The sequence below is a fragment of the Silene latifolia genome, chromosome Y (assembly GCF_048544455.1).
Source record: "Silene latifolia isolate original U9 population chromosome Y, ASM4854445v1, whole genome shotgun sequence".
NCBI lineage: Eukaryota > Viridiplantae > Streptophyta > Magnoliopsida > Caryophyllales > Caryophyllaceae > Silene > Silene latifolia.
Window position 1 is genome coordinate 41,864,285 of NC_133538.1, and position 72,089 is coordinate 41,936,373.

General features: G+C 37.4%; 2 protein-coding genes across 2 annotated transcripts; one reads left to right on the forward strand and one right to left on the reverse strand.

Annotated features, from left to right (window-relative positions):
• Nucleotides 1–28,052: 28,052 nt before the first annotated feature.
• LOC141627921 (NAC domain-containing protein 54-like) lies at nt 28,053–28,580 on the forward strand. Its single transcript, XM_074441118.1, has 2 exons — nt 28,053–28,157; nt 28,278–28,580. Exons 1-2 carry the CDS (start codon nt 28,053–28,055, stop codon nt 28,578–28,580), a joined length of 408 nt encoding a protein of 135 aa, XP_074297219.1.
• Nucleotides 28,581–29,233: 653 nt separating this feature from the next.
• On the reverse strand, nt 29,234–33,194 carry LOC141634203 (serine acetyltransferase 5-like). Its single transcript, XM_074446456.1, has 2 exons — nt 33,114–33,194; nt 29,234–30,413 (listed from the first exon to the last, which is right to left on the reverse strand). Exon 2 carries the CDS (start codon nt 30,377–30,379, stop codon nt 29,507–29,509), a length of 873 nt encoding a protein of 290 aa, XP_074302557.1. The 5' UTR covers nt 30,380–30,413; nt 33,114–33,194; the 3' UTR covers nt 29,234–29,506.
• Nucleotides 33,195–72,089: the final 38,895 nt, after the last annotated feature.

A 72,089-nucleotide genomic window follows, 5' to 3' on the forward strand; every position in this document is an offset into this window, starting at 1 on the left:
ATTGGTAACCAAAACATTAAAGGGTTACTCACTTGTAAGAATTAAAATTCTCTCAAAAATGTCAACTAAAATTTTCCGATCGAACCGGGCCGAAAGGCAAATCATTTGTATAAATTAAAAATCAAAATACTTTCAGAAACATTAATGAAGAGTTTTCAAAAGTGTAAGTCTCATTCATGGAACGAAATTGCTCTTGTCGTGCACACAAGAACGCTAACTTTCCAAGTCAAAGACGGATTTAAACAAAATCATTCGCCGACAAGCGTAGAACAAGTTATCAAACGTCTCCAATAACGAGTTCTAACATCCGATCAACGTTAAAATCAAAAGAAAAAGATAACCCACTCAAATTTTCTCTTGCAAAAGCCAAAATAGAGATAAAGGTTTCTCTTTTAAGCTCGAAAGGGAGTCAAATTTCTGAAAATGTAACATTCTACCCGGACAAATAAATCATAAATAGATCAAAGTTAACAGAAATTGGATAAAATTTAAAGATATCATAGGTTTAACAATTAAAATCATGATAAAGAAGTCTATACTCAAGAGCAAATATGGAATTAAATCAAATTTTCATTTTTTTTTTTCAAATCTTTACAAGTAGGGAAAATTTTGTAAGAGTAATATAGGTTCTTAACAACGAATCAAAAATGGTAGCTTGAAAAATTTAGAAATTGTATGAAATGAAAAGCAATTTAGACAACATAAATACAAAGTACACTAAGAGAGTCCAAACTTAACCAACAAAAGAACTATGATGAACTTCCTAGGGTAAGAATTGAAGTCAAATCTACAAGGATGTCAAAAATTGAGTTTTTATAGGTCACTGGCCTCAAACTTAAGGGAGGAGCAAGATGAAGTGAGGATAGGAGGTATGAACGGTAACGCTTATAGGCAAAGAAGAAAGGGAATTAGACAAGAAGGAAACGCCAGGTACTCATATCCAACTAGTGTCATCTATGAGTTCCTCAAAATGGTAAACCATCAATCAAAAATCCAAATTCAAAAGTCCCTTTACACATTCTATCATCCCAAGGACATCTTGTTATACTATCGAAACCTAAAGCATAGATGGTGACATTTTCCAAACTACGAGACAACCACCAAAAACATCTAACTCATCTCAGCTGAGCATCTATTGATCATAACTTGTAATTACATCCCACAATTAGCATCTCTCATATGGTAACATCTACATCATCAAACTCTCATGTCCAAAGCGATTACGAAAGCCAATCATAAACTCGACTTACTTAGTCAATTCTATATCCTCAAATCCACCATTAAATTTCATTCATCTTAGGTCAAGTATTAAGGACTAGTATCCCAAACATAAACAACAAAGCCAAGTTCTATAACCTTAGTAACCAATGCAACTCACACTTGACACACAAAATCCACCAATCAAATATACTCACTTTATCAAGGATCTAGGTATAAGAACCATCAAGTATGTCTCATCACACTACCTAAGTATTTCCAACATCAAATCCTCTCAAAACCAGGTTTAAGGGTCAAACACAACAATCTCCTCAAAATTCAAATTTCCAACCAAGGTCAACATTCCTCAAAAGAAAGCGTACCATCGAAAGGCGTTAAGGCAGGATAAGCAAGGAACAAAGAACAAGATAGGGGTACAAGAGTAGCTTTCAAAGTAAAACAGAAGAGAGTTTAGAAGGAGGATAGCACCAAGAGATAAAGAATAAGGCAAGATACACAAAGAACGAGAAACGTCTTCAAGGAAGTAGAAGCATTCTTCAAAGTTGAACAAATCTTCAATACTCGGCAATAGGAACCAAATCTTGATCATCACATTGGTAAGCTCATGGTATGTCAATCCAAGAGCACAACAATCAACAAACATGTTAAAACCTAACAAAGAGCAAACACAATACAGACTACCACATTAGGTCCTTAAGTCTACCCACCTCTCATTCATTATTCAAGTTCAAGTTCAAATTTAAATTTGGGGTACACGTGTGTGCGTCGGGAGCAACATAGGCTCTGATACCAACTGTGAACCCCCGCAATAACGCGAAAAATATAAATTATAATTTCAAGCGGAAATTAGGAAAATTTTTGAAATTTTTAAAATTTAAAGCGCGGGTTCATTAAAATCTAAAACACAAATAAAGAATGCGGAAATAAAAATTAAATTATACAAATGTGATCGTCAAGGTGAGGGAAAATATATCCCTCGAATGACAAAGGATAAAAGGTGAGTCTAAACAATCCTACTAAACCGACTACTAGTTCAAGGTACTCGCTAGCCCACACGCCTTCCCCACGTAAGCATCTTCACCACTTGTCATTCATGTAAACATGAACGCCACAGTCACTGGGGAGTAAATCAAGGTTCTCCCAGCCACAATATGTCGAAACGAACATAACAAAGAACATAAACAAACAATCATATTAGATAAGACATGAGTGAATAGAATCAAAACTAAACATGGGATCATACGATTTTAAACCAACAAGAGTAAAAGAAATGACGGAATAAACAAGTAAGGCATAAGCAACAATAAATAAATGGAAAAGAAGGACAAGGAAACCGACACGGCCACTTAGCCACGAGCACGTATTTCAAGGAGATATGACCAAAGTAACCATCCAAATAATGCAAGACATTTATCACTCTTAGACTATAATTTCCACGGGTAGGACTATGATAATAGTACGGTCCTAGTCTAAATCTGCAGATTATCGGGTGTACATCCCGATTCGACGTGCGCCAGCACAGCACGCACCCAATACTCGACTACTAAGGAGATCGAGTACCCCAATCACCAGAACACCACGAAAGTGGCGGAAAGACTAAGATAAGACTCACTTGCCAGAACAGCACAAGTGGCAAAAAGCCGTACTTGCTAGAACAGCACAAGTAGGCCAAAACCGTACTTGCCAGAACAACACAAGTAGGTCAAACCCGTGCTTGCCAGAATAGCACAAGCAGGGCAAAAATGTATGGCAAACACGTACGATGGTAATATGGCATTTCTACAAGAATACGACTCTTACAAGTATTATTTATAATAACCTTTTCATGCTTGTAACATATAAATAAACATTTCATTTCATAATTATACATGCCGGTTAAATAGATTAAACAAGTACAACAAACAAGTACATGGGACGGGATTATTAATGTCACACTCATACTTATGGCTTGCATCTCACCATAAGTACGGATGGGAACATCGGTCCCGACGATCATATCGAGGGCCTATGGCTCACCCTTAGTGTCCGATAGGACCACGACTCACACCACCGAACAATACAAGACATTATCAAGGATATGACCTTTCACAAATAATTATTTAACAATAAATGTCTCATACTTGTCTTATGCAGATAAATATTTCATTTTATAATTTATCATGCCGGTTAAAAGGAATATAATGAATGATAATGGATAATTTTACGTTATATGAAATATACGGGATAAAATGTGACCAAGTCCAAGTGCCCCATTTATGAGCCAAATAAATAAATCATGTGAAATCCAATAAATGGACTAGAATAAGCCCGATTAAAAAAATAAGACAAGCCCAATAACTGAATTGTAAGGAATCCAACAAAATGAATATGTGAAGAAGCGATATTAACGAATTACGTTATATAAAATATAAGACGGATATTAAATAATTCGATTAAACCAACTTAGCACTAAAAGTATCCATAATATAGATGTGTCCCAACTAACCCAAAATATGTGTGCAAGCCCAACTAAATCACCATGAGAAGCCCTATTAAAAGACCATACCACACCTATATGGCCCAATAACAAGTCATATAAAACAAGCCCAATATGACTCATTACTAAATAATGTGACGAGTACATGAGCATATTTGAGACGGTAATTTAAACAATTAAATAATGGGGTTTTATAAGTATAACTATAAAAGATAAATGTTTAAATAAACGAATTTAACGAATTGCGTTTTATAAAGACACGAGACGGAAATTCAAAAATTTCAAATGAATTAACTTGCGCCAACCACTCAACCCACGATTTGAGGACTGGCTGTGCAGCCCATAATCGACCTCGAACCCCGGCTAGACACGGCCTCACGAGACCCCACAGAAGGCCCATAAAACCGCCTGCTCAACCTGTAACACCCCCGCACACCAGGATGCCTTACCAAGGACCATTCTAGTGTAAGACGGTGTTACCATCTCGGTTTCCCGAGGAAGTAGATCAAATTAGACAACTAAAGAACAATCATATATTATTAACATGTCTTATAAAATACAACTTACTACAACGTCTTAATAATAAAGGTACAACCATGACACTAATGACACTGCCTCTCTAGAACGGTAGCGTGATGACTCGATCCCTCCAATCCTAGCTGCCACAATCAACAAAACCTGCTAAGCCAACTGCTCACCATCCCCGAATGGATCACCGCAGGTTTCACAAAACAACAACAACGGGTCGATCTTGACTAATCAAAAGTAAGACAGATAACAATATAAACAATGATCATCCTCTATCCCGGTCTCACAACCACGTACGATCGACTACGCCCCGAAGGGTGTAGCCCTGCCAGATTACCCATCGCAACAGGTATCCTCGCCGCCAGTGGGTGACCGCAGCCCATCCCACCTAGTCCAGCTCATCAACGAGCGACTAATAATCCCTGTCCCTTAATGTGCACATCCCCTCCCGTGGCGGGTTCCACGGAGGGCGAACTAGGGTGTGAAGTCACTCCCGCAAGTGACTCCACTACCATCACAACACACACAACCTTACCGCTGTCACAACACCACAACAACACCACCATCACCACTACACCCATACTCCGATGATCAGCAGATGACAATCATACACAATACAATTACAATCTTAAATCAATTAACAGTAAACTGAGTAGGGAAACCCTACCTCATCGCAAAGCATGCAAGACTCCCATTTACAGCCACGCACGACTCCAACAAGCATCCTACATTACACATCGACGGTGACATAGACGACCACCATTACCGTCATCCTTTCTCGGCGAATCCCGTCATTCCCATGGTAGGGTTTAGGCTAATTTTATTAGAGTGTGAAGATATGGGGTGATAGGGGAGAGAGGTAGACTAGGGTTAGAGAAAGAGGAACTGTCGAAGAAATGAGAAATGAAATGAATCTCGCGAACTTGCGTTTATATTAACGTGTCGACAGCAGCCATACTCGGTCGAGTACAAGAGTACTCGGCCGAGTAGGCTCTACTCGGTCGAGTATCGGGGATACTCGGCCGAGTAGCCTCAGCTAGGTCGAGTAAGCAATCCTGTAAACCTCATGATACAAGTCTGATCCCTCACCCATTCATCCCTAAGGTATGTTTGGTCAACATTACCGGTCAACAATGTTCTTAAATATCTTGGGTGTTACAATCTTCCCCCTTAAAAGAACTTCGTCCCCGGGTTCACCCACACGACCCTCTCCTCGGTTTTTCACGTACCATGACATTGACCACCCACACCAAGGTGCACAAATTTACACCGTCCTGGCATCATCATCACACCAACTTACTCAAACAATAATCACCTATCACCAACTTTCACATACTCTTACAGAAATTAATGAACTCACATGCATTCTTTTGCCAAACGCGACACAACTATTATCAACTACACACAGAAATGAAACAATACTCAAAACAGCACTCAACCATACAATCATAGCAATATACAAATGCAAACCATATACAAATGTGAACTACCACGATCAATTATGCAAACCATATACAAATGTGGACTACCACGATCAATTATCATAAAAATTGAGTTGAGACATCCGTGCACAGTATAACCTTCATATTACTTGAATACAACATAGCTACAGCTTCAAGGAAACATGAACATAAATTCCGAATGTTAACGTGCCTAACATACATGTGATTCCAAAATCATAGGTATAACTACATACATATTTCACGTAATTAAATACTTAATTCTCCGCGACATCACTCTTCCCCTCTTAAAGGAACTTCGTCCCCGAAGTTCACCACTAGCCAATTCCGTGCCCAAAGCCAACAAGTACATCCTGACGGCACACGCTACTATATGAAAAAGCAAAACACTACACCACAAGACTATACTAATCACGTATAACAGTACCAAAGAGTTATAGCAGTCGTCACAAAAGTCGTTACCCCGACTCAAAACAAAACAACTAACAAAACGAAACACCACCGCGACCATCCCCCTCTTTTAGCACAACTTACTTTATGACATTACACACTTGTGGCTTATAAAGACAAAATGTTTCAGCAACCAAGTAGTATATAACAATTAAAAATATGGAATTAATAAGAAATAGCAGCTTGATGCGTAACCCGTTGAGGCAATTATCACTGTAACCAAATATATAGATATACTCATAAAACTTGTTACAGCTACCCCGCTATATGAGTAGGGTATTACCTTTCATATGCTTTAATGACGCAGTTATCCCCTGTTGGAGTTAGTGTCCTCCACAATAGTGCGTTAACATAATAAATCTCATTAATAGAATATCATCAGATATTTAATTATTTGATCCTCGTCAGTTAATTAACGTAAATCGATAACAGTTGGCTGACTAGAGTTTGACGTTATTGTCGTGAGACGGCGGTGATCAACTGACCCCTTTCGGTCACACCTAAAGGAACGAACCCCAATTGATAACTAATTAATTGTATGAGATACAATTCATTTAGTCCCTTGATTTATAGACTAAGAGGTTAGTCGATTATTATTAGAGAGATTTCGAGTTGCGAACTCGAGGAGCGGCAATTATTATTTAATTATGCGATAATTAAATAATAAGTTTTGGGAAATGGGTTTTAGTTAATTAACTGTTAATTTACTAAAATTGTACTAATTGATTAATGTGATTAATATTAGTACGTAAATAATATGTGTAGTGGTACACGTATATTTACGGAGTGAATTGGACGAATTAATTATGGAATCATTTAAACATGATACGATGTTTAAAATGAAAATTACACGGATTTGTGCGACAAATATAAAAACCAACATGGACCCGTATATGGTCATGTGGACCGTGTAAAATAAGTGTAATGGATGATTACTCACATAATCATTTTACCTTATTTTGTATACTACCATAATATATGTCTTATACTACATTTTGCATGTGATGTAAGATAAAATTATAAGATAAAAAATTTGTCCACTTGATGACACTCCACCCGCCACTTCCTTTCCTCCTTACACACTCCATATATTTGTTCACTATTACACACTACCGCTCTTACACAATTCATTACATTTTGCATGTGAACAAACTTCTTCCATCTCTCTACAATAATTCTCTAGTATACATTATTACTAAGAAAAGTTAGTAATATTACTAGTATTATTATCAAGGGCACATATTAATAAGTTACTAGTTCTTACTTATTAATATTGTTGGGTAGTTCTTGGGTGCTACTTGGAGGAGACTTTCTATTTGAAGGTTTTTCAAGGAGGATCATCCATATCATTTTAGCTCAAGAACAAATTAGTAAGGAGAACTAATTTGTGCCCATTTTACCTCATATTCAATGTAAGGAAATTATTTTTCCTTATACTTTGTTTTTATGCTTTCATATTAGCATGCATGTTACATAGATCACATAAACAACAATTTATGAGATAAATTTATTTTATTAGAGAGTCTAATATGGATCTATGATCTTTCAAGTGGAATCAGAGCTTAGGCTTGTAATTTGCATGTTGATTTTAAGCATTTTTATGAATTATGAGATAATTAGTAAAAACTCAAAAATTGTGTTAGAAGAGGTTTTGGCACGAAATTTTTGAGACATGCATACCTACTGATCTCAAAAGATTTGTGGAATTTTTTGGTGATTTGTGAAGTAATTTTGCTAATTTTAATGATTTTTGGTAGAAAACCGAGTCAAAATGTCGCATTTTAGTGAAAAATTGACTAAAATTAGTTAAATGTTGATTCGGTGCATGGATTTTTTATGGTAGTTCATGAATGTTTTCTAATATTTGTATGAAAAAGGTTGAAGGTTGGTTCGAATTTTTGCATGTTTATTGATTTTTTGAGAAAAAAGTCGATAAAAGTCCAATTAATTAATCATAATTTCGAAATTTTTGATTCTGCCCATGATAAATTTATGTACATTTAAGAATATTATTTAAATGTCAAAAGTGATTTTGCATGTGTGTTTTCACTTTGTTTTGATGTTTATTGGTTTTAGTGGTTAAAAACCGATAAATATCGATCTTTTTCTTCACAAAATTTATCCGGAATTTTTGGGCAATTTTTATGACATTTGGTGTTCTTGGGAGTGTTCCAGAATACTAAAAAAATTTTGTTTCAATTTTTGGGTAATTTTTCAATGATTTTGGATTTTTACTTAAATACTATGATTTTACCGATTTAATTAGCAAAATATCACCAAATCAAACTAATTATTTATCATAAAATTAGTGAGGACTAATTTTGAGGTTCAAAACAGTTTGGACAATTAGTTTGGACTTAAATGAGATTTAAGAGTTAATTATTGATTTTTACATGTTAAAAATCGATTAAATCCACAAAAACCGAGATGGATACCAATGAATGATAGGTAGGGCGATTTTGGCATCATATTTACAGCATTTTAAGCATATTTATTTAAGTTGAATGAATAATTGTCATTTATTTAAAGTATTTATCTTTTTGTACCTAGTATGGCCTAGTTAATTTTAATCGTTATTACCCGAAATGAATGGGAATATCGATTTGTTTGTAATTAAATACGATCTCTTATCGTCGGTTTGTAATTAATTAATAGTTTTATTCATTTTATTAATTAATGTATAATAGGAATAGCTATGTAATTCATTTGTAATAGTTATTTTACCGGCGTTTCCAAAAGACGGATTACAACGAGACGGGGTCTATTTTTGGAAGGTGTTCCAAATCCCACAAGAAAGAGCCACTTATGGAATGAAGAGGCTAGGGACCAAGGAGTTGGTTTCCGAAATGTAATAGACTAGTTTTTATTAACTAGGAGGCCATACTAGGATTTATTCATATGCTTACATGTTTGGTTGTTTTATTTTCGCGCATGCCAAAATCGCCATTCACATGCATTTTATTTTCGCGGTTGTCAATTCACGTCATTTACATTCACCGAATTAATTCACTTATAAGGAATTTATGACTAAATTGACAAGATCTCTCACATAACTAAAATTGAGATTAGCCTTACCAATTAGTAACACCTATGAATCTCTTGTTCATTAGAGCCACGCTCGCCCAAGCGGAGTGTTCTCTTTTTACCTTGGGTAAGTAGGGTGGTAAGCGGTTATCACACGCCAAAATTGGTTGGACTCAACGGGATATAAGACGGTCTTGTGTTCCGGGGCTAGTAGATGAATTTGAGGAAATTTGTCGACCAAGAGTTCTAGAGGTAGAATTAGTCAACGTGACTTACCGAATTTACGCAATTATGAGATGTTTCGCCCAAGCGATGCTCGTTTTTGTTTAATATTTGGGTCTTGGAATCATTTATATAATTTAGTGGGAGGTCATTATATAAATGCTAAAACTTGCTAAACATGTTTTTACAAGTATTTTTTTAAAAAAAAACAATGAATGTTAATTTTTCCTTTTTGTTGTAGCATTTTAATTCGCAATGGCAACTTCATCAACTCCATCGACTACTTCACTAGGCAAAGATTCATGGCTAAGGTCCGTAATGGACAAATGTATTTTAAAAGATGACGGTAGTAACTTTCTTGAATGGGAATCCAACATCAAAAGTGCCGCGTTGTAATACCCCGTAGTTTAGTGAAATTTATATAACTAATTTACGTAGTTCGAATAATTGATTGTGACGGTTATAATTAATAATTGTGAATAAGATGGAATGATATAATAAAATAATAGAATAATAGAGTAATGGGTCGGAATGGTAGTTGGGTAATAATAATATACGATAATTTATATGGTAATAGTGAATGATTATTATGTTATAATAATAATAGTAATTGTATTTATAATAATAATATTTGTTATGAGACGGTAATTAAATAAATAAAATAATAAAGAAAGACAGAATTGGAGTTGGGTCATGTGCTATGGGTCGACTATATGTGTTGCATAAATGGGTTGATTAATTGTCGGGATCGGATAATTACTAATAATAATAATAAATATATTTTATATTTCCTAATTGGTTCCTTATAACCTTAGCCTACTAATATAAATAGATGAAACCTCAAGCAATAGTCTTTATTATTCATCAAATCTGAAAATAATTCACAAGAGGGAGATTAAGAAACTATTGGTGACGGAATTAGCAACGATAATTAATTAAGGTAAAATTTTAATCTCGTTTTATTTTCTTATTAAGCTGAATGTCAGACGATCTTAAGACGCTTAGAAACTGACCCAAACATCGACGGAATCAGACGACACTTTGGGAGGTGGTACATGGGGTTGCAAGGGTTGGATTGGGTGTGTTGGTGGTGTCAGGTAAGGCCTAGGGTGGCGGTGGCAGGCGGGTTTCGAGGGCTGTGGCAGGTGGGTTGAAAACAGGGGAGTAGTGGACTTCGACCCTAATAGGACCCTTATTCGGGTTCGCCTTGACCTGGGTATGGTGGTGTTGGGTCTTGGTGTTTGTGTCGACCAGGGTGGAGGTGTTGTGCCGGTTGTTGGTGGTGGTTTGTGACGGTGATGGTCGTTTTAGCGTGAAACAGAGGAGGGGGTGTCGATTGTGTTGCTGCCGGTGTTGGGTAGTTCTGAGGTGGTGTTGGGATGAGTAAGGGCGGTCAATGGTGACGTTTGGTGGTTGTGCTGGTGGGGTGTCGTGTGGTGTGTTGTTGTGGTGTCGGGTTTTCGATATTAGTAGTGTCGTGGGGTACTTAGGGCGTGGGATTTTAGGGTGCTGGTGGTGTTTTAGCAGGTGGTAGGTCGTTGTAGGGGTTGGCCGTGGTGCGAGCTAGGTGGTGGTAGGTTTTAGCGGTGGTGTCGGTGGCTAGGAGTGTCGTACTATGCGGGTTTTGGTAAGGGGTTTGGCGTGGTGTATGACACGGGGTATAAACCGTGTTATGGGTGTTCATGATGATGATATAGAGTCATGACGTAGGATTGTAATGATGACTTGATTTAGTATTTGATTAATGGCGGGATTATGCGGATTATTTAATTAGTTTAATTTCTAAGACGGGTTTTTATGTAAATAATACCCGGGAAATAATTAATATAAATGAATTTCATTTGATTAAATTATAATAATGTATCGAATAATTAATAATTAAATTATAATAATTACTTGTCTAGGTGACGGAGTTGTGAGAAGCTATGTTAATTGAATTCTCTTTACTCGGATTGCTTTTATGATGGGAGTTGCTTGCCAGGTAGGGACTATCCTACTCAACTATTTAATTGTGCAATTGTAATTGTTTGTGAATATATTGTTCTTGGAAAATTGTGGTTTCGATTATCTGGAGTTGCGATTATGATGTTGGAGTTGTAACGAGTATGATGAGAATTTGGATGCCGAGGAGTGGGTGATGGTGATATTATTTTGAAGAGACCGATATATCGCTAGTCCTTGTGAGTTATTTGTTGAAGGGACCGATATACCGCTAGTCCTTGGTTATTATTTTGAAGGGACCGGTCTGAGCAACCGCTAGTCCTTGTGGCGTCAGTTGATCACTGGCCGCCCCTCGAGTCTCTTCTCTAGTAGGCTCACTACTAAGGAGATGTGCACATTCGGAGCTGAGGAAGCGTTAAGATGGAGTTTAGAGGAGTGGTGGTGATTGGAGTACATTGTGGACGGATGAATGTTATGGGTGTTACCATAACCTGTGATTATATTGACGGGGTGGATTTATTAATATTGTGTTAGCACTGTGGGCTCTACCATGCCGTTAATTATGTTGTTTAGTTTATTCCTACTCAACCTCGCGGTTGACTGTGTATTCGTGAACACCTGCGGTAAACCGTTTTATGGGGAGCAGATTTGACAGGTACTAAAGATTAGCTGACTTGGGAGCTATGGGGATGCATGAGGACTTGGCCAATCTACCTAGAAGTCTAGACCACATAGAAGATTTTATCACTTTATTTATTTTCCGCTGCGAGTTGTATTTATCTTATAATAAGTTTAGTTGGATAATTTGTAATAAACATGTAATCATTAAAGTTTTAATTTAAAGTACTTTGGTATTGTTGTACTTTGTTATTCACTACCTCGGGAAACCGAGATGGTAACAGTCCTATTTATTTGGGAATGTCTAGCTAAAGGCTCCTGAATAAATGGGGGTGTTACACGCGTTGTCCGACAATGTGCTCACTTACTTGACCGATGCTCCTCCTATCGAGCCTGGTGCAAGAGCTTCATCGGCGGTGCGGACCGCCTATGATGACTATGTGAGGATGTTGAATGATATCAAGAATGTGTTGATATGGTCAATATCGCCAAAACTCAAGCTATCATGCATTTCTTTAAATGCTTACGAGATATTCACTCGTATGATCACTATGTTTTCACAAACACCTAAAGTCCGTCAATACGATGCGGCGGCACGCTTCTTTGAAGCTAAGCTTGAGAGGGGCCAAAAGGTTGATCCCCATGTCCTTAAAATGGTCGAATATGTTGACATCCTAGAGCGTCTAGGGTGTAAGATTTCTAAAACTCTTGTGGTGGATCGTATCCTTCACTCACTCCCCACCAAGTTTGCCCACTTTAGGGTAAACTACAACATGAATGACATGGATAAGAGTTACCATGAAATTCATGCACTCCTCACCCAAGCGGAGAGGGATATGGAGGCTAGTGGGAGTGAAAAGGGAGATGTTTTAACCATGAAGTTAAAGAACATGTCTCTTGGAGTCAAAAAAGGAAAAGGGAAAGAAAAGTCCCAATTCAAGAAATCGTCAAAGAAATTGACAAGGGAAAGGGGAAGGCCGTTGAGAATGGCAATCCCGAGGCAAAAAGTGTCAAGCTCTCCGAGGCCGAATGTTTCCATTGTAATGGGAAAGGGGCATTATAGGAGGAGTTGTCCCAAATACTTGGAGGATCTCAAGGAAGGGCGTGTGACGCCTATTGGTATGATTTCCTCTCTCTATGTGATAGACGTTAATTATGCTTGTACTTCCACTTGGGTACTTGATACCGGATGTGGCTCTCACCTTTGTAACCATTTGCAGGGTATAAGGGACGTGCAAGCACTAGCAAAAGGTGATGTGGATCTCCACATGGGCAATGGAGCTAGAGTAGCCGCCGTTGCCGTAGGGACCTATGTGCTCACTTTAGCTAGTGGTTTATAGTTGTATATAAATAAGTGTTATTTTGTACCAACTTTAACTAAGAACATCATCTCCATTTCCGCGTTAGACGCGGAAGGCTTTTGTTTTATGATTAAGGACAAGTGTTATACTTTTTCTTTAAATGATGTGGTTTATGGCAAGGCCATTTCAATTGGAGGCATTTATGTTTTAAATGATGTTAATGACGTTTATCATATGGAAACTAAAAAGCTCAAAAAGGGTGATCCAAACGAATCCTACCTTTGGCATTGTCGTTTAGGTCACATAAACGAAAGACGCATTAAGAGACTTGCTTCATCAAAAGTGCTCAAACCATTTGGTTTCGAATCTTATGGTACATGCGAGTCTTGCCTTTTAGGCAAGATGACTCGTGCACCTTTTGCGGGAAAAGGGACACGAGCTAGTGAGGTTTTGACTCTCATACACACGGATGTGTGTGGACCATTAACCATCACCGCTAGAGGAGGTTTTCACTACTTCATTACTTTTACTGATGACTTAAGTAGATATGGGTATGTCTACTTAATGAAGAACAAGAGTGAAGCCTTTGACAAGTTCAAAGAGTTTCAAAAAGAAGTAGAGAACCAATTGGATAAAAAGATAAAGACTCTACGGTCCGACCGTGGTGGTGAGTATCTAAATATTGAATTTGATTCACACCTAAAATATTGTGGTATAGTATCACAATGGACTCCTCCTGGCACACCGCAACTAAATGGTGTGGCCGAAAGGAGAAACCGAACTTTACTTGATATGGTTCGGTCAATGATGAGTCTAACTGAGCTTCCTAGTTCATTTTGGGGTTTTGCACTCTTGTCTGCAGTATTTTCACTAAATCGAAGCCCGACTAAAGCGGCCGATAAGACTCCATATGAGATATGGACAGGGAGAGTCCCTCATTTGTCATTCATGCGTATTTGGGGTTGCGAAGCGTACGTTAAGATCAAGTCCGACAATAAGCTTGCACCTGTGTCCGACAAATGTCTTTTTGTAGGATATCCAAGGGAAACACGTGGCTATTACTTCTACAATAAACACGAGAACAAAGTGTTTGTGGCTCGTGATGCTTTGTCTTTCTAGAAAAGGAATTTATTTCTAGAAGACAGTGGGGAAAAAATTTGAACTTGAAGAAGTTCGAGAGCCACAAACCGAGAATGAGGTAGAGGAGAACGTGGAGGATAGCATTCCCTCTTCCTCTGAAACGGTAATTATTCCTAGAAAGTCAAGTAGGATTTCTAATCCACCTGACCGTTACCTTGGCAACATCGAAGAGGACGGTGTTTTATTACTTTTTGAGAATGATGAACCCACTACCTACAAATCGGCCATGTCTAGTCCCGACTCCTCGCTTTGGCTAGAAGCCATGCGGTCCGAAATGGATTCCATGTACGAGAACCAAGTATGGGACTTGGTGGATTTACCTGAGGGAGTGCGACCTCTTCAGTGTAAATGGATATACAAAATTAATCTCGGCGTGGATAAACATGTGGATGTTTACAAAGCTAGATTGGTGGCAAAAGGTTTCACCCAAGTTCATGGTTTACACTATGACGAAACCTTCGCTCCAGTCGCTATGCTAAGGTCCATTAGGATAATCTTAGCGGTTGCCGCATTTCATGATTATGAGATTTGGCAAATGGATGTCAAAACCGCCTTCTTGAATGGGATTCTAGAAGAAAAGGTGTACATGATACAACCCGAAGGTTTTGTGGATACATCTAATCCTAAGAAGGTGTGTAAGCTCAAGAAGTCCATTTATGGTCTTAAGCAAGCATCTAGGAGTTGGAATCATCGCTTTGATCATGTAATTAAACAATACGGTTTCACTAGAAGTGTGGAAGAACCGTGTTTATACATGAAGTTTAGTGGGAGTAAGGTTGTATTCCTTGTCCTATATGTAGATGACATATTACTCATTGGGAATGACATTCCATCGCTCACTTCCGTTAAGGAGTGGCTAGGGAAACACTTCCAAATGAAGGACTTGGGAGAGGCACAACGAATCTTAGGTATCCGGATCTATAGGGATAGGTCCAAGAGGAAACTAGCATTGAGTCAAGAAGCTTATATTGACAAAGTTCTTGACCGGTTCAATATGAAAGACTCCAAGAGAGGATTTCTACCTATGGGCCAAGGGCTTACTTTGAGCAAGTCACAGTCTCCCTCTACCCCTAAGGAAATTGAACACATGAAGACCGTCCCTTATGCTTCCGTTGTTGGGTCTATCATGTATGCTATGATTTGCACTCGTCCCGACGTTGCGTATGCCTTGAGCATGACAAGTCGGTATCAAGCCAAGCCTGGTGAGAGTCACTGGATAGCCGTAAAGAACATCCTTAAGTACTTGAGAAGAACTAAGGATTCGTTCTTAGTGTTTGGAGGAGAAACTGAGTTGTGTGTAAGAGGTTACACGGACGCAAGTTTCCAAACCGATCGGGATGACATGAAATCCCAATCCGGCTACGTGTTTATGCTAAATGGAGGAGCTGTTTGCTGGAAGAGCTTCAAGCAAAGTGTTATCGGATTCTACAACAGAGGTGAGTACCTTGCGGCGTCGGAGGTCAAAGGAAGCTGTTTGGATTAGGCAATTCATGGAGGGGCTAGGAGTAGTCCATTCCGCCAAAGATCCTATCACTCTATATTGTGATAACAGTGGAGTTATTTTTCAAGCCAAAGAGCCTAAGTCTAGTAATAAATCTAGACACATTGAAAGGAAATACCATGTAATTAGAGATTATGTGGAAAGGAAGGAAATTGACATTTGTAAGGTTGGGACAGGATGACAACATTGTCGATCCTTTAACCAAGCCTTTATCAAAGGCTAAGCATGATGGTCATGTCGTCTCTATGGGATTGAGACGAGTACCAGATTTTCTTTAGATTATGGATATGTAATAATTGGATAGTGTATCTTTTATTATATATATGATAATCACATTCGTTGTTTTCGTATTCATTCTTTTATGAATTTTTATTTAGTGTGACTAAATTTTAATACCTTGTTTATCTGAATAAGTTGTGGAGACAATGTTGGATACTATTCAAGTGAATAAGATGAACATTGTATTTTGTCCCTAGTCATTTAATGAGGTGACGTCTCGGAGTGACTAGATTGTGAGTCGATTGATGGTTGTTCAACACCATAAGGTCATATGTGATGACTGGTCGATTACATAGGCATAGTGTGTGACACTTTGCCGGACAGTGACCATTTAGAGAGTCCCTAAGTTCTATTATAGACGCCTGGTCATGGCGGGGATCTCTAAGATGTTCTAATGAGTCGATTCTTTTGACTGGAGACTATTATCTGAGCAGGTGCAGTTTCCGAGTGACTTTGGTTTTTGTCCTAGGTCGTGCCGTGAAAGGAGGCCAAAAGGGCATTTACTAGGTCATGGTGAGCTGTATTGTGCAATAGGATAGATAGGGCATACAGGAATTGTCCACCCACGTTGGGTAACTATATCTCAAGGTCACTCGAGGATTAATGACTACAAATGCGTGGCCACGCTCGGAAGTAATCTGTGAGAGATTTTTCCGGTCAGGTAGTCACACTCCCGATCGAGAAAACCACTCGCGATGTGTTCATGTGCAAGTGCGACCTGAAAGACACCTTGCATTGAGTGGGAGATTAAAACGGACAAGAGAATTGGTAGCGCACACCTTGTGTCGGACAAGTGGGAGATTGTTGGAGTTAGTGTCCTCCACAATAGTGCGTTAACATAATAAATCTCATTAATAGAATATCATCAGATATTTAATTATTTGATCCTCGTCAGTTGATTAACGTAAATCGATAACGGTTGGCTGACTAGAGTTTGACGTTATTGTCGTGAGACTAGGCAGTGATCAATCGACCCCTTTCGGTCACACCTAAAGGAACGAACCCCAATTGATAACTAATTAATTGTATGAGATACAATTCATTTAGTCCCTTGATTTATAGACTAAGAGGTTAGTCGATTATTATTAGAGAGATTTCGAGTTGCGAACTCGAGGAGCGGCAGTTATTATTTAATTATGCGATAATTAAATAATAAGTTTTGGGAAATGGGTTTTAGTTAATTAACTGTTAATTTACTAAAATTGTACTAATTGATTAATGTGATTAATATTAGTACGTAAATAATATGTGTAGTGGTACACGTATATTTACGGAGTGAACTGGAAGAATTAATTATGGAATCATTTAAACATAATACGATGTTTAAAATGAAAATTACACGGATTTGTGCGACAAATATAAAAACCAACATGGACCCGTATATGGTCATGTGGACCGTGTAAAATAAGTGTAATGGATGATTACTCACATAATCATTTTACCTTATTTTGTATACTACCATAATATATGTCTTATACTACATTTTGCATGTGATGTAAGATAAAATTATAAGATAAAAAATTTGTCCACTTGATGACACTCCACCCGCCACTTCCTTTCCTCCTTACACACTCTATATATTTGTTCACTACTACACACTACCGCTCTTACACAATTCATTACATTTTGCATGTGAACAAACTTCTTCCATCTCTCTACAATAATTCTCTAGTATACATTATTACTAAGAAAAGTTACTAATATTACTAGTATTATTATCAAGGGCACATATTAATAAGTTACTAGTTCTTACTTAGTAATATTGTTGGGTAGTTCTTGGGTGCTACTTGGAGGAGACTTTCTATTTGAAGGTTTTTCAAGGAGGATCATCCATATCATTTTAGCTCAAGAACAAATTAGTAAGGAGAACTAATGTGTGCCCATTTTACCTCATATTCAATGTAAGGAAATTATTTTTCCTTATACTTTGTTTTTATGCTTTCATATTATACCACGAAACATCCACTAACTCATAGCCTATTCCAACAATCACGTATCCGTGATACGGTCATAATCCATCTGTGGAACATGTTATAGTATAAAATAGCAAAATAAGGTATTAACAATTCTTTCATACAACTATCACATAACTTATAGCTATTTCCCTTAATTCTCTGTTTCAGCAATATTCGGCCGAGTATGAAAGGCTACTCGGTCGAGTAAGCTTTACTCGGTCGAGTATATGTGTATACTCGGTCGAGTAAGCTCTACTCGGTCGAGTAGTATCTATGGTCGATCGAATTATCGCATCCAGAGAGCCTTTGAAGACATTACTTAGAGCATTCACCGTCAACCTGCATCAAATTCTTTACAAAGAATATTAAACACAACCAAATCCTAACATACACAACATTCAACATGTCTCCATACGATAATTAAGTAAATAACGGCCTTATGGCCGAGTAAGTCATCCAAAGAATGGATAATAAATCCCGAAAGAAATATCCAAAATAAAAGTACGAAATCCAACACAACAAAACAAATCCATCACAACCAAATAAATCCAACCTCAAAGAAATCAAACCAATAGTCTAACAACATAAGATCAATGACGGGGACCCTCCTCCATGTCATCATCACCACCTGCGCCCGAAGTACCTGCATCTGAACTCCCTGCTCCTGGAAAGCCTGCTGCTGCTGCTGAGTAGTCCCCTCCTAACTGACTGCCAGAGTTGGCTCCCCACGGTCCAAATGAGGTAGCCAAACTCGGTCTCCTCCGGAGGTCTCCGAACTCGGGTCAACTCCATAGTCGTGAAATACCCCCGTATCCACCCCCCGGTCCTCTCCACCGGACAGTGCTGTGCTAATCGAGTCCATATGCTCTGGTTAAGGGTCATCTCATGTAGGTTGCGGAGCACCAAAGTAGAGGAGATCCGCTCAGCCTATTCATGCGGTTGCATCCTAGGGTCATGCACTGTGGGGTAGGGCGAATACTGGTAAGGGTAGCAAGGATAGGAGTCAGGAGTAGAGTAAGAGGGCTCAGATACAACCGGGTCTGCCCTAGACTGCCTCACTTCGCGACGCTCCCGAGGTGGGGGATGTGCCTCATTCTTGTCCCTCGTGTACGGTGACAGGCTCAAGTAGGTCCAGGAGAATCCGTGGGTCAATCGTGGGGACCAGGGGCTCGGGTCTAGAATGCCACAAGTCTCCCACTCGCCAAATGATCAACAACCGGGAGATGAGTGGGTCCTAAGCACCATCCACATAGTTCCCCTCACTCTCCAAGCATACGACCCATCATCCATCTTCCTCAACCATCGGTTCGACACCGCATCGAGCGTCCGTGGTAGGCACAATCTCTACATACTCATTCCTCTCGGGAGGTGGGGCATCAAAATCAAATCGGGCGGCGAGCTAGGCGGGTCATTATGGCCCCGCAAGCAATGTGTCGGGTCTCGATCGTGCCATACGCTCCAGACTAGAGCACACTACACCAGGGGCATTGTAGTAGAATGGTTTCTGACGGTGGAGGTTGAGGTAAGACATAAGCAACATGACCTCATGAGAATTAAGCTTGCTCACATCATCTCTCGAGTATAACAAACAGGTCATCATCCTCGAAACATACGAAGGGAAACGTCTTTGAACATCATTAATATGCATGGCAATCGCACTAGGGCGCAGTCTACCGACCAAATAAGGAAGGTAAAGGGGTGCACCACTATTCTTGGCCACGTCACTAAGGTAGTCATCCTCCTCGGCCTCTAAACCCAAATGGTCACCAACTCGTCCCAGGTAAGCTCATGATCCTCATTCATGAGACGAAAAGAAACGGTCTTTCCCTTCTTATCATAAACAAAAGAGCTCAAAAACTCTAAGGTCCAGTGGGGGTAGGATTTCTTTCTCAGATGATACAACCCCTCCATGCCCAAGATCTTGAAAATATGAACTATGTCCTCCTTGATCCCCAAAGTCTCAAGGATACTAGGGTTAACACAGCGGGTGGGGCGAAAAGGACGACGCATAAGAGCCACAAAAGCCTTTCGATGGTTGAAATCAGAGAAAATTACCGATGGATGTGCTTCCACCGTGAACTATCGGTTCGGTGCTTGACCCGACCAGTCTCAAGCTGGACATTAGTACGGGTTATTTTGTTGGGTAAGCCTCTGGTTTTCACCATACTGCAAAGAAACAATTCTTTAACAGGGGATTGACACAAAATTCTTAGCGCAAAAGACTGATTTGTTTTCAATTGTATACCGATTTTAGAACCATCCTTTTAATACAATTTATCAGAAAATCACCAATTACCTTACAATTTATATGGTTACAAGCTTTAATTTGTTTCAAATTAGGGAATAATCATCAACAACCAGAAGATTTCAGAAACAATTCGTTTTTGTTAACCCTAAATTTCAGAAATTAAGTTTTTAAACCATGAAATTAATCAATTAAGGCATACACAAGATTGATATACAATTGAATACAAGAATCAACAAATTAAAGACTAAATATCAATTGTTTTAACAAGGAAATCAAGATATAACATGCTATTATACCATAACTTTGAAAGCAAGTGAGAAAATTGAGTTTAAACCTTACCTTAAACTGGTTTGAGACGAGCAAGAACAAGTAGAATACCCAAGTTTTACCCAAAAGCTTGAGGGAGGTAGGATATGGAGTTTTTAGAGAGAAGGAAAGGAAAGGTGGGAGGCGGAAATAAGGAAGAAAGGAAAGAAAATAGGGTTTTTGTATAACCCGCATAAGTCCCGCTGACAATACTCGGTCGAGTATTGGGAATACTCGTCACTGAGTGTCCACTACTCGGTCGAGTATTAAGGATACTCGGCCGAGTGTTTACTACTCGGTCGAGTACCTTTCTTACTCGATCGAGTTTTGAAGAACAGAAGCGATTATTATTCTCACAAAACGGGCACTCGGTTGTGTAGCTTAATACTCGGCCGAGTATGGTCTACTCGGTCGAGTACACTCATCTACTCGGTCGAGTACACTCATCTACTCGGTCGAGTTTTCCGAAAACAAGGAAGAAGTCGTAACTTTTCATTGTTCCTGCAAAATCAAATAATATCGTTCGGAGTTCCGTGCATCCGGCTCGTCACTGTTAAAGCTGATTTCTATCACATAGACACATAACAACATCACATCCATCATCAGAATGATCATCACTCCCACTTTCATTCCTCACTTTGCCATGAAATTATTATATTCTATCCTTATAGCATACTCCACAATTTAATTACAGTACCTGCAAGGTTTAACTCTCATGTCACATCATCTCTAATTCCGTTAGATCACCAGATATACACTATAATCACATTTGCAACGTAGCAATCCAACACACAACACATTCATCGTGAAACAAATAAGTTAACTTGTCACCGATCTCCCATTGCGACAATTCCATCGCTCATTTCAACTTTTCCACACATACATCAAACACGTATCACCCTATTAATAGATACACACATCAATCATTACCAAGTAATCAACGACTCTCACTAGCTACCTTTTTCCCGTGTCTGGCTTAAGTCCGATGGGGCCATGATTTTGAAATGAGGGCGCGTACTCACCCAAAATCTAGCATCGGCTGGGGCTCCCAACGTACATACACCAGGTTCATTTTAATCGACACCCTATATTCATTAGGTTCATTGGTTTAGGTTCCAAAAACCTGGCTCTGATACCACTTTGTAACACCCCCGCACACCAGGATGCCTTACCAAGAACCATTCTAGTGTAAGACGGTGTTACCATCTCGGTTTCCCGAGGAAGTAGATCAAATTAGACAACTAAAGAACAATCATATATTATTAACATGTCTTATAAAATACAACTTACTACAACGTCTTTATAATAAAGGTACAACCATGACACTAATGACACTGCCTCTCTAGAACGGTAGCGTGATGACTCGATCCCTCCAATCCTAGCTACAATCAACAAAACCTGCTAAGCCAACTGCTCACCATCCCCGAATGGATCACCGCAGGTTTCACAAAACAACAACAACGGGTCGATCGACTAATCAAAAGTAAGACAGATAACAATATAAACAAATGATCATCCTCTATCTCGGTCTCACAACCACGTACGAATCGACTACGCCCGAAGGGTGTAGCCTGCCCGCGACATTACCCATCGCAACAGGTAATCCTCGCCGCCAGTGGGTGACCGCAGCCCATCCCACCTAGTCCAGCTCATCCACGAGCGACTAATAATCCCTGTCCCTTAATGTGCACATCCCCTCCCGTGGCGGGTTCCACGAAGGGCGAACTAGGGTGTGAAGTCACTCCCGCAAGTGACTCCACTACCATCACAACACACACAACCTTACCGCTGTCACAACACCACAACAACACCACCATCACCACTACACCCATACTCCGATGATCAGCAGATGACAATCATACACAATACAATTACAATCTTAAATCAATTAACAGTAAACTGAGTAGGGAAACCCTACCTCATCGCAAAGCATGCAAGACTCCCATTTACAGCCACGCACGACTCCAACAAGCGTCCTACATTACACATCGACGGTGACATAGACGACCACCACTACCGTCATCCTTTCTCGGCAAATCTCGTCATTCCCATGGTAGGGTTTAGGCTAATTTCATTAGAGTGTGAAGATATGGGGTGATAGGGGAGAGAGGTAGACTAGGGTTAGAGAAAGAGGAACTGTCGAAGAAATGAGAAATGAAATGAATCTCGCGAACTTGCGTTTATATTAACGTGTCGACAGCAGCCATACTCGGTCGAGTACAAGAGTACTCGGCCGAGTAGGCTCTACTCGGTCGAGTATCGGGGATACTCGGCCGAGTAGCCTCAGCTAGGTCGAGTAAGCAATCCTGTAAACCTCATGATACAAGTCTGATCCCTCACCCATTCATCCCTAAGGTCTGTTTGGTCAACATTACCGGTCAACAATGTTCTTAAATATCCTGGGTGTTACACAACCCCATACTGCAGCCCAACCGCCTGTTACCATCCACACACACGGTCCTCAAAACAGAGGACGAAATCAATAAAAGGGACAATAAACAGGGGCGGAAGGTCTAGCAGATAAGTGATTTCAGAAAAACAACCCAAAGACAAATTTGAGACGGAGTGAGTACGACTTAAACAAGGATGACGCCATTAGATTTCTACCATAAATGATCCCAGAAAACCAGCAAGGAAAGCATACGGTTACTCGAAATGACAACAAGCGATACTCGAGTTTCGGAGGTGACAAAACCGGGACAATTAAGCCATAGGAACGACTAATCACTAATTAAAATGACCACAAGCTTAACACAATTAATTCCATACATGAGAAAACACATAAAGATTAAAACTTTAAGACGAATGAGTATAAAACCAAGTTGAAGGGGATGGAATATCGACTCATTGTCGAGTAACCTATCACCGTTACCTTAACTCTTCGAATTCCCGAGTAAAAACGTCCATAACGCAACCCTATCTTCAGTCTTCAACTAAAAAGGAGGAAAAACGAGTAACATGGGTCACAAAACCGAGTTTGTAATAAGATGCCCATTTCGAAAATTTAACAAAATCAAAGCTTTCTTACCTTAAAAGAATGAGGACGGGGAGAGGAAGCTAATGGTGTAAAAATCATCGAGTTTGGTCGAGAAATGAAGGCGGGATCGGAGTTTGAATGGGACGGAAATGGGTGTAGCTGTGTTTCGTTGTTGCTGCTGCGTATTGTTGTTGTTTTTCAGAAAAGAAGAAGAAGAAGAAATGAGGAAGGACGCAGGGTGTGGGGTTGGAGATGCGTAAAGTAACACCAACCACCATAATATAGTAATAATAATAATAATACTAATAATATATAAACATATATAAAAGAGATATTTTAGGGGTAGAGTGTAAGAGGGTAGGTGAGCGTGTTGTCGAGTTCTGGTTGGTCCTGGTTAAAACAGGTACAAAGTGAAATGTGACGGTCTAATGTTAGACGGAAATTAAGACGAAGATTATTATTATTACCGTCACTATTATTATCCGACCAAAAATAAGTATACATATATTATTATATAAATCATGCCTTAAAGATATAATTTATTCGTACGTATTTTTATATAAACGAGTTTTTGTATAATACGTTTATAAAAATCGTGTTTGACATAAAATTAATTAAATTGAATAATTCAAAAATATATAATAAAGTGGTTAAACGGTTTTAATAAATTTTAAATGTCAAAATGGGAAATTCGCGGGTGTTACATGCTTAATGATGTTAGATATATCTTTATATCCAAGATGAAAAACATAACAAAATAGGTAGTAAGCCAAGAGTTTAAGAATATACATATAAACTACCCTTTTATACTGCCCATGATATTTGTACAACACAAGATTAAGAGTTGAGAAGTTTTTACCATCCTTACTTGAAGTGTGAATAAACTTGAAACACCTTACCAATTCATGTTTCACACCTCCACTTTGTAGGCTCTATGTGAGAGGCAAAAAAATATTGTCCCATATGCACCTTGAGCAACGAAAGTTATTATGGTCAAAGCATGTTGCTCCCTCTCACTTTAGCCTGCAAAACGAACTATACTTTGGACTTGGGCACCCAAATTAATTTGGGTCCCTTTTGGTTAGTCACTTGTGCTAACAAGTCCTTTCGAATCCACATTTTCTTGACAATCTTAAAATTTTGTTCTAAGTGTCCTAACCGCTTCTTACAAGCATTAAATACGTGTCCCGTTTTACCACAAAATCTGCACATGATGTACTCAGGTAGACCCACATACTTACGCTTGCGAAAGTCTCTTTCATTGGGTTCAGGTCTATTAAACCCAGCAGTACTAGAGTCGTCCTATTTTGAACAGTCCGGTGGTGTGTTTACTTTCTGTTCTGGGACCCAAACAGTATGGTGTGGTGAACTATTTTGTTTGAAGTCAGAACGGGAGTCATAACCTAATCCAAGTTTATTAGTGTTCTTAGATTGATTAACCAGAAAGTTTAGCACAGGACCACTACCTTCCCATTTAGCAACCACATTTCAGGCATTACTCAAATCGGTCTCGAAATTCCTAACTTTTACAAGTAATTTCTTATTCTTATCAAGGAGAGCGTCATAATCAACATTGAGTCTATCAAATTTGGAACGAATTTCAGAATAAGTGGTTGAACTAGTAACATGTACTCTTTTAATCTCGTCAAGTTCCTTAGTTAAATCATGAATCTTATTAACAAGAGACTCGTTATTGGCAGTAAGTTCATAATGAACAGTCTGGTCGACTGTTCGTTTACTTATGTCCTTCAGATCACGTTTTAACTGAAAGTTCTCCTCCGCTATACTTTCTATTTCAGATTGCATTGCATCAAGATGCCTTTTTTTGTTCATAACTAGTGTCCAGGTCTCATCAAGTAATCTCACAATTTTGTTCTTAGATAACGACTAATTTGAACTTTAAGATTTGAGAGACTTACCTCGTCATCGGATTCGCTATCTGATACTTCCGAATTAGCCATGAGGCACTTGATGGAGTCAACATACTTCTTACGTTGTGTCCTTGGTTTGTAAGTAGATCTGAGACAGAGGTTTTCTTCGGATTCTTTGATGGGTTCATTGTCTTCTGAATCAGACTCACCCCAAAATGCAGCAATCATTGCACGTTTGAACTCTTGCTTAGATTTTTCACGTCTATCTTTAGAACTCTCCTCTTTCCATTTGGGACAATTTCGAACTTGATGATCTTGATCACCACATCCAAAACAGCCAATTTCAGACTTTGGTCGTGGTGAAGAAGACGAAGAAACAGATTTTTTCGGCTTATAACTTTCGAACTTTCCTTAATTTTGCTTTCTAATTATTTTAGCAATTCGTTTAGATAACGAGGCAACTTCCTCCTCAAGATCACTTTCATTATCACTTGAGATGGCATTCAATGCTAGTCCCTTAGCTTTGGGTTTCTCATCGGCATCATTATCAAGAGTTATTTCGTGTGCCATAAGAGATCCCATTAAAGTTTCATAGGTGAGAGTGGTTAAATCCCTACACTCTTCAATGGTCGTGACCTTTTGTCGCCATTTCTTGGTAAGACTTCTTAAAATTTTACGGACAATGTCCTCAGTTTTAAATTGTCGACCAAGATTTGAAAGTTCGTTAGTTATATTTGAAAAGCGTGAAGACGTACTCTTTATTGGTTCATCCTCGTGCATTCTAAAGGATTCGTATTGTTGCATTAAGAGATCAATACGTTGTTTCTTTACTTGCACGGTCCCCTCATAGGTTAGTGCTAAACTATCCCATATTTGTTTGGCCGTTTTACATCCTGCACTACGACTAGTTTCTGATTCGCCAATTCCGGATTGCAGGAGTGATATGGCCCTAGAGTTCTTCTCCGCCTTTTTGTAATCATTGGATGTGTAGTCCTTGGGTGCTTTTACACTAGACACACCATTAGCATTGGTGGTAGTGATAACTAGAGGACCGTTTTAGATGATTACCCAACATTCGTAATCTGTTCCTTGTATAAAATGCATTATACGATTTTTCCACCAGCCATAGTCCGTGCCATCAAAGACAGGACATTTGACAGATTTGGAATTCATTGAGAAAAGAAAAAATAAACTGATAAACTCAAAAGGATCAAACTCTTTGCGGTAAGGCAATCAAGAGCACGAGGCTCTGATACCAATTGTTGAGTTTATCGATCAGGTACTTAAGAGGGGGGGTGAATTAAGTACCCTTTTAAAAATTTAAACTTTAAAGCGAAAGGATAGTTCTCGTTCGATACTGAAACAGTACACAGGCAAATTGAACAGTCTCAATGACTGTTCAAACAATACGAATTGTGTTGCACTGTTCTGTTCGTATGCGTGAAACAAGATCTATAAGAAAGAACGATAAATAAAACAAATAAAGAGAAAAGGCACGAGACACAAGATTTTTAACGTGGTTCGACCTACTCTCTAAAGGTCTACGTCCACCCTCTCTCTTATTAATATTTTCTTTATAACCAAACCCGATTACAAAGAAAACCCCCACGATCAACCGCGATCGTGCGACTCGAGTACAACCTCGTACCCCAATAAACACTCTCAAACAAAAGTGAAAATTACAACACAAATTATCTCCTTATATGGTTCAATGAATTAGAACAATAGAGAACAAATTATCTCCTTACACGGATTAAACTAATTTTGTAAAAGACAAGTTTGAAAACGTGAAAAAGCAATTTGCAAAAGATAAACTTGAAGTCCACGGTTTTTGCAGAAATTGAATTACAACTCTCAAAATTCAAAGTATAGTTTTCTCTTATTTTTATACGCAGCAACTATCAAACCTATCCCTTATATAATTGTCGAGAGTTGACTCAATCAAATCTCATTAGTTAGGTAACCAGAATATTCCAAAATCAAATCTTTATCTTTTACTTTGTACGTAATATTTAGTTAGCTACTAAACACAAATTTCTCACTAAAAGATACTCCCTCCTATTCACTAAAGATGTTCCACAATTTCGAAAATGGCAAATTCACTAAGTTCTTCCACTTTCCTTATTATGTGTGGTTTATATGACTTGTGACCCCACATTCTCTCTCTTATTTTCATTTTCCTTAATTTTCCACCACAAATCTCCTTCTTCTTAAAAACTTCCCAAAAGATAATGTGGAACATCATAGTGAATCGGAGGGAGTATATTTTTAGCACAAAAAGAGGAAACTTCAAACAAGATATTTATTGTCAAAACAAACATTTTATCTTGAAATTATTTTGTCCAAAATAGTAAGCCGTGATTTATTGGACCGAACAAAAGAGTAAACACACATTTTATACTATTACAAATTACTAGACACAGACCAAGACTTGATCCAAAGCTTCATCCGTCTTCTCTTCCGAGCAAATGCGATATACTTATGGGCCTGTCATACACACGTTTAGCACACACAATTAATTAAGCAGGGATATAAGAATGAAGGACTTGTCATCATCACCAGTTTACTACCAAGGTAGAGCTCCTAATGGTCATCGGACCGACTGGGTCATGCATGAGTATCGCCTTGATCAAGCAGAGAATGTGAACTTAATTCTCGTTTTGAGATACTCATCGTTCACCCTAACCAATTTACTCCGTATTTCATTTGTTTCTAACATATTGATTTACCAATATATATAATCCTTTGTAATCCATGTGTAGGAGGCCTATGCGCTGTGTCGAGTAATTAAAAAAAGTCCGACACCCATTCCAAAAATAACATTGCCATCTTCAGAAGAAAATTCATTCACAGACATTAACATAACCCAAATGACAAGTGACCATGATCAATCATCAAGCATCGAGATATACTCGGAAGGAAGATGTGATGAAGTCGACGACAGCTTTGATTTCTCGGTCCCTATTGAAATACGTTCAACAATGTATACTTCATCATCACTACTTTGTGAGGGTGTTGTAGATGGACAATGGATGCAATACTTGAATGAAGAAGAACTCTGCTAATTACTTGTAATTTCATATACTTTGTAATTTATTGTGGGTGGCGGAGCCAGGATTTGAACTTAGGGGGCGAAAAATTTTAAGGGGGGCGAACGACTAATTTCATAAGGCATCCTCGAAAAAATTTCGAAAAATTTAACTAAAAACTTCGAAAATTTCTATATTGTTGGCATACATCTTCTAATCCCCTATATCTTCATTTTTCATGCACATTGTTCAAACTGGATAAGCTACGCTATGTATGAAATTATTTATTTTAATTGTCATGTTTTGTAAAGATTTTGAATATCATGGCTATAACATTTTATCCTATTTGGAGACGATATTAAACTTAAGCAAGATTGGACCACAATCATAATAATCCATGGTGGAGCTGACGGATAACCATGCTGTTGCAGAACTAAATACTAGTAATAGTAATAATCCCCAGTTCAACCATATGCCCGAAAGAGTTGATATAGCTTAACCATAGGCCTCAAGTTGGTGAGTAATTTACAATTTACGGTCAAATATTTTTGGGTGAATCGTTCCATTTTCTTCTAGCGGACCAGATTCTATCCTGGAACAGCATATATAAATAAAAGTTACTCGAGGAAATAGACATCCTCATTTCTTTTAGGAAGTGAAGACGATCATAATAAAAAAAACGCAAGAGAAAGTAGAAATTATATGCAAGCCACTTCATTTCCCAGTGTAATGTTGCAGATCAAAAGAACAAAAACAGACAGTTAATTGTATACTACTGAAATTTCAGATAGCTGTTAGCCTGTTACTGTTACTATGTCAACTTTCCTGAACAATGTGACAAATATGCAGGAAGCAGGCTTACAAGTTACATATAGATGAGTGTTCAGTTGAATAATGTGAGCAATCAATTTTCGGACGGGTCAAAAACTGCGCCATATTAGCCTCAGACCATAACGATCGGGTCATATAATGTAGTCGGACCACCCTGAAATAAAAGAAGTGTGATCCATAGATTCTCCAGGAACATCCTCGTTCTCGGACGGTTTCTCCTTTCCTCCAACTAACCTAGCTGGGTTCCCCACGGCCGTTGTCCTTGGAGGGACGTCGATCAAGACTACTGACCCCGCCCCAATCTTCGCCCCATCACCTATCTTCACATTTCCCAAGATAGTCGCCCCGGCTCCAATTAGAACACCGTCACCAACCTTTGGATGACGATTCCCACCGGCCTTTCCTGTTCCCCCTAAAGTCACGTGGTGCAAAATTGAACAATTGTTGCCAATGACAGCTGTCTCTCCAACTACTACCCCCGTGGCATGGTCGAAGAGGATCCCTTTCCCAATGGTGGCAGCTGGGTGAATGTCTACAGAGAATACCTCTGATATTCTAGCATGGAGAGCAAGTGCCAGGGGCAACCTCTTTTGGGCCCAGAGTTTGTGGGTCACTCGATGGGCCTGACAGGCCAGAAATCCCTTGTAGTTGAGGAGACAGTGAGAGAAGGACACACAGGCAGGGTCCCGGACTCTCGCAGCTCTCAAATCGGCTACGACTGCAGCCCGAAGAGAGACATCTGAGGAAAGGGTGTTGAGGAAAAGGTCATAGAGAAGTGTGGAAAGCAGAGTGGAGGAGCAAAGCTTGTTGCCTAAGTGGAAGGAGAGAGAACGTGCCAGGGAGGAATGAGAAAGTATTGTTGAGTACAGGTAGGATGCTAGTGCTGGCTCTGACTCAGCATCCCGATGGGCTTCGGTCTTTATTTGGCCCCACACCCATGCCTCATCATCGTCGTGAGATTCTGTCGCACACTGTGGTGGCACGATGAGCTCTCCTGCTGGCATTATAGGAGGATAAATGGGAAATCCCCACTTGTGGCTGCAACATGTATAAAAGCCATCAGAAATCAGAATAGATGAATCATTAGGGAAAAATAAAAATAGAAGAACCACGATAACATATAAAAGTAATACTACATGTCTACATCCAACGCTAAATTTATTATCCCATTTGATTTTTGTTACCAATTAATGTCAACTCCGACCATTATTTTCTCCAAATATAAGTAGAGAAATGGGATGCAGAGAGTAATCTATAAGTGCTTTGCAAATAACAGAGTGCAATTTCAGCATCAAAAGTTAACAACGACAAAGCTAAAACAGATTGGCTGAACTGCTGAAGGAATGTCAACCGTCTAAATGGTTCTGCGGCCAAAATTGTATTGGACAACTAGACAAGGGTAGTCACAAACTCACAATTCACATTTATACAATTGCAAGTAGCCATATAACAAGTCAGGATAAAAACTTTCAATACCAAAGAAAAACAAGCATATGCACAAGTTGTGTTCTTAGATACTGTTAGTTTTCCACAACCGCCATGAAACTTTGAACCTATTCTCGCTTATGAATATGAAAAGATCATAGGATGTTAACTCTTCTTAACGATCTTGTACAGACTACAGACTAAAGGCTTTGTTCAATATGTACCTTTCACAAAACAGATGAAACTAAAAGTAATTGTTAGAACATCGAAGATTTAGGCAGAATACTTAATGCGTTAGCTACAAGTCTACAACACTGCACGGGCGAGAGTTGGTAGGCTTGGTACCAGGTCGGGAAAACAGTTCAGCCATAGGATTTTATGTTTAATAGTGTGAGTGGATCATCCAAATACATCCTTTTGTGTTTTCGATTGATCTGACCCCTCGGGGAAGTTTAAGGCACTAGAGTAGTTTATTTATTTTAATTGTGATCATGTCCCGCAAAAAAAAAAAAAAAAAAAAAAAAAAGGAAACTAGCTCCTAGTGATCAGTTGAACCTTAATATGATCAACATTGCGCAGTACGGAGTACAAAGACTAGACCCATAGCACACCTCCTTTCCATTTAGAGGAAACATGAAGAGACTTGAACTCGTGTACGAAGCAGAGCAAATGATCCAAGCGACAGAGAGACTAGAGCAAACACATGCTTTGGAAACTGGCTCTTATTAAGAGGTGAGGTTGTACTTGCAATCACAACATATCAGATAGCAATGCCTTTTCTTACAAGTATTTGAGTTTACGATACCAAGTCCATTAAAGAGAGTATTACAGCTTGTTCGGATTTCTATGGAAAGAACACAAAAGAGAATAGATTGTCTAATAGATTGGCACACGAAGTGGCTCACGCTATTCCGTGGTCCATAGGTAGGCGTTTTTGGACAGATGATTTACTTCTGTTTTTTGTTAACATTGCGGTCCTGGATTTAAGTAATATATGATAACCCGTAAGGGTTTCTTTCAACAAAAAAAAAAAAAATGCAAAAGGTTGAAAGTACTGTTTTCGTCATATATATACTACTAAGAACTGAAAGGATTCCTTTGTTTTGCTGGTTAACTATAGAGCAATTTGAAGGAAACAAAACTAAAGATTGTACTCATTATGGAAGGAATCAAGGAAATTAAACTGTGGATTTTACTTGAGTCTCATTTCTCATCGATATCTTTTCATACTAAAATAATTAGAACGAGAGAATACTATCATTCAAGAATTAACCGCACAATAAGGACACAACGTTCTTAGTAGGAAACATTTAATCGACACCTAATATAATGACATCACTAAATGAAGTGCATAAACATCTGTTATTATGTTTACCAAGACGTTCCATTCAGATGTAGAATAGGAAAAGGACACCCTTGAAGGCAATCAAAGCTGTTCGAGAATAAAATCGATCTTGGGATTCCAACAAACAGCTTTAAGCTTAAGCTTTTGGTTGACATGGTATTAGAGCCATGTAACTAAAAGGTCACGGGTTAAATCTCACCGCCCCCCATATCTAAACTGGAATATTAAGCACCATGTACGGGGGAGGCTTACAGTTGCATCCACACTTCAAGCCCAACGGGCATTCGTGTGAGGGGGCGTGTTAGCGAATAAAATCGATTTTGGAAATCCAACCATCAGCTAAGCTTTAGCTTTTGGTTGAGATTGTTTCTTCTCAGAAACAAGCTCAAAAACCAAATTCTTTTGGTTGAGATCGTTTCTTCTCAGAAACCAAGCTCAAAAATCAAACTAATTTGTTTTCATTCAAGTCCAACACTTTCATAGTCAATTGCTAGCCTCAGAAATATCTATAGTTCATTATCACTAATTATACATCTACAAACATTATAAATAGTGACATTTCGGAATTGAAGCTCATAGATTAGGGAATTAGGCAAAAACGCAAATACTTAAAGGATGTTACTATGTAGTACAACGACCATAACCTACGCCATGAAACTCAGTTGATAAGAACAATAACTATGATGTACCATACAACGGCCTTACACAAAACCCCACGCGGAAATTATGGGATTAATCTACAAACAAACGCGCTAAAGCCTAAAGCTTCAGAAAAATTAATTCAAACATGTGATTACTGCAACTATATGCTCCCTCCGTCTCAATTATTTGTTTATCGAAATTTTAAAAAAAAATAAAAGTAAACAAATAATTGAGACCGAAAGCAATTTAAAGAAGTGAGAAGATAGCGGATTAATTATTGGAAGTTATAATTAAAAGAGTAATAAAAAAAGGAAAGAGAAGAAAACCTGAAGAAGTAACTAGTAAGTAACGGAGGGGAGGTAAATAGGTAATGCGAAGGAGATAATCGTAGATGGAATGAAGACAAGCAGCAGTAATTAATGCGAATGTTGGTACAAGAATTTGGAGATACTAGTTTTAAAACCCGTGCACTACACTGGTGATAACAGAAGGTATTATTAAAGATAGAAATTTACGTATTTTTTGGATTTAGTAAATAACTAACTTTTAGAAAATTTTACTTTTATCTATCCATAAACTTTTGATAAGTTTGCACGCGATGCCCTTGAACTTTCGATTTTTGCCCGAAATACCCAATTTTTTGTTCCGAAAAACTTAAAGAGGCTATAACCCGTGTTTACGAGCTCAGAAAGTGACGATTTTTTTTTCAAATTGATTATCTTTTCGAGAACTACGACTTGAAAAAAAAATTGTCGCGTTTGGAATTCGTGACAAAGAGAGATGGTCACTCAAAGTTTGTTCGGTAAATAAAACTTTGACGTACAAAAACTCCTAGCTACGGGATCCAAATACGACAATTTTTTTTTTTCAAATCGTAGTTCTCGGAAATATAATCGATTTGAAAAAAAAAATTTATCACTTTCTGAACTCGTAGACACGGTTATAGCCTCTTTAAGTTTTCCGGAACAAAAAATTGGGTATTTCGGGCAAAAATCGAAAGTTCAAGGGCACCGCGTGCATTTTCCCTAAGTTTTATGTTGCTCAATTTCATTCGAAGTATTCTACTTTTTAACTTAATGAGAGGTGAAATATGAAAAGTGGATAAAAAATTGTTGTAAATTTCATAACCTATTTATTACGCAATGTACATTTAATTTTACTCATTATTGTACGCTTTTTATCATATTACTCCTCTTGTTTGTTACACTTTTTATCATATTACTCTCTTGTTTGTTCTCCTCTCAATTCTCTATCTTCTCTCTTATTTCCTCTCCCACCCACAATTGCCTGGGCATCTGAAAGCAGCGTTCACCATTACTAACGGACCACAACTTCCGTCTCAACCCTTATCCCAGTAACCCCCTGCAACTAACCACATGCACCCTGTAATCCATATTCTACGTCCTCTAACTAATACCCTACCCCTTCTTGCCTTCATCACCCCCTATGTCCTATATCATACATAACCACCATCCCTCATGATATCTCAATCCATTTCGTCCTTTTAAACCAAACGTCTCCAAAATATTTGTGACCAGATTGAACTCCCTTAACAAAATATTTATTCCTCCGCCTCTTTGTGAGTCTTGTAAAAACAAATAAATTATGCACTATTATATTGTAAAATTATTAAAGGACATAATCAAATCAATATTTACATGAGAAATTGTTAATTACTTTCTTGTAGCATCATTAAATGACCTACTCATTCAATATGGCTATAATCTTCATGTTCAAACCTCGGTTTTTGCAACTAACTCTTGTTGGGGTTGGTGTCCTTAACAGTTAGTGCAAGGACTTATAAACCTCTAAAAGGATCAAAAGGCATACTTTGGTATTATTATCAGTTGATCCACGTTTATCAATAACGGTTGGCTTGCTAGATAAGTTTGACGTTATTGTCATACAGATGGCGGTGATCAACTGGTCCCTAAAAGTCACACCTATAGGATACGTTCGAGAGATGTGACGGTATGAAAATACAGTCATGTAGATGCCAAATCTGACTAACCAGTTAGTCCGAGTTATTTGACTAGTAATTAGTCAAATATGTGATGTTGAGATATTATATTTAATACGGATTAAATATCATGGGCTAAGGCGAATTAACTAGTTAATTCGTAAAATTAAATATAAGCGTTTTATATTTAATTAAATGTATATTGAATATAATTATACAATACTTTTTTGTCGGACACGTATTAATAATTCACTAACCCGTATTATTAGCGATGCCTTAATTTCCGATAACCGATAACGATTTATAATAAACCGCGTCATATACATTTAGCAATTTATGAGCCGGACCACGAGGTAAAATTAAGAGGAAGTGGAAGCCCACTTCCCCATGCAAACCCACGGCTGGCCGAGGTTAACAAAAGGAGAGACTCCTCTCCTTTTGACCTAGACAATTTCATTTTACGTAAAACTAGGGTTTTGGAGACATTTTCTCTCAAAACCTAGATCTCACATCTCGAGAAAAACTCACAACAAGTTCTCCCAATATTGCAAGGCAATCGGAGAACACCATCTAGCACAAGGGCATATCTCGGACAAGTCTTGGGTGCAACAATTAGGAGGGAATCTCGTTTGATTTCTGTTCTTTACGCCGCACTATAAAGGACCCGAGGTTAATTCTTGTTCCTTATCATTTCTCTATTGTATTTATGTTTTATGACGATAATCGCATGCTAAATTTACGTTATAGTCCTAAATTTAGAGGGTCTTATACGGATATTACCCCACAAGTGGTATCAGAGCGAGGCCACGTAAATTTTTCTATGTGTTTTTCATAAAACGATTTTGAAACGGTTGTGTTTTATCTCGAAAACCGTGCCATGTATACACGGCTGGATTTTTTTTTAACTGTGACATGATATTACACGGTTGTTTTGTGTGATTTTCGATTTGATCTTTTACATATTGTTGTTTTATACGGAGATTACAGCAACATGTCAAGTTTTGTCAATTGTTAAATTGTTTTTGATGCGTTTTTGATCAAAATTGCAATTGATTTTGTTTTGTCAAACTGTTTTCACGAGGGTTTTATGTTTTCCAGAAACTTTTTCCCTCGATCGAGCATGTTTTTAGTCGATCGAATGGTTTTTCTGACATGTTTTTACTCGATCGAGTCCCTGTTGTACTCGATCGACCCCTTTTCAAAACCCTACTGCTCGATCGAGTTGTCCTCGTACTCGATCGAGCAGATTTGTTGATAAAGGTACTCGATCGACCACCAGTTTAGTCGATCGAGCACTTTCTGTTTTGGCAACCCTCTCGATCGACTTGCGCTTCACCGATCGAGTCCTTTTGTTTCCTCGATCGAGCACTTATGTCCCTGGATCGAGGGTTTTCTTTTCTGGCAGCTTTGAAAATTTATTCTTTTGTTTTAAATTTTCGTTTGGCCTTAATATGTACATTATACGGATATTGTACACTCGCTATGATTGTGAAACGGTTCACCACGTACCATTAAGTTATTTTAAAGCGCTTTTAAAGTAACGGATTGTAATGGATTAAAATTAAATGATAGAAGCGGTTTTATCACATGAATTTTGATCATAAAAAGGTGATTGAGCCCATCCCACCAAACCCAGGCCCCACGGCTGAAATTAACGAAATCGACAAGTATAACGATTTCGCCATGGAAGCGGGTGCGGTAAAGAACGTACTTATTTTGCAATGGAATCCAATTTGCAGAAACGCTTCATAGCTCAAAGTGCAAACAAGATTTTCACCACGCTCACTAAGGAATTCTCGAAAGCACCGAGAATCGTGACTTATGAGCATACCACTCGCTTCTTTGATGCGAGACTCCAGAAGGGCCAACCGGTTAGCCCACACATTCTCAGCATGATTGAGAATGTCGAGAAGCTGGAGACCTTTGATTGTAAGATCAGCGAGAACATTGTGATTGACCGCATACTTCACTCACTCCACGATGGTTATTCGCAATTTAGAGCGAATTACTATATGAATGATTTGAAGAAAACTCCCCATGAATCGCACTCCTCCTCGTACGACCGAGAAGGACATGAAGTTCAGGGGGAGCATGAAACAGGATGTTCTCGTTGTGACAAACAAGGGAAAGGGTAAAGGCAAAGCTCAGGCAAACCTAGCAGTAGGTAAGGCGAAGTTCAAGAAGTCGGGTTCAGGTAAGAGTGGGCCTGGTGAGTCGAGCAACTCATCAGGCACGACAAAGAGCAAGAATGAAAACATGGAATGCCATCATTGCCACAAGACTGGGCATTGGAGACGCACATGTCCCGTTTATCATGAGGACTTAAAGGCAGTCGTGTTAAACTGTTGGGTATGTCTTCCTCTTCTTCTACTTTTATTCATATGATTGAGATTAACCACGCAAGTTACGGAACTTGGGTACTTGATACTGGTTGTGGTTCTCATCTGTGTAATCATGTGCAGGGGCTCCGAAATCTCGAACCCCTCGTAAAGGGTGAGGTGGACCTGCGTGTTGGGAATGGAGCAAGAGTAGCTGCCATCTCCAAGGGGACATATGTGATCCAGCTTCCTAGCGGATTTGAGTTGTCATTATATGACTGCTATTATGTACCTAGTCTTTCCAAAAACATTATTTCAGTTTCTGCGCTTGATAAACTTGGTTTTTCATTTGTAATAGAAAATAATGCTTGCATTTTCTCATTACACGATATGATTTACTGGCAAGCGCTCCATGAACGGAATTTATGTTTTAGATCAGACCACGGAAATATTACACGTAATGAATAAAAAGTTAAAGGTTGGTGACAAAGATCAAACGTATCTATGGCACTGCCGTATGGGACACATTAATGAGAAACGCGTAAAACAGCTCATCAAACATGGAGCTATCTCGGCTTTTGATTTTCAATCATATGGCACGTGTGAATCATGTCTCATCGGTAAGATGACTCGGATTTCCTTCAAAGGTGTTGGAATGCGCCCTGCTGACCTATTAGGGCTCATACACACAGATGTATGTGGTCCTATGTCAATCACCGCACGAGAAGGCTATAGGTATTTCATCACTTTCACGGACGATTTGAGTAGATATGGCTATGTCTACTTAATGAAGCACAAAAGTGAATCCTTTGAGAAATTCAAGGAATACCAAAATAGGGTACAGAACCTATTGGGTAGAAAGATAAAAACACTACGTTCGGATCGTGGTGGCGAGTATCTTTCTCACGAGTTTGATCAACACCTAAAGGACTCGGGATTGCCCTACGCTTAACTCCACCGGAACACCTCGGTTGAATGGTGTGTCCGAACGGAGAAATCGAACACTACTTGATATGGTTCGATCCATGATGAGTCACACGGTTTTACCTCGATTCATTATGGGGTTATGCTCTTTTGTCACGCTCTAATACTTAACCGAAGTCCGTCTAAAGCTCATGACAAGACTCCATATGAACTATGGAAGGGAACGGTCCCTAACTTGTCCTTTATACGGGTTTGGGGCTGCGAAGCTTATGTCAAGTGGAGACACGAGGATAAGCTCGGCCCGCGATCGGTCAAGACATACTTTATAGGTTATCCTAAAGGAACGCTTGGTCATTACTTTTATTCGCCAACCGAACAACGTGTTTTTGTTGCGGCTAGTGCGACATTCTTAGAGAAGGAATTTCTCGAGAATGCAAAGAGTGATAGAACCTTCGACCTGTCGAGGTTCCAACCAGATACCGAGCAACCATTGGAGGAACCTATTCCTTCAATCCCGCTGCGCGTTAACATTCCCGAGGAACCTAGGAGGTCGGGAAGAGTCTCTATTCCTCCGGACAGATACATTGGTATGGTCGAGGAACATGACATAGATGACGTTCTACTCTTAACGAGTAGTGAACCCGCAACCTATAAAGGTGCCATGACAAGTTCTCGACTCAAAGCTATGGCTTGAGGCCATGCAATCCGAGATGGACTCCATGTATGAGAACAACGTGTGGGATCTTGTTGACTTACCCGCTAAGGTTCGTCCCCTTCAATGCAAATGGCTTTACAAGATAAAGCATTCTGTGGAAGGTCAACAAGATATCTACAAAGCACGACTAGTTGCTAAAGGTTTCACCCAAGTGCCAGGTTTGCACTACGATGAGATTTTTGCACCCGTAGTTATGCTGCGTTCCATTCGGATTATCTTAGCGATTGCCGCTTTTCATGACTATGAAATTTGGCAAATGGACGTGAAAACCGCCTTCTTAAACGGCTTTTTGGAGGAAGAGTTGTACATGGTACAACCCGAAGGTTTCATCGATCCAAAACATCCTAAGAAAGTGTGCAAGCTTAAGCGTCCCATTTATGGACTTAAGCAAGCATCAAGGAGTTGGAATCATCGCTTCGACCAAGTGATAAAAGATAATGGATTTACTCGATCGGTCGAGGAACCATGTCTATATATCAAGTCGAGTGGGAGCAAGATTGTCTTCCTAATATTGTATGTTGACGACATACTCCTGATTGGGAATGACATACCTCTCTTAACTTCGGTGAAAGTATGGTTGAAAAACCATTTCCAGATGAAAGATCCGGGAGAGGCACAAAGAATTCTAGGCATCCGTATCTATCGAGATAGATCACGACGGATGTTATCTCTCGCCCGAGTCTTACATAGACAAAGTCCTAGAGAGATTAAGCATGACTAACTCCAAGAAGGGGTTTCTTCCTATGGCTCCAGGGGTGCATTTGAGCAAGTCTCGGGCACCAGAGACACCGGAAGAGAAAGAGCGCATGACACGGATTCCTTATGCCTCGGAAATAGGATCAATCATGTATGCCATGATATGCACACGTCCGGACGTGGCATATGCATTGAGTATGACAATTCGATTCCAACAAAGATCCAGGTGAACCACATTGGCTGGTCAAAGAACATTCTTAAGTACCTACGGAGGACTAAAGATTGGGCATTGACTTATGCAGGCGATCAAAAGCTATGCGCAAACCTAAGGTTACGAGATGCTAGCTTCCAAACGGATCGAGATGACTCAAATCTCGGTCCGATTCGTTTTACTCTTAATGGCGCTGCAGAGTCACCGAAGAGTTCAAACAAATCACAAAGAGATTCTACGACTGAGTCCGAGTACTATGCCGCGTCTGAGGCTACAAAGGAAGCGATATGGATGCGTCAATTCTTACATGGGCTCTCTGCAGTGCCTAGTTCGAATGACCCGATCACCATCTATTGCGATAATAGTGGTGCCATCTTCCAAGCTAAGGAGCCAAAGTCTAGCAACAAGTCTAGACATGTACAACGGAAAGCTCATCTAATCCTGGATTACGTGGAGCAAAAGGAAGTAGTGATAGAAAAGATTGCTACAGATGATAACATAGCATATCCTCTCACTAAAGCATTACGACAAGATAAGCATGAAGGGCATGTTAATTCCATGGGAATTAAACGTGTTCCTAAGTTGTAGTACTCTTTTATGGATCAGATTCATTCTCTCTTGTACTCTATACGACATCATTGTTTTGATATTTTATATATATATTTTGTTTGTCATGTGGATTTGTACGACAAATTTTGAACACCACAAAGTGAACTCGAACGAACATTATATCTTTTCAAATCCTTAATTGCCCACATGAGCTGATAACTCGGCAATTATTTTGTGACGTTGGTTGATGGTGGGTTCAACGAGCCATAAGTCAACCGGTTGACCGACCAATCACAGAGGCGATTTATACGGATATTTCGTAGGACACATTTGTGACATCGACGTGGAGTCCTAAATGTTTTATAACATTCGTTGCTTGGCGTGGATAGGACTTCCATGGTGATCCTAAGAGTCGATTCTTTTGACTATCGATTGTCTCTTGAGACTACGGCAGATTTTGGGTGACTTTGGTTTCTTTCTCACGGTCATCCGTAACAGGGGCCAAGTAGATTTTTTCTGGGTCATTTCATGCCGTGCTTAGATCGGAAGGAGTTCGAGTTGAAGGAAATATTCAGCCTTTATCGTACTCGATATTTCTCGGGGCCACTCGAGGAGTCAGAATCGAAATGCATGGCCATGCTCGGATACGGATTCGTTTTATCGGTTAAGTTACTCTCTAGTCGGGGAAACCACTCTTGATACGGATCGATTGTAAAATACGACCTTTGCGGATCCGGATCTGCAAATTGTTTTACATTGAGTGGGAGAGATTTTAAATGAATATGAGAATCGGTTATCGCACATACACTTGTACGGACAAGTGGGAGTTTGTTGGAGCTTGTGTCCTCCACTTAGTGCGGATAACGTCATTGCACATACACTTGTACGGACAAGTGGGAGCTTGTTGGGGTTGGTGTCCTTAACAGTTAGTGCAAGGACTTATAAACCTCTAAAAGGATCAAAAGGCATACTTTTGGTATTATTATCACTTGATCCACGTTTATCAATAACGGTTGGCTTGCTAGATAAGTTTGACGTTATTGTCATACTGATGGCGGTGATCAACCGGTCCCTAAAAGTCACACCTATAGGATACGTTCGAGAGATGTGACGGTATGAAAATACTGTCATGTAGATGCCAAAATTGACTAACCAGTTAGTCCGAGTTATTTGACTAGTAATTAGTCAAATATGTGATGTTGAGATATTATATTTAATACGGATTAAATATCATGGGCTAAGGCGAATTAACCAGTTAATTCGTAAAATTAAATATAAGCGTTTTATATTTAATTAAATGTATATTGAATATAATTATACAATACTGTTTTGTCGGACACGTATTAATAATTCAGCTAACCCGTATTATTAGCTGATGCCTTAATTTCCGATAACCGATAACAGTTTATAATAAACCGCGTCATATACATTTAGCAATTTATGAGCCGGACCACGAGGTAAAATTAAGAGGAAGTGGAAGCCCACTTCCCCATGCAAACCCACGGCTGGCCGAGGTTAACAAAAGGAGAGACTCCCTCTCCTTTTGACCTAGACAATTTCATTTTACAGAAAACTAGGGTTTTGGAGACATTTTCTCTCTGAAACCTAGATCTCACATCTCGAAAACCTCACAACAAGTTCTCCCAATATTGCAAGGCAATCGGAGAACACCATCTAGCACAAGGGCATATCTCGGACAAGTCTTGGGTGCAACAATTAGGAGGGAATCTCGTTTGATTTCTGTTCTTTACGCTGCACTATAAAGGACCCGAGGTTAATTCTTGTTCCTTATCGTTTCTCTATTGTATTTATGTTTTATGACGATAATCGCATGCTAAATTTACGTTATAGTCCTAAATTTAGAGGGTCTTATACGGATATTACCCCACAAGTCTCACAATACTCATCATTTACTCCTTACATCTTAATTGTGCATTGGTGTTTGTTTTCGGTCTTAATGTTTACATCAATTAGTCTCACTATAGACGTATATATCTGTCTAAAGTGAAAGACGGGTCAAATATGCTTAAATTGGTGACATTTTTGGGTCCCACCATGCAACTTGTTGCTTGTCTTGTGCTTAAAGTAGGTGGATATTTGGTCCGTCTATAACTATAGAAGGATATCTCCCATCTATAATGAGAATTTGTGTATTTACAGTAATTATTGTGTGAGACGGTCTCAATGAAATTAACGTGGATTATTTAAAAAATATCATATTCGTAACTTGATAAAATATGAGTGACAGAAATAGACGATGGTTTTATTGTGGTTCTGAATATAGCACATACTTCATTTGGATTGGATGGGTTGAAACCGAATAACAACACCAAGTAGCAAACCACAATATCAAATCGAATTCACAAACTCTAACCAATCTTGTTTGATAATCACATGATCTCCTCCAAAAAATGTCTTCATATAAAAATCAAAAGGACTCTAGATTACGGAGTATATGAGTCTATAAGAGAAAAAAAAAACTGAAACTTATTTAACAAATGAAAATTTATTGTTAGAAATGGTACAAATGAATTTAAGGTAAACTATAAAGTAAAACAATTGTATAAGATACGGAGTATATAAAATTTGAGATATCTTCGATCATAGATAATAGCAGGTGCGTCATTTACCTTCAAAGTTAACGAAATTATCAACTAATTACCATGATTTCGTCAATGTCGAATACTCATCGAAGTTTCATTTGTTAGGTTCATATACCTATTATTAGACTTTTCTAATGGTGAACAAATTAACATTTTAATATGAGTTCTTTAGATCTAGTGCATGCATAACTAAATTAGATATCTTATTCTTACATTGTTGTTTTCGGATTTTTTGGGCACAAGGAAGGTCTCCTACCTTCACTTGTTCTTGAGCTTAAATGTCAATGGAAGATCCTCCAATCTTGGTCTCAAATGTAGAAACCCTCCTCAAGAGATGCACCCAAAATTAGCCTTTATCACTACTAAATAATATTTACTAGATATTCATTTAGTAGTCTACCTTAAAAATGACTACTAATACTCATATATTACATTAATAATATTAGTAGTATTTTTGAACAATTTAGATTAAAACTTCTCAAGTTTTAGAGAAAGGAAAAATAAGTATGAGAGAAGAATTTTGCATGTGAATCAATGTCAAATTAAGAGAATAATTTCACTTAAAATGAAGGGGGAAAACCGGTGGAGGCGCACCCTTTTGGGGGAACCTATGTATGCCCATATATTTTCACAATTGTTCTTAACAATGTGATAGGTATGCATGCCTATTAGACTAGGTAATAATGTTGCTTATTTAGTCTCAATAAACAAACAACCCACTAACCTCTAATTCCTTCAATTTTTCGGCACCCATAATGTAAAGGGTGGTATTTTATTTTTGTCATGTGTACTAATGTCACACATTATGTATAATACAACATGTACAAAATTTACTAATTAATTTTAATGCATATTTACAATTAAATATCATTATGTATATTAATTAATTATACATGACAATTAGTCTAGTAATTCATAATTACATATTATAAAATGGACCATGGAAAAATAATTCATTCTAATCACAATTTGTTTCATTAAACAAATTTTAGTAATAAAACATTTTAATTACTAAAACGAATCTTATTTAATCAAATTACAATAAGATATATATTTCGTCTCATAAATATAAATTGTTCTTATTTAAGGAATTAATTAACTTGTATCAATATACAACTAATTAACTTTACTGATTAGGGCATCATCCTATAGGTGTGACCTTAAGGGATCAACTGACCACCACCGTCCTACAACAGTAACGTCAAACTCTAGCAAGCCAATCGTTACCGATTAATGTTGGTCCGTTGACTATAATAGAATCATCCCTTGTGTATTCTTATTTGAGATTTACAAATGATATTCAAATCATGTGATCGCACTATTGTTGAGGACACTCACTCCAACAATCTCCCACTTGTCCGAGACAAGTGTGCGTCACCAATTCTCTTGTCCTATTACTATCTCCTACTCAATGCAAGGTGTCTTGCAGGTCGTACTTGCATTCGATCATATCATGAGTGATTTCTTCGATCTGGAGAGTAATTGTCTGATCGGAATTATCTACCGTAGATACCTTCCGATCGTGGCCGCGCATTTCCAGTTCACTACTCCTCGAGTGGCCCTGAGATTTTTAACAATCCTGACAAGGGGGTGGACAATTCCTATTGCACTATTCCCTTCGTTTAGCCACAGATCATCATGATCCAAAATACACTCATTTGACTTCAGTTACGACAGTCGTAGAGTATAAATCAAAGCCAATCAGAAACTTGTGCCAACTTGGGCGAATAGTCTCTAGTAAAAAGAATCGACTCATAAGAATACTATAGTAGCTTTTGCCACGACCAGGCTTTATGAATTTCCAGAACTCTATAAGCGGTCATCACGGACAGAGTGTCTCATACAACTGATGCTCTATGTGATCGACTAGTCATCCCATATGACCCTATGGCACTTGAACTTGCCATCAATCGCATCACACTCTAGTCACTTCGAGACGTCACCTCCTATAAGTAACCAGGGGCGCATACTATGTCAATCCAGTTCACTTCAATGAGGTTCAATATTGTCTCAACAACCCATTTCGATATAACAAAGTAATGGATGAGTTTAAAGAAACTCAAACGATAAATGCGATTATCATATATGAATAGTCAATACCTTATTGCTACTTCATATCTTATAATTTATAGTGTACATTTTACACTAGTTAAATTGAAATAAAATCTTGGTAAGTGGATATACCATGTATCCATATATTCCAACTTTATAAATTGTTATTTCCTCCTATTCAATGTTGTTTCTAATGACATGAATTTATCTAAGTATATGTCTAGTCTTCTTACCAGACTTGGGCTCTTATACTTGGAATATGCTCCCACTGTTATCATATAACTTGTGATAAAGTCTTTGGTAGAGGGATTTACTCTCATTCCCTACGTTGACCATATTATCACAATGTACTTAAACTTTGTTTGTAGAACTTGCAATGGTTGAAACTAAAACATTTCTCTAGTCTCTTACTCCTAAGTCAATAAAATCAGCCTAGGATTTCGATAAATCCTTATAGGTTTGGAAACTAGAATTTGTGTAACCCTTCAACACACACCTTAGTATATCATCCAAACATAAGAATGAATCCTCAATTCTCCTCAAGAATATTAAAGGATGTTCTTTAAGGCTTTCAAAAGACCTTCATTCGAATTAACTTGTTATTGACTTATTATGCTCCAAGCCAGGGGCGGCCAATGAATTTCAGTGGCCCTGTTCGAAATATTCATTGGCGGCCTTAAACTAGCCGTTTCGTGTCCGACACCGTGTCCGACACCCGACACTCGTTAGACACACGCCTAATTATGGTATAGTTTACACGAGGATAAAATTCTCAAAAGAGATTGATTAGAAGATTGTTTGGGTGCGAAATTAGAATTAGTTATAGTTAAGGTCGAATTTTACCTTCAGTTATCTAAATTTAGTATCAAATATTTTAAATTTAGAGTCAAATACATTACAAAAATAAAATCATACGTTATTTATAACCATAAAATATGTTTTTTTTATTAAATTTAAATAGCGTGTCCCGTGTCCTAAATTTCATGGGAAGTGACCCTTCTTCATTTACATGAACTAAAACACAACTAAATTTGAGAAAAGATCTCGAAATTGTAACATAAAATCCGTAAATTTTCGGTGCAATTTTCACTATTAATTTTAAAATAGCGGCCTTAAAACAAAGTCACTCAGAGTAAATTTATCAACTATATTAATCAAAGAATATGAGAAAAACAATGGAATTATACATCCCTCGAAACAACTAAGAAATCAACTTAGAAAAAATTATGAATACTGATACTATAACACACACCCCTCCAAAAAAAAATCATATTTTATTGTAGTAGAGGTGGTAGATTCAATAAAATTGAAACAAGTTTATATACATATAAATATATTTTTTTCAAGGTGAAGATTGTTAAGACGAAATAACAAAATGGAGTGAATATGATTTTAAGATCCAAGATGAAGATTGAAAGGAGGGAATAACAAAATGGATTGAATATGACTTTATAGATTGGATTTGATGAAATGGACAAAGCCCACATACTTTGCCGAATAAGTAAAGATAGGCCTTATTTAGTGTGTTGTTTAGGGCCCATGATAAATTGATGATGATTTTTTTTCTTTCTACAAATTAATGGGCTGGACTTAAAAATTTGGGGCCCTTTATCTTATGGGTCCCCTGTGCAGAGAGCTGAATTGCTCTACCCATGGGCCGCCTCTGCTCCAAGCATATGATTTATCACGGCATGTGCATATAATGGCATACATGATCGTTCTAATAGCGGAAACATTAGCAATTGATTTCATGTGATCAACAATTTATTTAGGTTCAGTGAATGACTATGACTCTATCATAGTAATTCCACTTTCATCAATATGAATAACCTACTCAATCTTGTTGATGCTAAACAGATAAAGAATCTTATCAATATAAGATACTTATTATCTAAGTGTCAATATTTTCTCAAATTTAACACATAGATTCGGAAATCTAGAACACAACTCACCTTTTCCTAGTCTCTCAATCACTCTTTTATAGGGGAGAGCATTGGTACATTATTCTCAATGACTAATATGTTATCAACATATAAGACATAGGAAAAATAATACTGGCTCCCACTTAACTTCATGTATAAACATGATTCTTCAACAATGTGAATGAAACCATTCTCAATTATCACATGAACGAAAAGTATCATTATTACAATCCTTTGATGCTTGCTTAAGACCATTCTAGGATCGCTTAAGTAAGCTTTGCATAATGTGTTAGGATTCTTATATCTTTATCTAAGGTTTTGTGTTCCGTATTCCCATTTTAGAAAAGCGAATTTTTAATATCATTTGCCATTCTTTATCAAAATGAAATGTGGCAATTCCTAACATGATTTATCTTGATTAACATCTTCATGTCGATCTATGCTTTTAGGTACTCCAAAGCTTTATTTACTTTAAAGAGACCATCGCCTTAAAGTAAATCTACTCTTGAGTAAATTTTTTTTATTAGTTTGGGATTGTAATGCTATGGCTTTTATGCAACAAAGTCGATTTGGGACTACTCGCAATTGATCATTCAATAGGTCATAATTACATTACTTTCGAAAAGTAACATATTAACAATAAGAGATGTATACTTTACTCCCACTCTATCTCAATAGATTATAGTTCCATTACTTTCAAACAGTAACACATTAACTATAAGACATGTTTGTGACAATCTACTCCCACTCTATCTCTTAGAAATACTTCTATCTTCTTAAGAGATAGCTTTGTGAGCTACAAACATATATGGTGAAGTAATATAAGTTCGTCTAGACTAACATGTTAGCTCATAAATAGATCAGCTCTATTATGGCAGTTTGATTCATGTCATTTGTTAAATAGACTTGCTATTTTAGGTATCTCCAGGTTGACCTTTCGTTTAAAATAATGTGTCCGTTTTGGATTGCAAATCCCCAAAAGTGGGTCCGACAACTCAACCCGACTCATATTAGTTTGATCTAATAGGTAGTGACACAAGGTCATAATCCATAAGTGAGAATCAAATTCATTACTTAGATATTCGGCACTATGATCGGATCATAATGCTTTAATACTTTTGTTCAATTGGTTCTCTACGTCACTTAGAAATTCTTTAAATTTCTCAAATGCTTCACTTTTATGTTTAAGTAAACATACCCATATCTACTTAAATCATCGGTAAAAGTGACGAAGTAGTCATAATTTCCCCTAGCGGCGATACTCATTGGACCACATTCATCGGTATGTATTAGTCCCAATAAATCACTTGCTCGTGTCCTTTTACCATTAAAGGGAGCACGAATTATTTTGCCAAGGAGAAAAGATTCGCATATTCCATATGATTGAAAATCAAATGGTCCAATAAATCCAGTCGACACTAGCCTTTTAATGCGTTTCTCATTTATATGACCTATTCGAAAAAGCCAAATGTAAGAATCATTTGGGTCACTTATTATGAGTCTTTTGGATTGTATGTTATAGATATCTTTAGTTGAGTTGGAAGTGTCTAAAACATAAATACCATTTATAGAAGTGGCTTGGCTTACGGCCAAGTCATTTTAAACAAAATACAACGATTGTTTTTTATGGCGAAAGAAAAATCCTTCCATGTAAATATAGAAATGGAAATAATGTTTTTAGACAAAGTGGGTACATAATAACAATCATGTAGATGCAACTTAAAATCACTTAGCTAAGGCAATCACATAGGTTCCTTTTGAAATGGCGGCTACTCTAGATCCATTTGCTAATCGGAGATCCACGTCACCCTTGCTAAGTGCTTCCAGATTACTCAACCGAGTTAACCCCGACTGGAGTGACAAGTCTAGCTTTGATATCTGCCAAATACTTGGAGCAATTTCGCTTCCAATGGCTTATGACATTACAGTAATGACATCCATCGTAGGATTGGGCACCCTTCTTGGTTTTGGTTGTGGTAGTCTCACTAACCACTTCCAATCCATAATCGGGTTTGGGTTTCTTACCCTTCTTTGCCTTTCCTTTAATAATATCATTACTCCTTTCAGTTGCAAGGACATTCTTGCTAGAACTCCCACTCAATATGATATTTCTCCTCGCTTCTACAAACAAGGATGCCATGGAATTTGTGAGATTCTCCTCACAAGATTCTCTTACCAAAGAGGTGGGCATGAATATGGGAGTGGGAGGTGTGGAAGTGGTAAGGTAGCAAAGATTTCCTTTTCACCAATGCCAAAGCGTAGTTCTCTAGTCGTATCATTGTCATGCAAGGAGCGTTTTTCATTGAATGATTGGAGTTATGAATTAATGGTGATCGGTGTAAGAGTATTAGATGAATCCATTGCGGATAATAAATAACTACAAAAACGGAGATGAAGGAAACAATTAACATTTATCGTTATAATACTTGTATATTTACATGTATAGCATTTATATAGTGACATCTACCCAACTATAATAAATGATTCCGAGATCCATCTTTATACAAAACCGATACATCCCATACTAATAAAAATTTGGTGAATTAACTCTTTAATTGATTCTACTTCAGAACTCTCGGTCGATGTTTTTCATAAAACTCATCTCAAGCCCCGGAACATAAGACTAGTCATAATATCCCGTTGAGACCAACCAAATTTTGAGTGTAATAACGTTTTATTACCCCACTTACCCAATGATAAATGAAGGCACCTCGGAAAAACCGAACCTACCCCAAATGTCACGGGGATTCATGGGTCCTACTATTTGGTAAGGCTAATCTTAATTTTAAAATCAGTGAGAGGTCATGTCAATTTATTATCTATCAATTTTAAATGAGCTAAAAGGTCGAATTATCGATAATTTTAATTGACACAGTCGAAAAACTCGATATGATATGCATGTGTTGTTATGGCGATTTGGCAATGCATGCAACATATTAAAAGAAATGCAAAGCAAAATAAAACTTCCTAGTATGGCCATCCTAAAATAGAAAATCAAATAATCTATTACAAATTCGGAAACCAACTTCTTTGGTCCCTTGAATCTTCAAGTGGCACGCATCCCTAGAACACCGTCTTCGTCGGAACGCCTTTCCGAATGACATCGTCTTGAAGGAACTTCGGAATTACAAATAATAATAAAATACATAGCTATTCCTATTATAAATTTGTAATATGAAAAACTAGTAAAAATAAAAGTGATACGAGATCACAATAAATTACAACCGAATCAATATCCCCTTACATTACGGGCAATATTGATTAAAAACTAAGGCCATACTATGATAAATTACATAATTCAAAATTACATAAATAAAATATGACATTCAACAATGAAATATGCAGCATTATAATATGTATTTAATATGCCAAATTATGTGCCAAATCGCCCTATTTAACTTATATCGATTATATAACCCGGTTTCATGGAAATGCACGATTTTAACTTATTAAAATATCTAAATAATACTAAATATAATTTTAGTCTAAGTTAATTATCCTAACTCTTAGGTCTCAAAAATTAGTCATTACACAATTTTTGACCCTAAAATCATAACATTTATGAAATAAATCCAAATTAAATTACAATAATTCCAAAATTTGAATTTTAAATTTTTGAACATTCTGTAATATATCCATGACACTTATAATATCAAAAATCATGGTTAAAATTTTTGAATTTATTTCAAGAAAAATGTAGTTGCGATTTATCGGTTTTATCAAATAAAACATCTAAAGTATACAAAAACTAATCTAATAAATTTTACAACTTTATATCTGATAAGTGGGACATAAATGCAACCTAAAAAAATTTTCTCATGCTATGTAATTTGTTTTAGCTATTTATGCTAAAATAGTCACTATTTATGTCATTTTTACTCTAAAAATTCATAAATCTTGCGAAAGGAATCAAGTTCATCTTTAATTTTACACTCAGTGAGTAAAATTTGCATGTGACAATATATTAAAATTTCATGGCCTGATTCGAAGTTTAACTATATTTAACCTTTTTACCTCTATTTAATTTATTTTTATCTCATAAAAATCATAAATCATGGCCTGATTCGAAGTTTAACTATATTTAACCATTTTACCTCTATTTAATTGATTTTTATCTCATAAAAATCATAAATCATGCAAAATAAATCAAATTTATTCGAAATTTTATATACAATAAATAAAATATGCATGTGAGTTCATATAAAAAATTCAAGGTCAGAGACTATGTTTAACTATTTTTGGCATTTTAAATACCATTTTAATCATAAAAATGTAATAAAATTATTAAAAATCATTAAAATGAGCAATAAAATAGCATAAATCATAAAAATGACTTAAATACATTTTAGGATCAGAATATACAACATGCATTAAGATTTCGTGGCTTTATCTAATAAATCACAAATTTTTAGTTTTAGTTAAGTTACTAATAACTCGAAAAAACTATAAATCGATTATGCATGCAATATCCAATGCTCTGATACCAATTGTTAGGTTCATATACCTATTATTAGACTTTTTTAATGGTGAACAAATTACATTTTAATATGAGTTCTTTAGATCTAGTGCATGCATAACTAAATTAGATATATAATAAGAAAACAATGGTTCTTACATTGTTGTTTTCAGATTTTTTGGGCACAAGGAAGGTCTCCTACTTTCACTTGTTCTTGAGCTTAAATGTTAATAGAAGATCCTCCAATCTTGGTCTCAAATGTAGAAACTCTCCTCAAGAGATGCGCCCAAGATTAGCCCTTATCACTACTAAATGATATTTGCTAGATATTCATTTAGTAGTCTACCTTCAAAATAACTACTAATACTCATATATCACATTAATAATATTAGTAGTATTTTTTAAAAATTTAGATTAAAACTTCTCAAGTTTTAGAGAAAGGAAAAATAAGTATGAGCGAAGAATTTTGCATGTGAATCAATGTCAAATTAAGAGAATAATTTCTCTTAAAATGAAGGGGGAAAACCGGTGGGGCAGGGAGGGGGGGGGCACCCTTTTTGGGGAGCCTATGCATGCCCATATATTCTCACAATTGTTCTTAACAATGTGATAGGTATGCATGCCTATTAGACTAGGTAATAATGTTGCTTATTTAGTCTCAATAAACAAACAACCCACTAACCCCTAATTCCTTCAATTTTTCGGCACCCATAATGTAAAGGATGGTCTATTTTATTTTTATCATGTGTACTAATGTCACACATTATGTATAATACAACATGTACAAAATTTACTAATTAATTTTAATGCATATTTACAATTAAATATTATTATGTATATTAATTAATTATACATGACAATTAGTCTAGTAATTCATAATTACTTATTATAAAATGGACCATGGAAAAATAATTCATTCTAATCACAATTTGTTTCATTAAACAAATTTTAGTGATAAAACATTTTAATTACTAAAACGAATCTTATTTAATCAAATTACAATAAGATACATATTTCCTCTTATAAATATAAATTGTTCTTATTTAAGGAATTAATTAACTTGTATCAATATACAACTAATTAACTTTACTGATTAGGGCATCATCCTATAGGTGTGACCTTAAGGGATCAACTGACCACCACCGTCCTACGACAGTAACGTCAAACTCTAGCAAGCCAATCGTTACCGATTAATGTTGGTCAGTTGACTATAATAGAATCATCCCTTGTGTATTCTTATTTGAGATTTACAAATGATATTCAAATCATGTGATCGCACTATTGTTGAGGACACTCACTCTAACATCATTCACCTGAGAAGCGAAAACCTTTAAAAGATAAAAAAGACGTGAAAATAATAGGTATATATTTGGAGAAATTGAATACAATGTTACCTACAAATGAGGTGTTTTGCCATAAGAGAATGCAAAATGACGAAATATAAAGAAGGATGAGAGAAGCATAACAATTAATGTTTTTAAGCCTTCAACTGTATTACTCGTGATTCACACATAGATGACAATATGGTAGGTAATATTTACTTACTTATCAAAGTTTATCATAATTTCTCTATTTTCCTAAAATACCGATTTTATTCCATATTCCATAGTTACACAATATGTGAACAAATTGAATTTGAATTCAAAATTGGAAAGAAATCTTATTCTAATAATGATAAATGGCCAATCATGCATAATTTTCCTCCTATAATCATGCTGACTCCGACCTATAAAACTCTTCAGAAATCTAGTTTAAGAAATAATAATAATAATAATAATAATAATAATAATAATAATAATAATAATAATAATAATAATAATAATAATAATAATAATAATAATAATAATAATAATAATAATAATAATAATAATGTAGATGCCCGTATCCGTCGATATTGGAATCTATAGAGAACCCGACAAACACCCGATGATGATAGGACACATGTATTCTCTTGTTGTCATTGTCATTATTTGGAGCTCGTTTTACGATGTAGAATGGGCGTCGTCGATGAAGTATTTTATTAATTTAAAGGATATTTAAATTAATGTTTTTTAAGTGAGTTTTCTTAATTTAAATGATATTTAAATTATGGCTTTTTTTAGGTGAATTCAATTTATTTTATTTTGAATTTATTTTTCCAAGTTTATTTTATTGAAAATAAAATAAATATTTGATTTGAAAAATCATTTTCTGAGTATATTTGATTTGAAAAATCATTTATTTTAATGTGTTAATTGATTTGAAAAATCGATTTTAAAAGCGAAGAACTCGTTTTTAACCACGCGTTTTTGAGCTCGATTTTAGCTCGGTTTTTTAGCCCGTTTCCTTTACGAGTTGGCACGAATCTCGAGTACAATAACCAACCTAAGCCTCTACCCATCCAACCCAGTTCGAACCCCCTTAACCACGGCCCAAACCATGCCCCAAATCACCCCCAACCAGCCCGCAAAACACGAAACAGCCCCCCTGTTTTGCAGCTCAATCCCGAGCCCAAAACCCGCTCCAAATACCACCAAAACCCGTGTCCATTAACCCTAACCCATACCCTAGTATCCTACCCATATTACCCTAGCTTAATCACCAAGAAAACCCCTCTCAAACCCTCACAAAAGCTGCTGGACAGCAGCTATGCGTGAGCAGGCCCGACTGCCTCTCCCTCTCTTTTACCCTACTTTAACTCCTTATAAATACCACCCCTTCACCACACATTCATTCCTCTAAGTTCTCCACACATCCTACCATCACTCACAAGCTTTAAACTCCAGAAACAAACCCTAATTGCCTCTCAAAAACCCTCCACAAAACCGACTTACAAACTGAAACAGTTGGTGTGTCCTCTTCGAAAAACAATTCGTTCCTCCATCAAAATTCGAGTTTCTTGTTCCAAATTAACCATACAACATCCATCTACACATTAGACAAATATTTACGAGCCAAATTGCCCTTGAGAGTACACGAATTCCCTCGAAAAACAGAGTGTTTTCGCGGCTTTTTCCTGTCTGTCCAGTTCTGTTTGTGCTCGTTTTTCGTGCCCAATAACTCAAAACGAGCAGGGGTTGCTTTAAGATCTCTATTCTTCTCTCTTTCTAGTTTTCAAAACATCTTTTAAATCGAATTTTCATCGTGAAACGAGAGAGAAATCCTTGTTTGAAAGTTGCTGTCCAGATTCGATAAAAACGTGTTGTTTGCTTTGTTTCTTCGTCGACGACGGCCTCTCGAGATAAAATCTACCATCGATTACGACCCAAGACGGTGTCAACGATACATGTAGGTTGAGGGTGCATCAAATCCTCTTCTTTCTCCCTTTTATTTCGTTTTTTTATGTTTGTTTTTTATAGTTTGTTTTTGTTTGTTTATCGTTTTTTGTTTATCGATTGTTCTAATTAACTACGAAACTAGTTTAGTCCGAGTATGAGTTAAAGTACCACCATGAACACCCGTGTTGACTTGAGATGGGAAAGAAACCGCTACATCAGTCGGTCGTACACCCCCGTCTCATTTACATATCCTCGTGTTCAAGGTAGGACATAAATAAAACGAACTTCTAACTTCGCTCCTCGTTTTTGACCCTTTGTTTGTTTCGGCCAATTCGACACACCCTAGGACCATTTGCATGTTAGTATGACCTCTGATTGTTGACATATAATTTATTTAGACGACATTAGATCATTTAAATAACCTAATTAGACATGTTAGGGTGCTTCGACATAGCTCTTAAAATCAATCGACAATTCTGTAACTTAATGAACGCATCTCTCTCTTTCACCTAATTTCTCGCTAGTATAAGAGTGCGTGACTAGCACCTTCTTATTAACACTCGACGAGTTAATTTAATTAGCGAACTTGACCTAATTTGACCCCTTAGGCCGTGTAGAACACCCGGTTTTAGGCGAAGCCTTCTGACCTCTTTTGTCATCGATTTCTAATGTATTTTCCGCATCGCTTTGCAAATCCATCTAACCTAATGAATCTAACCTAGGAACTAGGATAGCCGTGTATGAGGTCATGTTTGGCCGTGTCTTTTGTATCCCTTTTCTCGTTCCTTTTTTATCTTAGTCTCATTGTTTGTATCTCGTAATTAATTTGTGTTTACTAAGTCGCGTTTTGTAACTTGTTTGTAGTTAGTTTTCTTTTATCGAGTCAAACGATTTCTAAAAACCTTAGTCTTGTTTAGTTAGACGGTTGTGCCTCAATGCATGTAAGAGCGTAGTAAATCGCATGTTGTTTAAAGCAACATGGCCCGATTTATGCTAATGCATGCTTTGGTGTGTGACCCAATGTCTAATTCGATAAGATTAAGTGAAAGCACACATTACGAGGAGTGACCCAAGGCCGTGAGTCATGTAAGCCGTGGGCCACCCCTTTGTGCACGTTTTTCTAGGTCGAATGGCCGTGTAATGTGTCATGTACGGTGTTGTATATAGCGATTGTATTTAGATCGAGTTGTATCTTTAATTCCTCGTTGTGTCGGCATGAAATGCCTGGGTTATAATAGGGTAGATCCCAATGGCTCCCCCATTCCCATCAAGCCTTGTTTGCTTTGTTTTTTATGTTGTTAGATCAATCGACCCACATGCTAAATTACAACTTTGACAAAGTTAGTTTAGTTGCATCTAGATCAACATAGAAACTTCACATGTTAGGGTTTTAAAACGATGTTTGCATATCATATATCGTAGTAGCTATGACCTTGTTTGAAATCCAATACTTGACTTAGTAGAGGCCGTTATTGACGGGCGGGGTTAGGTGTCCTTATGGGCTTCCTAACACGTACCCTCACCCCTTACTCAAGATCTATGGTTTGTGGATCCGTCTAAATACCATTGGATTACGAGAGTCATTCTAATCGAGTGATATAGGGTACAAGTCTTTATCTTTAATCACTCGTAGTCGATTGGCTTTATGCTTTTCGATGAAAGGTGTAAAGTTGACTTGAACGGTTCCAAGTTCCCAAAAAACTTGGTGGCGACTCTAATTTGTCTTAATTCGATTCGAAAGAACCTCGAGTCGATTATGCCTCGGTGTGGATCCCGCGGACGCAGCCTTCCCGAGGGCCTTGTCCACGCTTTGGCGACTCACTGGGGAAAAGAGGACTAGTTACACTTTGTTTCTAGGGTCTTTTCCTCCGAGGTGAAACTTGAAAAGAAAGTGTTGGAAAGTAAAACATTATTCATAGTGCTACGATTCATGCATAAACCCTTAAGGACTTGCCCGGCCGTCCCAAATAAGTTTCTTCGTGATGCGTGGGGGGCGACGTCCCATTATGCTAGGAAGCTGCACATTGCTTGCTTCCACTTCACCTCGCGTGGTTCTTGATGGTGGGGACGATCTTCTAGGTACTCTACCTTAAGACACCTTGCTCTATAAGACCGCAAAAGGATGGAGGGCATAGACCTTCTTGTAGAAGACTTGCCGAGACTTAGAGATGTCTAGGAGCATACATCCTTGTAACATGAGAATGACAATGTGCAAATTGTTTTCCCGAGTCTTTTCGAAATTTCCCATATCCTTTTCAAAACCGAACTTTTGAACAACTTACTTTAAAAATAGCATGGTTTTAAAAACGCGGAATGCTGCCCAAATAGGACTAGAATTTTCGGCCCAAAATGAGCTTTTATAGCCGGCATGCTGCCCATTTCAAATCTCATTTTCGAATCAATCTTTCGTTTTTTTTCAAAACCAATCCAAAATGCCTCTCGAACCTCAACCAAGCATGAAATGCGTCAAGTCGTGTCCAGGTCATGGCCGTGTTAGGCCGGGTGTGTTTCATTCTAAGAGTCTAGAACACGACCTTGTTGGGTCACCCAAGCTCACCTCTTGGGCCTTGAGTCATGTTGGTCGACCATTTGGTCTAGGATAGTCCACAGACACGTCCAAGCTAGGCCATTTAGGGCGTTTCACCCGAACCTATGGGCTATGTTAGTCCAATCACGGGTTTGGCCACACCGAGTCCGGTTCATAACCGATTTATGACAGTTTGAGTCATGTCGTTTTGTCGAGTCTAAAATGAACCAAGGTCTAGATCCAACCGTGAGTCGAACCTTTGGTTAGTCGGGTCCTCAAGTCGAGTCTTTGTTTGAGTCAAGTTGGGGTCGTGTCCTTAAGTGTGCAGGGGGCTCTTACTTTAAATATTGACTCAGTACGGGGTTTTCTTGTAGAAAGGCCGCCAAAAACCCGACTTCAAGCAATGGAAGATGCTGTTAACAAACTCACTGAGGCCGTGAACCTCATGATGACCCGAATGGATGCAATCGAATCTAAGCTGGGTGAAGATTCCCCTCCACCACTGACTGATCTGGAAAAACGGTTCAAGTTCATCGAAGACCGTTTGAAAATCTCCCAGGGGAGGAACATTCACTATGAGAATGCTAGGGCCTATGCCCCGGCAGATAAGTTGCCCACGAACATGGTACTCACCGACATCCCAAAGTTTAAGGGCACAAGATCCACCACCATGTTAAGGCCTATAAGGGGTACTTAGCACCAAGGGAGTACCGCGACATGCTCTCCGAAATTTTCGCTCAATCTCTGGATGAACACCCGAAGGCGTGGTTCTACAATCTGGACCTTAAGAACTTCCCCACTTTCGAAGATATTACGGTGGAGTTCTGCAAGCACTATGCTGATAATGTCGAGATCCAAACAAACATAAGAACATTGGAGGTAATGACACAGAAGGAAAAAGAGGGCTTTACTGAATTCCTCGCAAGATGGCGCGCTGAAAGCGTGAAACTAGCTAAGAAGCCTGATGAAGTCGAAATGGTAGATAAGTTCGTAAAGAATCTACGACCTATTTACCGCAATGCTCTGAAATACCAGAATTTTGGCTCTTTCAAAGAATTGATAAGAATCGGGATAAAGGTAGAAGATGATGTCATAAGGGCAGAGGGCCGGTCAAGCCGAAAGGGGTACCAAGGGGCCTCATCGTCTAAGGCCAAGGCCCCAAAGAACGACCCATATTGATGAAGCCATCAATCTCTTAGAAGGGCAATCGAAGAAGTCGCAGCGCCAAACACCAAGGCATTCACCGATATCGGATGCACTTATACATACGCTCTCCAAAGGCTCATAGCCCAAGGGAAGCTGAAGCCTATTGGTCCAACTCCGGACCCTCCCCGCGATCAACAAGGTAAATGGTATAAACCAAATGCCTACCTGCCTTTCATCAAGGGAAAGGCCATGATACTGAAAAGTGCTATCGACTGAAGCACGAAATTCAAGACATGATTGAGAACGGAACGCTCCCAATCCCAGCCATAAAACCCAATAACATCACCAATCCGTTTAGCGATCACGCCAACTTTGTTTCTGTCGAAGACAATGTCGATTATTCCCATCTTATCCGCCCATGTCACTGGAAAGGAGTGTTTATCGGCAAAATATTTGTGGATTTCTCTGAATTCTTGTCAAACCCGAAGAATGAAATTCAAGTCGGGAGTCTTGCTCTAGAATGTACTCCTCTCATTAGCGAAGTTAATAAAAGACAATTCAGTTCACCAACCTTTATCACTAGCGTAGATCCTCAGAGGACTACCTCAGGATGGAGGCAGACCATCAAAGGGATCAAGGACAAGAACCGAGCATCTAAGTTGACAACTGAACAAGGGAAAGCTCAAAACTAGATTTGAAAATTAAGAGTCGGGATCTGTTTTCTTATTTTAGTCGAGTCGAGTCTAGGACTTTCTTTTCCTGAATTTGAGTCGTTTGTTCCGCGATGACCTAGGGTGTGTCTTAGGAGACGTTCCTTCGAGTCTGTTAAGCATTTGTCTTTCCAATAAAAAGTTCCAGTTTCGTTTCCAAATTTGTCTTGTTTCCAATCCTCAATCATTCTGAAAGCATGATAAATGCACAACACACTCAAAGGCATCCCTGGGGTAGAAATATATCATGTTTCAAAATGTAAGGTACACTAGGATCCTGTGTTGATTCCTTACCTATTCCATGTCTGGCGGTAGAAAACCTCCACCTGAACCAATGTTTATGACAAGCTTTTAAATGATTCTATGACGAACCCGAACTAGCTCTTTGTTCCATATCGATGACGGAAGGCAAGCCTTTTTCCAACAAAATCATCCCATCTCGAAGAGAGAAGATATCAACCCGTTCTAACAAGGAATTGTTAGTTCCTACCCAATTTAGTTGGCGAAGCCCAGTTTTCAAGGTGTATCCATTTATGACTAAGAGAATGAATAGAAGATCATTTTCAAAGAGAGAAAAAAAAAGGGTGAAAAAGAATGAAAAAATGACAAAAAGAGAAAAATTGGAAAAATGAAAAAAAATGAAAAAAAAAGAAAAAAAAAAGAAAAAAAAGATGTTGAAGTTATTGCGGAATGCTTTTTGGTTGAATGTCGAAGTTACGGAAGCCAGAAGTCAAGTCAAGAACCTATAGTTGAAGTTCAATGGGCGAAGCCCAAAAGCTTAAGTAGTAACCTCTTTACCCTCTAAGTCCTTCCTGAGACGGTTACAAAGGGATAGTCGGGAATTTTGAGAATTATTCCGCTTGTGTTGTTACACCCAGCCTTTAGGGTCCAGACATGAAAATTTGAACCCACGTCGATTCCCAACCCATTTGTACTCGGGTTTCATCAAACCTGAGACACCATTTCCAACCACGTTATAAGCCATAGCCCTTGGCCTTAGCACCACAAAACGAACCTTCAGAATGATGGTTTACCTTACGAACCTATTTTTACCAAGCTCCACATCCCAAAGAATCAAAACCTTTTGTACCAACCCTAGACGCGGGATACAACGGTACCTTACAGGATAGAATGGGATACGGCATGATACCTTAGGTGAAACCTTCGAGTGTGTACACACAGTCAAAATGCCAATTTAATGCACCTTGATCGAACTACGTCGGATTTGATTTCGCTCCACGCGAATACGTAGGCAGTCCTTTAGAATAAGGGATTCAATCCACTCCTCAACCAAGTTGTCATCTTGTCGGTTTCTTACGGGTCTTAACCAAGTCCAAATGAAGCCACCTTTGTTTAGTCGGTCTTAGCACTCGATGTAGGCTAGGATAAGGATATAGGTTCAGATGAATAGTATCAAGTCTCAGAATGAGCTTTATGTAACGGTTTAGGCAAAGATGCTCAGTCATGTAGATGTGGGTTTGCGTTGGGAACAGAAAATATGAAAAACCCGCTGAAAAGAAAGAAGGCGTGGAAGAAAAATAGTAAAAGCCCGCTGAAAAGAAAGAAGGCGGTGGCAAGAAATGATGAAACTCGTTGAAAAGAAAGGAGGCGAGGAGAAGAGTGACAGAATGTTCCCAACAAAATTCATGTGTGATGTCTAAGTGTTCTCATAAAATCAGTCTGTGTTTAGTGTCCGGGCGAAGCCAACGTTGTCGCTCCGTGAGTTTAATCCACCTTGTCAATGCCAAGTAATCTTGATTCCCATGTGCCCTCGGGAGCACGCCCATGACATACGATATCTCCGTCACAAGTCCGACGATCTTGTGATTCCCATTTGCCATATTTTGGCGCCAGAATGGCCAATTTATATTTCTACCCCCAACAAGTCCATAATTGAATTAAAACTCGTGCACACTTAGGGTTTTATTTTCCTTTTTTGTTTTACGGTAGCGGGCTACGCCCACGTTTGCTTACGGGTCATACAGAGTGTCTGAGTCGTATTTCATGCTCACCCATCAAGGTTCGATTTCAAAAAATTTCAAAATTTCAAAATTCCAAAAACTTTTTGCGAATTGTGGATGGATGATCCAAGTAGTGGAATCCTTGTGGGTCGATGATCCAATCCTTCGAAATTCAAAAATTCAAAATTCAATTTTCGGGTCGATGACCCAATCTTTAAACATTTTCAAATTCAATTTTCGGGTCGATGACCCAATCTTTCAACATTTTCAAATTCAATTCTCGGGTCGATGACCCAATCATTTAAACATTTTCAAATTCAATTTTCGGGTCGATGACCCAATCATTTAAACATTTTCAAATTCAATTTTCGGGTCGATGACCCAATCTTTCAACATTTTCAAATTAAATTTTCGGGTCGATGACCCAATCATTCAAAATTTTCAAATTCAATTTTCGGGTCGATGACCCAATCATTCAAAATTTTCAAATTCAATTTTCGGGTCGATGACCCAATCTTTCAAATAATCCAATTCCAAGATCGATGATCCAAATGTGCTTATGTGATGATTATTGCTAGTACGTTTTTGTGTTTCAAATATAGCAGGATATGCTTCAACTGGGGGCTCTAAAGTCTTCGACTTTAGAGCCATTGCAAATCGGGGCTCTCGAAGCCGTTGGCTTCCGAGACCATTATCAAGATGTAAAGGATGACATCCACCAAGAATTCAATTCAATACAAGAGTATGAAATGGAAGAATTCCGTAGCTGAAAGCAAATGATGAAAGCGGCGGCAACCTCCTTGGAAAGTCCCGTCCCATGTAGGCACTCGCCAAAGAGATGATAAGCTTTGGGCAAGTATCAACAGATGATGAATTTCGGACAAAAAGCCAAAGCAGATGATAAACTTTGGGCATGTGTCAGCAGTTGCCGAACTACGACGCGGGTTTGATTCCGTCAGAAACGGATACGTAGGCACCTAAGGATAAGGCTCAACCCACCATATATGCAATTTATGGGTCGATGACCAACGATGATAATTCGACGCAACAGAAGCAAGAGTCAGTCCCCAATGAAGTTTCAGGTATGATCTCTTCTTATGGTCAAGAGCTTATATACGCAAGTCTAATGGACTATAAACGACCAAGAATCCTCGGGTCGAGAGGGACCTGGGGTATACTTTGACTTTCGCCTTGTCCAAGCCTCAGTCAAAGTGGGGGCTCTGTAGATGCCCGTATCCGTCGATATTGGAATCTATAGAGAACCCGACAAACACCCGATGATGATAGGACACATGTATTCTCTTGTTGTCATTGTCATTATTTGGAGCTCGTTTTACGATGTAGAATGGGCGTCATCGATGAAGTATTTTATTAATTTAAAGGATATTTAAATTAATGTTTTTTAAGTGAGTTTTCTTAATTTAAATGATATTTAAATTATGGCTTTTTTTAGGTGAATTCAATTTATTTTATTTTGAATTTATTTTCCCAAGTTTATTTTATTGAAAATAAAATAAATATTTGATTTGAAAAATCATTTTATGAGTATATTTGATTTGAAAAATCATTTATTTTAATGTGTTAATTGATTTGAAAAATCGATTTTAAAAGCGAAGAACTCGTTTTTAACCACGCGTTTTTGAGCTCGATTTTAGCTCGGTTTTTGAGCCCGTTTCCTTTACGAGTTGGCATGAATCTCGAGTACACTAACCAACCTAAGCCTCTACCCATCCAACCCAGTTCGAACCCCCTTAACCACGGCCCAAACCATGCCCCAAATCACCCCCAACCAGCCCGCAAAACACGAAACAGCCCCCCTGTTTTGCAGCTCAATCCCGAGCCCAAAACCCGCTCCAAATACCACCAAAACACGTGCCCATTAACCCTAACCCATACCCTAGTATCCTACCCATATTACCCTAGCTTAATCACCAAGAAAACCTCTCTCAAACCCTCACAAAAGCTGCTGGACAGCAGCTATGCGTGAGCAGGCCCGACTGCCTCTCCCTCTCTTTTACCCTACTTTAACTCCTTATAAATACCACCCCTTCACCACACATTCATTCCTCTAAGTTCTCCACACATCCTACCATCACTCAAAAGCTTTAAACTCCAGAAACAAACCCTAATTGCCTCTCAAAAACCCTCCACAAAACCGACTTACAAACTGAAACAGTTGGTGTGTCCTCTTCGAAAAACAATTCGTTCCTCCATCAAACCTCCATCAAAATTCGAGTTTCTTGTTCCAAATTAACCATACAACATCCATCTACACATTAGACAAATATTTACGAGCCAAATTGCCCTTGAGAGTACACGAATTCCCTCGAAAAACAGAGTGTTATACACTCTATTTTCGCGGCTTTTTCCTGTCTGTCCAGTTCTGTTTGTGCTCATTTTTCGTGCCTAATAACTCAAAACGAGCAGGGGTTGCTTTAAGATCTCTATTCTCCTCTCTTTCTAGTTTTCAAAACATCTTTTAAATCGAATTTTCATCGTGAAACGAGAGAGAAATCGTTGTTTGAAAGTTGCTGTCCAGATTCGATAAAAACGTGTTGTTTGCTTTGTTTCTTCGTCGATGACGGCCTCTCGAGATAAAATCTACCATCGATTACGATCCAAGATGGTGTCAACGATACATGTAGGTTGAGGGTGCATCAAATCCTCTTCTTTCTCCCTTTTATTTCGTTTTTTTATGTTTGTTTTTTATAGTTTGTTTTTGTTTGTTTATCGTTTTTTGTTTATCGATTGTTCTAATTAACTACGAAACTAGTTTAGTCCGAGTATGAGTTAAAGTACCACCATGAACACCCGTGTTGACTTGAGATGGGAAAGAAACCGCTACATCAGTCGGTCGTACACCCCCGTCTCATTTACATATCCTCGTGTTCAAGGTAGGACATAAATAAAACGAACTTCTAACTTCGCTCCTCGTTTTTGACCCTTTGTTTGTTTCGGCCAATTCGACACACCCTAGGACCATTTGCATGTTAGTATGACCTCTGATTGTTAACATATAATTTATTTAGACGACATTAGATCATTTAAATAACCTAATTAGACATGTTAGGGTGCTTTGACATAGCTCTTAAAATCAATCGACAATTACAGAACTTAATGAACGCATCTCTCTCTTTCACCTAATTTCTCGCTAGTATAAGAGTGCGTGACTAGCACCTTCTTATTAACACTCGACGAGTTAATTTAATTAGCGAACTTGACCTAATTTGACCCCTTAGGCCGTGTAGAACACCCGGTTTTAGGCGAAGCCTTCTGACCTCTTTTGTCATCGATTTCTAATGTATTTTCCGCATCGCTTTGCAAATCCATCTAACCTAATGAATCTAACCTAGGAACTAGGATAGCCGTGTATGAGGTCATGTTTGGCCGTGTCTTTTGTATCCCTTTTCTCGTTCCTTTTTTATCTTAGTCTCATTGTTTGTATCTCGTAATTAATTTGTGTTTACTAAGTCGCGTTTTGTAACTTGTTTGTAGTTAGTTTTCTTTTATCGAGTCAAACGATTTCTAAAAACCTTAGTCTTGTTTAGTTAGACGGTTGTGCCTCAATGCATGTAAGAGCGTAGTAAATCGCAGGTTGTTTAAAGCAACATGGCCCGATTTATGCTAATGCATGCTTTGGTGTGTGACCCAATGTCTAATTCGATAAGATTAAGTGAAAGCACACATTACGAGGAGTGACCCAAGGCCGTGAGTCATGTAAGCCGTGGGCCACCCCTTTGTGCACGTTTTTCTAGGTCGAATGGCCGTGTAATGTGTCATGTACGGTGTTGTATATAGCGATTGTATTTAGATCAAGTTGTATCTTTAATTCCTCGTTGTGTCGGCATGAAATTCCTGGGTTGTAATAGGGTAGATCCCAACGGCTCCCCCATTCCCATCAAGCCTTGTTTGCTTTGTTTTTTATGTTGTTAGATCAATCGACCCACATGCTAAATTACAACTTTGACAAAGTTAGTTTAGTTGCATCTAGATCAACATAGAAACTTCACATGTTAGGGTTTTAAAACGATGTTTGCATATCATATATCGTAGTAGCTATGACCTTGTTTGAAATCCGATACTTGACTTAGTAGAGGCCGTTATTGACGGGCGGGGTTAGGTGTCCTTATGGGCTTCCTAACACGTACCCTCACCCCTTACTCAAGATCTATGGTTTGTGGATCCGTCTAAATACCATTGGATTACGAGAGTCATTCTAATCGAGTGATATAGGGTACAAGTCTTTATCTTTAATCACTCGTAGTCGATTGGCTTTATGCTTTTCGATGAAAGGTGTAAAGTTGACTTGAACGGTTCCAAGTTCCCAAAAAACTTGGTGGCGACTCTAATTTGTCTTAATTCGATTCGAAAGAACCTCGAGTCGATTATACCTGGTGTGGATCCCGCGGACGCAGTTCCCGAGGGCCTTGTCCACAAATAATAATAATAATAATAATTAATAATTATATTATCATATCTTATTTTTACTAAAAACAATATGAAAATAATGTAGGAGAATCCGGAATATTTATGATTGATTATAACAAAAAAGGAAAGAAATATATAATATAATACATGGGTAAGTAATTATACTGATTTATGATTTTTTCTTAAATAACTTAATTAAGCTAAGATCATGATTATGAATTACGGAATATTTCCCATTTAGTTAAAAATTATCAATTCCTAAAATCATGGATAAATAATTATACTGATTTATGATTTTTCCTTAAATAACTCAATTATCATAGGCTAAGATCACGGAAATTTAATATAGGTCCTCATTAACATAACACTATATTATTCGGTTGTTACATATAGAATATTTCCTATTCATTTAAAAATTATCAATTACTAAAATCATGGGTAAATAATTATGCTGTATTATGAATCATAATTGATTAGGAATAATTATTAATTAGTAAAATTATTCCGTAAAATATTTTAGTAGAAATTTTTTTGGTAGAATATTTTATTAGAATATTACAGTAGAATATTTCGGTATTAAAATGATTTCACTATATAACATATTATTAAGAATTAATATTAGTGGAATTATTCCGTAGAATATTTTAGTAGAATATTTCAGTAGAATATTCCGGCAAGATTGTTTCCTAATTCAACTCTACTTAATTTAGGTAAAAATATTTAAGAATAATAATTCTTTGTCAAAAATGAATGAAAAATTTAGTCAGACAAATATAGTCAAATATTTTGTACGTCAATCACAAAATTACCGGATTATTTTTATAACTTCTTATGATTATCTTGCAAGATTACACGTGACAATGTTTTAAGCTGATGAAACGTGGCGGATGGTTAGGTTGATGATTGTTGCTTTAATATAATATATTAGTTGAGATCTCGTGCTAAAGCACGGCATTTGTGAGAGTTAAATTAATTGAGCTTTAATTTTTACATAAATGAGTTGTAATTATAATAGTATGTTGTAATCTACTGATTATAATGTTAGTAATATTATAAAAAAAAAGGTTATTATTCAAGGGACTTTTAGATTAATTTATTTTTGTGTGAATCTATTTTTATTATTAAAAATAATGATAGCATCCTAGATCTTTTTATGAAGAGAATATATAAAAAAGCACAAAATAACAATAATAATATCACATTTTTATATTGGATATTAAAACATGTTAGCTTGTATAGTTGTTTAAGATGGAAAGATTGAAAATAGCGAAGTTTACACGTTTTATTTATATAATCAGTTGATTTTTTTTACTTAGCTTTAATGAAACTCAGTTTTATTGTCAAAATTTATTTATACATTATAGCTAATTTTTGTACGTTATTTAAAAAGGCAAAATTTATTTATACATCATAAGATTTTGGAGATTTTATTTGTATTAATTATACTCTTTAATTATACTCTATAATCTATATTATACTTTATACAAACACTATAATGTTTGGAGCTAGAACTTTTCTGTGTATAGAAATATAGGATATTAAATATTTTATTTGTGGCAAAGATTGCGCATATAGTTATGGAAATTCTATTATTATTAAATAAGGTAATATTAATATAAAATATCAATATTTGGGGCCCACCGAGTTTCTTGTTTTAGAGAAAAAATTATACTTACTCATTGATTTTTTTCGTTGGCCCACTAATGTATTGAATTATAGTGAATTAAGATGACAAAAAAAAAATAGGCCCACTTATAGGAGAATGCATTTAGGCGGGAAAAACATTGAGTTTTCTTATTCTTTTAGTTTAGTGCGGATGATATGATTTTTAACAGATCCTATAAAAATAGAGAAATTATGTGTATAAATAGCGAGATTTTGGGTTGATTTCATTCATGCCTATATAATGTAACCCAAATGCATTATATTAGCCGTCCATGATTTTTTCCAAATATTCAAAATTTTCCATAATGGATTGGAAATTCATTTGCTAAACGTGTATAGATAATTGAATTATTCAAAAGATATTGCAATTGTATTTTTGGATAATACTAATATGATTTTGTTGTGATTGATTTCACCTTACATAATTGTTTGATTGAATTAAATAAAGATAACAGATTAACATGGAAGTTTTTTATCTTGTGTAAAAAATCTTTTTTTTTTTATTGTTTAGGAAACATTTTTTTTAGATATCAAATATAGGAAATATTGATTACCATAATTTAATAATGTTGCCTTGTTTACGGTAAGGCACCAAAATTACAGGACTTAATTTAGGTGATTATATTAGTAATTTATATTTTTATAATAATTTTGTAATTAGCAATTTATTTAGTAATGTATAAATGATACAAAATTGACACATGGCAGAAGCCATCTGCCGATGACACACGGCAGATGGTTTTTGCTTTAATATAATGTATGATGATTTGACAAGAAACTAACAAAAAGCATCACCAAGAATGAGATTACACCAAACCAAATGAAAAGTCAACTACTCTTTTCTAAGTGAACTGAACTACCCGATTATACTTTATTTATGGGCCATAAACGTCTCATACTTCACCTTAGGGTTTGCTTGAAATGAGAGTAATTATTAAGGGAGTAATGGGAGCTAAAATAAGAAGAAATAGGAGGAGATTGGTGGTTAATGGTGGTTGTGGAGGGTGGAAAGAGGAGGTGAGGGAGGAATTATTACCTCCAAATGGAGGTAATGCATTACTTGGGGGGAGAGTTAGGGAATAATTACTCCCTTAATGGAGTGACTATTACACTATATTTCCCCATTTCTATCTCCAACCCCCATCCCTTCCCTTCATTTTTTTAGTTCATTTTAGCTCTATTACTCCCTTAATAATTACTCTCATTCTAAGCAAGCCCTAAGATTCTTTAAAAATACTTGGGTGGAGGATGTTCTCCCTACGCACAAAAGAGGAGAACCCAAATGGAAATTAAATATTGTAAAAATTTTCTCTGGGTGTAGGACGTCCTCTAAAAAGACGCAAGTATTTCTCTCGAATCTTTATGCAGTTAACAGTGGTGGATCTAGGGTGGCAGGGGCGTTCACCTCAGCTAAAGGTCGAAATTTTCGAAGATTTTAGACAAAAAATTTTAACTTTCTTCGAGTTTCCCTTATCACCTATTCGCCCTCACTCCGCAGGCTTCAATTTCTAGCTCTGCTACTGGCTATAATGTAAGTACTTTTTGTTACTCCCCTTTTTTACTAAATATTTATTTTCTCATGGTATTTAAGATGAAATTTCTTCTGTCAAAATTTGGTAATTTATGACCCTATGAAAACAAATGGAAAAAAAGAAAATGGTGTATTGGTGTGAGAATTTGTGATTTATCTAAGGAGGACTTTAGTTCAATTATTGTTAACTTGTTATCATTAAAATGAAGGTTATAATATAATTAGGGAAGACATAATGCCACAACAAAATTACTAATGCCACTCATTTTTGTGAGATGGTGAATCGTAACATCCTTTTAAATTTACCTTGTAATAGTGTGGCATTAACAAAAAGCGTTGTGGCATTATCAATCTCCTATAATTAGTGGTTGTCACAATATTTTCGAGTTGGCGGTTTGTTATTGATATGGGTTGGACTTTGGAGCATGATGCATTGTCACTTGGATTTCTTTTATTATCTGAAGTCTAGTTTCTAATAATCTCCTTTTATATGAGATTCTGCATTAATTTGCATGTTGGTAGGGTGGTAGTTATCCCTCTAGAGAAATGTTTCGAAGAATAAATGGTTATTTGTGCTTATTATTATTAGGGGATTGATTGTGGTGAGTTCTTTATACACTAAATATAAATACTTTATGTATTACTCTTCTTTTTTACCGAATATTTACTTTTCGTGGTATTTAAGATAAATTTTTGATTATATTATTTGACATATACTTCTTCCCTTTGTTTAGCCTTAACTGCAGAAGGTTGGGCAACCCTGATATAGTAGGCATTCCTGAAAACCTTATTCGCGGGAGGCTCCGGATATTATATTATTATATAAAACTAAACTAGGTTGAAAGCCCGTGTGTTGTACGAGGTAATTAACTTAGTTATAATGGAAAAAAATATTATAAGGATTTAATTTTTACATATAATTATTTGTTTACATATGATTACAATATTTCTTTCAATGAAAATAAAAGATAAATCCATACACACCTACCGTTTATTATTTATGCGAGAAAAAGAAATAATAAATAAATTAGTTTTAAACCCGTGTAAAAATTACACGGGGTCTTATTAACAGACGCTATTATTGGATATAGGAACATATAAATAAGCATTACTAAATGTTCAATGTTGTGACTTTATAAATAAGTCTCTAATTGGAGATTCGACGTACCTATAATTTAAGTTACTAATTACTACCATGTGTGATGCAAAGTAGGTTATAGTGTAAATGTAATCTAAAATATCACACATTTAATATTAAAAAAATTAATTTTTATAATTATTTCGGAATAAGTGACGTAAGCAATAAATTTGATTACAATAGTAATATTAAATTTGATTTAATTTTTTAAAAAAACAATATGTTTCCAATTTAAGGAATAGTAATAGAAGACTTCACAAATTTTGCTTTGTTTTTCGACTCTAACCCAAACATTGACCTTATGACCCACGTACCTAACCCATATGATTCAACTTGTACTTTAATCCAAAGCTGACCACCAACCCAATTGACATATCTAAGACCTCGCAAGCAGATCAGGTCGTGTCGTGTTCGTATTCGTGTCACCTTAAACGGATCACCACTACCCGAACCATAACCCGACTCAATTTATTTTTTCTATAACCTAACCCGATCTGTTTAACCCATTTAATTTTTAGCAGGTCATTTTTAACCCGTTTAACCCAATAAACTAATAAAATAAACTAAGCTTTATAACCCGATTATCCCAAAAATGATGACTACTGAAAATGCTTATGTTTAAGTTGTTTGGTTGGATTATTGATTCAACCCAAATGTCTTATGACACTTTTAAATAAATGGGTTATTCGTGTTGGGTTCGTGTCAAAATGGCTCAACCCTAATGATGTCCGTCGTTGTGTGCACCAAAGATAAAATTTATAATACCTATTAAAACTAACATAAGCTAGTGGTAACAGGGTCGAACCACAGGGAGGCGATGCAATTATTGGTTGTCAAATTTTAAGTCCAAGGTAATAAATGTGGGGGTTCGATTTGATTTGGTTTATAGCTAAGGCAATAAAAGACAATGAACTAAATAAATGGATAAAACAAATATTAAAAGGGTGCTAAGATGGTCAGTTCACTGTTATTTCGATGGCAGTGTACTAGGTAGGTCTAAAACAAACACGTGAGACGGGAAAATAAGAAGTCTTCTCGGTCCATTCTTACAGGTAGCATCTTTCGATCTCGCTACAGGTCCCTAATATCACTAATACTAACTTTCGTTCTGAAAAGTGACTAAAAAGGCTAAATTAACTCATCTTTCGATCCCATTAATCTAGTCGTCTTAATTAGGTAAGCTATTTCCCTTCCCTATCTTTCGATCTTTATTAGGTCGGTCAAATCCTAGACATTCAACTAGTCGCGTGCACTCGATTCGTCAAACATGGAGATTAAATTAATTAAAACGAAACTAATACTCACGTGGCCAGTCGATCGACCAGGGAACCCGGTCGATCGACCATGGCGCGATTTAAGTCGTACTATTCTAATGCCGCCTACTTCTACAGATTCCCTACATCCTAGCACAAAGTATTTAGCTACTCATACTCATGATAAAAACAGCAATAAACTTAACAATTAAAACATTCGAATTCATACTTAAATTGATTAAACGAACGATTAACATGAAACGATAAAAAACCTAAGCTACGTTATATAGGAATATACGTAACACTTATTCCTGAAAACCTAACTACTATGGGCTTCTTAATTCTCGTTCTATTAATTCACGTCAGAATTAGCGGCTTGGTCGATCGACCATGCAAGGCAGTCGATCGACTGCTCTTCGCTGAGCAGTAGCTACTGGAACTCGTGGGTTGGTCGATCGACCATGGAGGCCAGTCGATCGACTGCTTTAGCTGATAGTCCGCTTCCAATTCTTCATAAAATTATCTTTCAGGCCTCGAAATGCGCACCAAGCTCGTTCCTTGAGTAAGTACTTCACGTCAAATGCAATGCATGGTACTCGGGGACGGATTTAGCTCAATATCTACTCATTTTCGCATAAATCTGCAATATTACATAAAAATACGAAAGTAGACGAAATGGGGCGAATAGTAGCCTTAAACTACATATTTGAGCTCTGAAATGCGTGTAAAATGAGGTGTAGAACATCATATAAATGATACGCATCAAACTTCCCCAAACCAAACCCTTGCTTGTCCTCAAGCAAGAACTAGACTCGATCCTAAAACCTAATGGAACGAGTTCAATCTCAGAGCGAAATACAGCATGTAAAGCCTAAACCAATTTAATGCAACAACTAACAATCAACTAGCAATATGAATCATGCAAACGAGTTATGAAGTCATTAAAAACTGCTGAACCGTCAACTGTAGAGACTTATCAAATTGGACTCTCACGGGTCGCTCAAATCACTCAATAAATACAGGTGAGTATATGTGAAGATAGAAATAATTCATTTTGTAGTGACTCTCACCTAACTACGACCTATAAGAACATGCCTGCAATCTAATATGAAAGTAATCTCTACAACCGTACATATGCATTCCAACCAAACAAATGACCATGACACATGCGAGGTAAATTTGGATATGTGAGGTAATGGGTAAGAAGATGCAAAACATTTATGGAAGTGTGGAGGTATAGATGATCAAGCTAGTACCTAAACAAAACCATATGACAATAT

Bases quoted from the DNA above. Each gene is read 5' to 3' on its own strand.
- LOC141627921 (XM_074441118.1), top strand. From the start codon at position 28,053: ATGAAGGACTTGTCATCATCACCAGTTTACTACCAAGGTAGAGCTCCT. The intron at 28,158-28,277 runs GTGAACTTAATT...ATCCATGTGTAG, and splicing joins GCCTTGATCAAGCAGAGAAT to GAGGCCTATGCGCTGTGTCG.
- LOC141634203 (XM_074446456.1), bottom strand. From the start codon at position 30,379: ATGCCAGCAGGAGAGCTCATCGTGCCACCACAGTGTGCGACAGAATCT.